General features: G+C 38.2%; 1 long non-coding RNA gene across 1 annotated transcript; it reads left to right on the top strand.

Moving 5' to 3' along the window:
* Nucleotides 1-33,362: 33,362 nt before the first annotated feature.
* Nucleotides 33,363-52,232, top strand: LOC132633933 (uncharacterized). The gene is made up of 3 exons (XR_009579945.1): nt 33,363-34,767; nt 34,868-34,974; nt 52,006-52,232. It is a non-coding gene; the product is annotated as an uncharacterized LOC132633933 (long non-coding RNA).
* Nucleotides 52,233-72,089: the final 19,857 nt, after the last annotated feature.

Raw genomic sequence — 72,089 nt, 5'->3', positions numbered from 1 at the left:
GACATGTTTGATCATGATGACAATGAATGCTAAGAATGAGAGCGTTTTCCTATGATGGATATGATGATGATTCTATGTTTGAAAGGTTCCAAGTTTACGTTTCAATGACGATACAAGAATGTGGGGCTATTTTCTTGACTTCTCAGTTTTATTAATGAACGACAATTATTTCTTAAAGGTTTCAAAGCGTATGAATTGATGCCCTATGGGATGATTATTTTACTTTATGTCCTCTCAATGCTATTCTTCCTTGACAGTCTCACCTTATGAGAATTGTTCCTTCAAGGTGAGACAAAGTGACCATGGTTATTCCATAATGTAATCGGAGGTTACCGACCTTACGTCACTCCGATGGGTATATGACTTTCTTTGGGCTCTCATGCATGCTGTTTATATGATATATGTCTATGTATATGATATGTATATGAATATGTATATGTATATGTATATGTATATGTATATGGGGAAAAGGGAAAGGGCAACTGTTATATTACCACCTGATTCAGCTGGATTTCGTCCCGGACGTGGGATGCCCGGACGCGGGATGCCCGGATGCGGGACATGGGAGAGCCGGACACGGCGTCTGTATATGTGTTGTATGATATGTATGATATGATATGATATGTTGGGACACCGTTGGGGAGGGGGCAGGAGAGCCGATGTACTCGGCGTCTGTAAAATGTGAATAAAGGATACCGTTTTCTGAAATGTTCTGTTTTCTATATATGTGAATAAGAAGTACCGTTTTCTGAAAAAGAGACCAAGCATGCATAGCATCCGCCTAAAAGGCATTCATATATACAGGTTACTTCTATCCCAGGATAAGCTCTATATGTCTATTCCGTCATTATTCATACTGTACATCCCTTTATTATGTTAGTATTCATGTCTTGCATACTCAGTACATTACTAGTACTGACCCCTTTTCTTTGGGGGCTGCATTTCATGCCGCGCAGGTACACCCAGATGAGCTGAAGTTATTCTAGAGGATATTTCAGCGAAGTTGGCAAGCTCCACTTGCTCCTGGAGTGTTGCCGAGTCCGAGCTTGTATGCTAGGATTTCTGGACTGATGTTATTGACTTTGCAGACGGAGTCGTGGGTGTTGGTTGTCAGTTCTGAAGTGGCTATACCAGCCGATGTGTCATTTGTGTTATGATATAAGTTTCATATGATTACAGTTTTTGTTTGAATTGAGTACAAAGAAAAGAAAAAAAAATTGAAGGTTTAGCTATATTTTATTTCTTGTTGATGTACGAGTCTAAAGAGGTTAAGTATGTAATATGAGTCAGCGGGTTCGCTCGGCTCCGTATATGGGGTCGGGTGCCCATCACACCCTAGTTAGGTCGGGGCGTGACAAAGTGGTATCAGAGCGGGTCGGTCTAAGGGTTGTCTGCAAAGTCGTGTCCAGTAGAGTCCTGTTTATGGGTGTGAAGCCGGCCACATTTATAAACAGGAGGCTGCGGGGCATCTAGGGACTGTTGACCTTCTTTCTGTCTTAGATCGTGCGATAAATTCAAGTCATAAGAAAGTGGAGTTCCTTATATAAGCCCTACATACGACGTAAGGAGGCGCGGGATGATATGGGAAGACAGAGAGGTAAGTCTGGATACGTTTGTTCTGTTACTTGAAATTGGGAGCCCTGGGTGGCTGTGACATGATACGACATGATAGATATGGTAAGATATGATACGATATATATATATAAAAGTCCTGGATGACTGGAATATGTCGCGTAACCGTATGTTCTGTAAAACATTGTTGATATTTGTGGTGTACAGGCTTTGAATAGTAAGGGTTGTAAAGGGAATTCTGCCAAAGTAGTTCAGAAGTCAGGCCATTTAGTGAGACACGCTTAACAGAAGGAAACGTGGAGAGGAAATACTGTAAATAGGTAATAAGTAAGATGCGTTGTCCCAGAAAGGTTATGGATTTGGCATGACGATGAAAGTGCGATCGCTGCCATCGGGACTCTTGGGATCCAGGACGGGAGGTAATTAAATATGAAAGTGAAAGGTGAACGTTGGGAATTGAAAAGGGCAACATAGTAATTGTAAGGAAAATGACGTGTTACGAAAATGCCACGGAAGCTGTAAGACTTCGACTTGCTCCAGAACATGTAATAAAGGTCATGTGAGGAAGCGGACGCAAAAATATCAGCATTAAGACATTGAATTCCAGTGAAGTTTTTGGATTAAGCGTGCTCAGGTGGAAGCAATCCTATGGTGGGTGACCCCCTGGGAAGTTGGCAAGAAATTTTATAGATTAAGACATAAGAGACAAATGAAAATCTAGGGTAGTCTAAGGAAAACTAGGATATACGGGATGGTTGGAGACCATAGGAAGACGCGTAGGACGAGGCAAACTAGATCGGTGAAGAGACAGAAAGTGCATCACAACTTTGAAATTAGGATAGGCTTGAACAGTGGTTGGACGTATTTTGTGGACTAGTTGATAGTAAATATGTATATATATAGGAATGTGTGGGATATCCCACATATGATTGTATCGGTGGATATGTGAGTTCCAGAAACTGGCGCTACGGTAAAGAAAGCATTAACCAACTAAGGGTACCGAAGTTCCAGTGACAAAGTGAAAGGCAAGAAAAATCAAAATGTCGGAAAAAGGTGAAACGTAAGATGCCTCAGTAAGTGAAGCTCCCGAGAGAAACTACCAGCAAAGCACGAGACTATTCGGGCAAGAACTCAAAGTAGGCATGTGAAGAGGATAAAGTGTGGTACTATGAAACAAAAGAGGAATGTGTGAGGTTCGATGAGCGAGGATAGAGAGAGTGCAAACTGTAAGGATTCTGTGCTACGAGCAAAAGTAGTGGGATGTTCGAAAAATATGGACGCACGACTGCAACACAAACGTGTAATTAGAGGAGAACTACGAGTATGTGAGTTAAATGGGTGAAGGATTAATAGTGGATGGAAGAGTATGGAAATGTGAACAAAATGATGATATAGACAGAAAATGAAAGGAAAGCTTATGATAAGAAGTTTTCGATATGATATGCACAGAGTTGGAAAGAAGGACGAGGAGTAAGATATAAACGAAGACTTCACAAAAGGATTGTTGGCGTATAAGGAGCCCTTTATAAACGGGGGAGAATCGCAACACTTTCAGGCTTCAAGTCCAAAGGAGGAAATTTATTAGCTCGAGGTCAGAGTTCAAAACATATCGGCATATCAGGAGAATACATGAAAGAAGTAGAAACGAATTGATGATAAGGGTAACTGGACTGCGAAGGATGATAAATGGTTACATTTTTGGATAAACATATGGAATGAAAGATTAAAAGGGATAGTGACAAAGACAAACAAACAGGGGAAAAAAAAACACACCAAAGGCCGATGGATACTTATAGAATAGTAAGCGAGACTGCAATACTGTAGGAAAATAAGAGCAAGAAACAGCCTGTGGCCATATTGGATTGTCAAGTGAAGATTGCGTGCCAAAGACATGGCTTCTATTAAGATGTGGTGGCGAGACAATAACACAGAAGGGGTGACTTGGGAAGGACAAGGATAATAAGTTGGCGTAGTGGATAACCCATGACACAGCACGAGGACTCAAGTAAAGACCCAGAAGTTCGATTATAAGGGGAATAGGGTAAAGGATAAAGAATGGTCATGAAAAAAGGGACAACTAAAAAGGGGACCCTCCCGAAGCATTATGACACCCCGTGAGGCCAGTTGAACATTCGAGGACGAATGTTCTAAAGGGGGGGAGAATGTTATAGCCCGTACTTTGTACGTTCGGATAATTCAAGATAAATGCGAGAAGTTAAGGGCAAGACTATCTCCAAAATTATTTTAATGTACAAGTTGTTTATTAGTATGGAAAAATATTGAGAAAGACCAAGGGCCAGAACAGCGCGAACGCGCTGAACAAAAATCTGCGGACTAGGTTCGGGATGAAGGTTATACTATAAGAGTGTAATAATAACCTATATATGATATTTGGAGACCATATGGAGTGAATCGGTTCACATAGTACTTAACGGGAAATTCTCGTCGCCAAGTGGGGCCCACACGTCGGGGTTTCATAAAGGACGTATGAAGAGACATATGATTAGTATATGGAAAGTTGAGCAAGTCCTAAGAAGGACCCATAAGCTAAAAATAAGTGTAGGCCCTCCAAAAGGACAATTTAAGAAAACGTTTTTGGGTGATCCGATTTGGAGGGGAAATAACGGCATTATAAGTTTGGAATTTGGGAAAATGTCCACAAACAAAAGTTGTAGATAATTCAATTATCTTTCCAACCATAGGTCGTGGGCCCTCATACGATATCGGGATTGAGAGTTATGCCCCTTTTACTGAACGAACGCGCAGGCAGAAAATTAAGCCAGCGCGAACGCGGCCCATCTGGGCGCGAACGCGCAAGAGGCCACTGGCCAACTCAGCGCGAACGCGCCTGTAGGTGGCGCGAACGCGCTGACCAAATTTTATGTCGGTCTAGGCAGCTTCTGGAACTCTATTTAAGGAGGGCTTAACCTCCATTCTTCATCCAAAAACGCCCAAAGACCCCCAAAATTCTGAAAAAAAAACCTTCCACAACCCTACAACATCAAATTTTAGCCCGGATCAGGTATAATCTCCCAATTCCGGTCTAGATACCGTATAGTTTTCGCTGCAGAATCATATGACGGGCGTGTGGTGGCCAAAAGTTAGCGTGAAAAGGTGGAGATTAAGCAGTATTAAAGGGAGAAAGGTATGAATCTCTTTCTATTTGTGCAAATACCGGTTTATTTACGAAGAAAGCGTGATTAAATGATTGTATACCGAGTTAATTAGCTGTGGAAAATTGGAAAACAGCGTGTGGGCTGTTTTATGAGATATGTTGATATGGAAATTGATATTATTGATGTTGGTGTTGTTGTTGTGTTGTTGGTTGCAGAATTGAAAATTCGGGCTAGGCATATAAATAGGGGAGATGCTGCCCGATTTTTGGTAGAATATAAAATAGTATAATTTGGAATATGGTATAAATGTGCATTGAAGGGGCTAACATTAGTGTGAATTATCTTAAATGTAGACTTACGAGCTCGAACAAATAAGCGTAGCTAATAAGAGGCGGAACAGGTATGTTAAGGCTCGTCCCTTTCTTTCAAAGGCATGATTCCTACGACTTTAATTCCATGAACGTTTCCACAATCCTCTTTGTGTTCAAACGTTGGACATTTATAATTACAAGGCATGATTACCTTTCCAAAAATCGTTACTGTTTTCCAAAATGTCTATATTTTTCCAAAACGGAGGTTTACGATTTTGTACTGCTTTATGATAACGATGATGGATATGTTTGATCATGATGACAATGAATGCTAAGAATGAGAGCATTTTCCTATGATGGATATGATGATGATTCTATGTTTGAAAGGTTCCAAGTTTACGTTTCAATGACGATACAAGAATGTGGGGCTATTTTCTTGACTTCTCAGTTTTATTAATGAACGACAATTATTTCTTAAAGGTTTCAAAGCGTATGAATTGATGCCCTATGGGATGATTATTTTACTTTATGTCCTCTCAATGCTATTCTTCCTTGACAGTCTCACCTTATGAGAATTGTTCCTTCAAGGTGAGACAAAGTGACCATGGTTATTCCATAATGTAATCGGAGGTTACCGACCTTACGTCACTCCGATGGGTATATGACTTTCTTTGGGATCTCATGCATGCTCTTTATATGATATATGTCTATGTATATGATATGTATATGAATATGTATATGTATATGTATATGTATATGGGGAAAAGGGAAAGGGCAACTGTTATATTACCACCTGATTCAGCTGGATTTCGTCCCGGACGCGGGATGCCCGGACGCGGGACATGGGAGAGCCGGACACGGCGTCTGTATATGTGTTGTATGATATGTATGATATGATATGATATGTTGGGACACCGTTGGGGAGGGGGCGGGAGAGCCGATGTACTCGGCGTCTGTAAAATGTGAATAAAGGATACCGTTTTTTGAAATGTTCTGTTTTCTATATATGTGAATAAGAAGTACCGTTTTCTGAAAAAGAGACCAAGCATGCATAGCATCCGCCTAAAAGGCATTCATATATACAAGTTACTTCTATCCCAAGATAAGCTCTATATGTCTATTCCGTCATTATTCATACTGTACATCCCTTTATTATGTTAGTATTCATGTCTTGCATACTCAGTACATTACTCGTACTGACCCCTTTTCTTCGGGGGTTGCGTTTCATGCCGCGCAGGTACACCCAGATGAGCTGAAGTTATTCTAGAGGATATTTCAGCGAAGTTGGCAAGCTCCACTTGCTCCTGGAGTGATGCCGAGTCCGAGCTTGTATGCTAGGATTTCTGGACTGATGTTATTGACTTTGCAGACAGAGTCGTGGGTGTTGGTTGTCAGTTCTGAAGTGGCTATACCAGCCGATGTGTCATTTGTGTTATGATATAAGTTTCATATGATTACAGTTTTTGTTTGAATTGAGTACAATGAAAAGAAAAAAAAAATCTGAAGGTTTAGCTATATTTTATTTCTTGTTGATGTACGAGGCTAAAGAGGTTAAGTATGTAATATGAGTCAGCGGGTTCGCTCGGCTCCGTATATGGGGTCGGGTGCCCATCACACCCTAGTTAGGTCGGGGTGTGACAAATTGGTATCAGAGCGGGTCGGTCTAGACTTCATGAACTTCATTTTAGGCTTTTACTTTACCTCAAAACTCTTTATATGCTAAAAGATATTCTTTTCCCAAATTGGCTCAAAATTATCGTACGAAATCTTGCCCATCCTTTCTCCAAAATTCCAACAACTTAGTTTCCTTGATTCACTTGTTCTCCAATCCTTTTATGACCTATTACATGAACTTAAACCCCCATAACCATAAGATAGGCACATATAATCTAATATATCCTAGGAAATATCTCTAGTGTCTATAATTTAACAACTAACACCTAACGAATCTCAACATACAAAAAATACGAGGTGTAACATCAGTTGAGACTTGGAAAATATTTGGGACTCTGGTACCTGGTGTCCACCAAAGCGGCACCACTATAGCGGGTGGATGGCCGCTGGGGCAGCCAAGCATGTTTTGCCCAGACCGTCCCTACGGTCTAAGAGGACGTCGGGGCTGTGGCGCCATGGCAGTCCCGATGTCGCCGTAACGATATCGGGCCTGTTATTTTTCATTAAGTGTGTATTAAAAGCCCTTAGTCTGTCATTTATCACCATTACGAAAATTGAGCTCATAGGAACTGTTCTAGAAGATTCTTAGGGGAAATTCTTAGCAGTAAGTCCTTTTAATCTCCTTACTAATTCATTATTCCTAATCATCTTAGAATTTCTCTTTACTTATTAGTTCCTTAGTAATGGAAGATAAAAGTGGATTTATTGGATATTCTACCTAGGCTTTTAAATGATGAAATTGATTGAATTTATGCTAGACTATGATGTATCTAAGGTTGTTAATCATATATCTTCCATTATTAATGTTGAATCCTTGAATCTAAGAGTTAGGGTTTATACCCAAAATTGGGGGTTTTGCTTAAATTTTGAATTTGGATGGATCCTTGAGTTAATTTAGCAATTGGATGATGCGTTTTGATCACCTAGTGTTTAATTGGATATTTTGCCCCCAAATTTCCTGTATTGCCCTTGTGGGCCCTGTTTCCCTAAATTTTATGGTTGGTTTTTTACCCAATTTGAATGATAGCAATATGGGTAATGATCTTCATGATTTCTAATCTAGATTTTGAAGATGCCTACACTTCTTTGATCTTGAGGCTCAGCAAAAGGGCAAAGCTAAAGAGTGATTATTGGTATGTTGTTGTTCGGCCTTCCAGGTAGGTTATGGCTTACCCTTGGTGAGACTTCGTGTAGCGAAGCATATATTTAGATGATATTTTTAGAAAAAGCATGTAAACCTTTGGGTATGAAGTTGGGTTGGATATTGCCTTAGGTTGGGCCCTATCGTGTGATTGGGGCTAGCCACCCCGTTGTGTTGTGACTTGCTTGTTCTATTGCATTGGATGGATGTCACGTGTTGATAGTAGATATTAGGAACGTTGTTCCATCTTGGTTGTGAGATTGTAGTGCCTTACTTGTTGATGTTGATACGAGGATAGAGTCCCCTTTGACTTGTGTAGTCTTTCATGATATTGTTGGCGTACCCATGTTTGGTACTTGTGATATTGATTTGATTATTGATGTTGATTCATACATTCCACGCATTGTCATCCCTTCATGATACACAATTGATACATTGTTGATACTTGATGAAACACTACTAAAAAACTGCCAAAAATCAACGGACAAAAAACCGACGCACTCCGTCGGTTTAAAAAACTGACGGAAAACCGACTCCCTGCGTCGGTTTTTTACATTTCTATTTTTTTTTAATTATTTTAATTAGAAAACTGACGGACGACGTCGGTTTTTTTGGCAAAATTTTGAAAATATATATCCGCCAAAAATAACTGATGTCCCGCGTCAGTTTTATTAAAAAACAATAATAATAATTAATATAAAACCAACGGACGATGTCGGTTTTATTTTTAAAAATATTTTAAATAATATTCAATTCAATTTGTTTTTTAAAAAAATAATAAACAATTTTTTTTAGGAAACCGACGGACAGGGTCGGTTTGCTATTTTTTTAAAAAAAAAATTGGGTCAAATTTGGTCAAACGTGCGGGAAAAACCGACGGACAGGGTCGGTTTTGTCCATCGGTTTTTCTTTAAAAACATTCCAGACGGGTTTTCATACCCATTTCTTCTCCTCTTCCCAATTAAACTCCCATTCCCCTCAAACCCTAGCTACCCTCCGCCCAGCGTCGCCGCCTGCGCAGCCCGTCCCCACCAACCCCAGACCCGTTTTGAAGTTAATTAATTGAGGTTAGTTTCTCTTAAATTAGGGCTTTTAAAATTCTTTCAATTTTAGTTTTATTTGTAGATTTTAGGCCTAATGCTAATCTATTTAGCTTTGTTAAACATCATTTGCAATGTTATTAATGTTGAATTTGTGAAAAAAATGTAAACTTTATTTGACTAGTTTAGTTGTCATTTTTTTTTTTTTTTTGGCTTGAGATTGTGCTATATTTCATCTTCTTTGTCAATGTATTTGTGTTAGCTTAGTTATCATTCTTTGTTATATTATTGATGTTGAATATGTGCAAAAATGTATACTTTAATTATTTGACTAGTTTTTTGTTTGTTGGATTGTGCTTTTTGTTAGAATTCCATAAGTTATTAGAATTGTTATTGATCATTCCAAATTAGAATTGGTTGAGATTGTGTTTTTCAAAGTTAGAATTGTTAAGTTATAGTATTTCTATAACCTCAATACTAAAAAGTAGATTTTATTTCTCTAGATTTACTTTTCAATTTTTAGAATTGGTTGGAATTGTGCTTTTCAAAGTTAGAATTATTAAGTTATGTTAGAATTATTAAGTTATAATATTTCTATAACCTCAAAACTAAAATGTAGACTTTATTTGACTAGATTTACTTTTCAATTTTTGGAATTAAAGTTAGAATCCATAAGTTATTAAAGTTAGAATTGTTATGAGAGTTCAAAGTTAGAATTGGTTGGCATTGTGCTTTTCAAAGTTAGAATTGTTAAGTTATATTATTTCTATAACCTCAATACTAAAATGTAGATTTTATTTCTCTAGATTTACTTTTTAACTTTTACAATTGGTTGGAATTGTGACTTTCAAAGTTAGAATTATTAAGTTATGTTAGAATTATTAAGTTATAATATTTCTATAACCTTAAAACTAAAATGTAGAATTTATTTGACTAGATTTACTTTTCAATTTTTAGAATTAAAGTTAGAATCCATAAGTTATTAAAGTTAGAATTGGTTGGGATTGTGCTTTTCAAAGTTAGAATTGTTAAGTTGTAGTATTTCTGTAACCTCAATACTAAAATGTAGATTTTATTTCTCTAGATTTACACATCAATTTTTAGAATTGGTTGGAATTGTGCTTTTCAAAGTTAGAATTATTAAGTTATGTTAGAATTATTAAGTTATAATATTTCTATAACCTCAAAATTAAAATGTAGACTTTATTTGACTAGATTTACTTTTCAATTTTTAGAATTAAAGTTAGAATCCATAAGTTATTAAAGTTAGAATTGTTATTGAGAATTCAAAGTTAGAATTGCTTGGGATTGTGCTTTTCAAAGTTAGAATTGTTAAGTTATAGTATTTCTATAACCTCAATACTAAAATGTAGATTTTATTTCTCTAGATTTACTTTTCAATTTTTAGAATTGGTTGGAATTGTGCTTTTCAAAGTTAGAATTATTAAGTTATGTTAGAATTATTAAGTTATAATATTTCTATAACCTCAAAACTAAAATGTAGACTTTATTTGACTAGATTTACTTTTCAATTTTTAGAATTAAAGTTAGAATCCATAAGTTATTAAAGTTAGAATTGTTATTGATAATTCAAAGTTAGAATTGGTTGAGATTGTGCTTTTCAAAGTTAGAATTGTTAAGTTATAGTATTTCTATAACCTCAATACTAAAATGTAGATTTTATTTCTCTAGATTTACTTTTCAATTTTTAGAATTGGTTCGAATTGTGCTTTTCAAAGTTAGAATTATTAAGTTATGTTAGAATTGTTAAGTTATAATATTTCTATAACCTCAAAACTAAAATGTAGACTTTATTTGACTAGATTTACTTTTCAATTTTTAGAATTAAAGTTAGAATCCATAAGTTATTAAAGTTAGAATTGTTATTGAGAATTCAAAGTTAGAATTGGTTGGGATTGTGCTTTTCAAAGTTAGAATTGTTAAGTTATAGTATTTCTATAACCTCAATACTAAAATGTAGATTTTATTTCTCTAGATTTACACATCAACCTTTGGTTGGACATTTAAATATTTCTGAACTTTGAAGGTCTATTTAGATCGTATTTGATGTGTTTAGATAGTGTTTGATGTGTTTTATTATTACTTAGGGTGATTTTATGTGTTGTAGCTCTTTTAGAATTGATTTGGAGGATTTTAATGCTAGTTTTGAGTTGCTTTTGGTACTGGTTTCTGTGCAGGTGTGGCTGCAGAAAATGCAGGAATTGAATGCAGAAAATTTTCCGGAAAACCAACGCAGTCCGTCGATTTTCTGGAAATTAATTTTGGAAATTTTCCAGAAAACCGACTCAGTCCGTCGGTTTTCTGAAAAATAATTCTGAAATTTTATGAAAAAACCGACGCACTGTGTCGGTTTTGTATTTAAAATAAAAAAATTTAAATAAAAAACGGACGTCGTGCGTCGGTTTTTCCATAAAATATATATTGTTTTTATATAACATAATAAATCAGAAATTAAAAAAACCGACTCTGTCCGTCGGTTTTTTTTTTTTTAATTATTGTATAAAACCCGACGGACCACGTAACCGACGCATTCCGTCGGAAAAAACCGACGTTGTCCGTCGGTTTTCAAAAAGCGAGGCTATGTAAACCGACGGACCGTAAAGGGTCGGTTTTTGTCGTCGGTTTTTCCCCTTTTTTTAGTAGTGAAATACTATGATGAGCTGGGCTCGATTTGGATGAGAGTGATGTGAGAGTCTAATATTCGATGTTTGTCCTAGAATCGTGGATTGAGTGGGTGCATGGACTCTGTAGGTCCCCAGGGTGGTGCTGATGAAAATCCTCCATGGGTAAAGATCCGGAGTCTCGTCTGTCTATTGGGCAAAGATCCAGGACGAGTAGGACTTAGACTTCGAGAGTCACTTTGGGTTGTGCTATCGAGACGTGGAGGTATTTCGTCTGGAGCATATGTGTACACAACATTGCATTTGCATTCATACATTATTGCATTGCATTGCATCATGGCTTATATTGTGATGATCTGGTGCTTTACTTGTGATGTTGGTTTCCGATTGCACATATTGAGACTTGGAACAATTAGGTTTAGATGTTCTACTTAGGCGATGACGTGTACTTGGTTCCAATTATGTTTAACTTATACTTGTTGATTTATCTACCTATCTTGCTTTATTATCTAGATTATGTTAGCTATACTTAGTCGGCCTATGATACGTACCAGTACTGTGGTTTTGTACTGACCTGCACTTGCTGCATTCTTTTTTGAGTGCTGTTACATCTTGGAAATTTCGTGACGTTTGCCTTATGAGAAACTAATGCAAGTAAAATATCATAAATGTTTCCATAGACTCGATGAGGCATATCAAAGACAAACCGATCCGATGAAGTCGGAAGGAATCATAGTAAATGAGTTTCGAGTATCAAAACAATTTATCAGACTTAATGGAATATTTAAAACCATATTAGTTAGGTAATTAGAAGGGTAGTCGAAACGTTTCTTTCAAAAATCGTTCAAAAAGGGGACTTTAGTACATTAAGGGCAAAACCGGGAATAGCGGGCCCACCTCGGAACAAGCAAGGCGGTGGGCTCAAATTACGCCCTTTAAGCTTATGGGGTCACCTATAAAGGTTCTACGGACATTCTATAGCTTTTCAAGGAGTTTAGAGAAAGTCTACATACTTTCAAGAAAAGCATATCAAAATGGTTCAATTCTACTGAAGGAAAAACTGAGATTTTCTCTTGCGGATTCCAATGGCCAAGAAGGTCTTTTGAGGCCCGAATCCGATCCTAAAACACTTAGACATGCCAAAAGAAGGATCGGGGTAGCTTTACATACCTTTCAAGCTCCTTACGCCTTTCTAAACTCACTTCCCGTTTCGTCAAAAATCTGCAAATGGTCAAGTTTGCCAATTGTAAGTTATAGATGCTACAAATTCAATTCAACTCTTATTTGTCCACCGAAATTTCGGCAGCACTTCCCCTATACATATAGCACCCCCGAGCACTTAACTCGGCTCACAATCATCAACAACAACCCAAGCAACAACATCAACATCAACAACAACATTAGAAACACAATATGGCAACACTAGTTCTACTTGCCGACATAATGTCATGACCTTTACTTTAACCTTAACTTTCAAACTATTCTCAACAATTTCACATTCATTATCAATCTAGATTATCACAACATAGTTTAAAAGCATTTCATATCGTTTTCCACAAGATATTCCTAAGATGTACATAATATACAAACTTTCCGCCAAAGTCATAACGCATTCGAAACTTCTAATCTTTGACTTACGTATTCATAACATGATTCCATCTTCCAAATTCATCAATACCCGTCATAATTTGCAACCTAATAACTTCATTTTCATAATGTCGCAAAATCATACTTAAACGACATAAGTTTTCTACATTCCATTTCAAAGCAAACTCAAATCGTTTTACTTTCATTTACATTGCAAGAATCACAATAACACAATTAACACACTAGACGAACTTAATCCATTTCCATTCCACACACCCCATACCACACGGCCAAACACCCCACTACCAACTACTATCCAATTCATTCAATTTTCATTTCCAAGATGTATTTCATCCCATCCACAACTAGAATATGATATAAACTCAACACCTTACAATTATACACATACATATATATACACGGCCACATGCCTATATACATATCCACTCGGTAAACTTCTATTTTTCCGTACAAACAACTCATTCTCACATACTACAACACAAACAAAACTTCATAACACAATAAAAAGGAATGAATCCTTACCTTTTTCTCTAGTCTTCTTTACTTGAACTAGTGATCAAATTGAGGAACCAAGTGCTTCTTCCTCCAAGACAACTACACCAAGTTGAAGAGGCTACCCAAATTAGTAGGAAAACCACAAAATATGAATTTTTGAAGCAAGATTTTTTAGGCTTATTTTTGCACTCCAAAGCCGAAACCCTCTTCTCTTTCTCCTCTCTTGTTTTGTTTTTCTTGTCTTCTAAATTTTTCTTGAACTTTCAATGTATCTTATAGCCCCTTAATTAAATTGTCACATGGTTGCCATGTGACTTGGGTTTGGGCCAAGTATGTTGGCCGGCCACCCCTTATGAGTTGGGCCCAAATTTTTCTTTCAATTATTTGGGCCCAATGGATTATAATTCCCGTTTTGTAGTTCCCGAAACTAATTTTCGAAATCCCAAATTTGCCCTTAGCGTTCCTCGACACTTCCATATTAATATTCTTTTCATAACAACCCAAGGGTTACATAAATTCAATTATGACCTTATTTCATACAAGTCCAAATTATTTCCAATTTTCCAAAGGTGTGAAAACACGGGATATAACATCCTCCCCTCCTTTAGAACATTCGTCCTCGAATGTAAAATTAATCTTATAGGGTTTGAAAACACTTTGGGGGAGTTCATGGTTACAAACAACACATATGACATACGATTGGCATTGAAATGAAATTAAGTAGGGATTCAAGGTTACCTGTGGGCATAGGGAACAGATGAGGATATTTCTTCTTCATTTCTTCCTCGGACTCCCAGGTCATTTCCTCCCTATTATCGTTCCGCCACAGTACCTTAACAGAGGCTACATCCTTATTACGGAGCCTCCGTACCTGACGGTCCAAAATAGCTACGGGCTGCTCCTCATAAGATAACTGCTCCGTCACCTGAATATCATCCGCAGGAAATATTCTGGAGGGATCACCAATGCATTTGCGGAGCATAGACACATGGAATACCGGATGTACTGCTTCCAAATCAGATGGCAAATCTAACTCATATGCGACATTTCCAATTTTCCGCACAATCAGATAAGGCCCAATATAACGCGGACTAAGCTTGCCCTTTCTGCCGAACCGCATTACGCCTTTCATAGGCGATACCTTCAGAAATACCCAATCACCAACCTGGAATTCCAAAGGACGACGTCATTTATCAGCGTATGATTTCTGTCGACTCTGGGCTGCCAATAGTCGCTCTCGGATAAGTTTCACCTTATCAACTGCCTGCTGGACCATATCTGGGCCGATTAATTCTGTCTCGCCAATATCAAACCAGCCAATAGGTGACCTACATTTCCTACCATATAAAGCCTCGTACGGAGCCATCTGGATGCTGGAATGGTAGCTGTTATTATAAGAAAATTCAATCAATGGCAAGTGATCCTCCCAGCTACCTCTGAAATCAATAACACAGGCTCGCAACATATCTTCAAGCGTCTGGATAGTGCGCTCAGCCTGTCCGTCACTCTGAGGATGGAAAGGTGTGCTTAGGCTCAGCTGAGTCCCTAATCCTTCCTGAAAAGATCTCCAGAAGTTCGCCGTGAACTGACCACCTCTGTCAGTGAAAATAGATATAGGAACTCCATGAAGCTTCACTATTTCTTTAATATAAAGCCTGGCATAATCCTCGGCGGAATAAGTAGTCCTGACGGGGAGAAAATGGGCTGATTTTGTCAGCCTATCAACAATAACCCAGATGGAATCATACTTCCGTGGAGTGCGAGGCAACCCTGTAATGAAGTCCATATTAATGATCTCCCACTTCCACGTCGGAATTTCCATTTCCTGCAACAGTCCACCCGGCTTCTGGTGTTCAATCTTGACCTGCTGACAATTGGGACACTGGGCGACGAACTCTGCGATGTCCCGTTTCATGCCATCCCACCAGTACAAGGATCGGAGATCATGGTACATCTTCGTAGACCCAGGATGGACCGAATAGCGAGCATAGTGTGCCTCGCTCATAACCTGCTGCCGAAGACCTGCAATGTCAGGTACACACAACCTGCCCCTGAATAATAAAGTCCCGTCCGGAGTGAACTCGAACGGAGTCTTCTCCTTATCATAGGCTGTGTCTCTGTATTGTGCCAAAACAGGATCTTCATATTGATGCCGTTTTATATCTTCCTTAATAGATGATTCAGAAACCCCTCGGACAAAAATCCGTGTACCTCCAGAATCAGCCAGACGAACCCCAAGATTAGCCAACTGATGAATGTCACGTACTATCTCTCTCCTGTCTGGCTGTAAATCTACCAAGCTGCCCATAGATTTCCGGCTAAGCGCATCTGCAACAACATTAGCCTTGCCCGGATGATACAGAATATCCACATCCTAGTCTTTGAGGAGCTCCAGCCACCTCCGCTGCCGCAAATTAAGCTCTTTCTGCCTGAAAATATATTGGAGACTCTTATGATCTGTATAGATATCAACATGAACGCCATATAAATAATGTCTCCATATCTTCAGGGCATGGATCACTGCCGCAAGCTCCAGATCGTGAGTAGGGTAATTCTTTTCATGCTTTTTCAATTGCCGAGAAGCATAAGCTATAACTCTGCCGTGCTGCATCAATACACAGCCCAATCCCACGCCAGAAGCATCGAATAAATAACATATCCATCGGGTCCCTCTGGAAGAGTCAGAACTGGGGCTGTGGTCAGCTTCTCTTTCAGCCACTGGAAGCTTCGTTCACAAGCATCAGTCCACTGGAACTTGGATCCCTTCTGAGTTAGCCTTGTCAAAGGCGCTGAAATCGAAGAAAATTTTTCCACAAACCTTCTGTAATAGCCTGCTAACCCCAGGCAACTACGTACCTCTGTGGGCGTCGTGGGTCTGGGCCAATTTTTCACGGCATCAATCTTCTGTGTATCCACCCGGACACCATCAGCTGCAATAATATGGCCCAGAAATGCCACTGAAGCCAGCCAGAATTCACATTTAGAAAATTTTGCATATAATTCCTGATGCCGAAGTACCCCCAATACCGCTCTCAGATGATCTACGTGCTCTGCCTCGGACCGAGAATAGACCAGAATGTCATCGATAAATACAATTACGAACATATCCAAGAATGGCCTGAATACCCGGTTCATTAGATCCATGAATACCGCATGAGCATTAGTCAGCCCAAAAGACATAACTCTGAATTCATAATGCCCATATCTGGTCCGGAATGCTGTCTTAGGAATATCGGCCTCCCGTACCCGTACCTGATGATAGCCAGACCGAAGATCTATCTTCGAAAAATACTTGGCGCCCTGCAACTGATCAAACAAATCGTCAATTCTGGGGAGGGGGTATTTATTCTTTATGGTTACCTTATTCAGCTGTCGATAATCGATACACATACGCAACGACCCGTCTTTCTTACGCACAAATAATACCGGGGCTCCCCAAGGCGAAGTGCTGGGTCTAATGAAGCCTTTTTCTAACAGATCCTTCAACTGCTCTTTCAGTTCTTTCAATTCTGCCGGTGCCATTCTGTACGGGGGAATAGATATCGGCTGAGTATCTAGAAGCAAATCAATAGTAAAATCTATCTCCCGCTCTGGAGGAAGGCCTGGAAGCTCTTCTGGGAACACATCTGGAAATTCATTAACCACGGGAACTGACTGAAGAGTCGGCGTTTTTGCTGTCAAGTCTTGTACCCGAACCAGATGATAAAAATAACCCTTTCTGATCATTTTCTTTGCCTTAAGGTATGAAATAAACTTACCTTTCGGCGATGTTGTATTACCGGCCCATTCTATAACTGGCTCCCCAGGAAACTGGAAACGAACTACCTTATTTTGGCAATCAACATTAGCATAACAGGAGGCTAGCCAGTCCATTCCCATAATGACATCGAACTCGATCATATCTAACTCCACGAGATCTGCCTTAGTGTCTCGGCCGCATATAATTACAGAACAGTCTTTATACACCTGTTTCGCTACAATAAAGTCCCCAATCGGTGTGGCTACCTCAAACGGCTCTATAGGTTCAGACGTTATACCAATTTTATTAGCAACCAGAGGCGAAATATATGACAAGGTCGAACCTGGATCAATCAATGCATACACAGACCGAGAGAAAACCAATAATGTACCTGTAACGACATTAGGCGATGCCTCCTGATCCTGTCGGCTGGACAGAGCATAAATGCGGTTCGAAGGACCGCTAGTACTAGAAGCTCCACCACGGCCTCTGCCGCGACCTGCTGGTGCTGAAGTACCTGGCCCCGTAGGGCGCATAGCCACTGATGAAGATGAAGACCCGGCGGCTGATCCGGTAGGCTGCGCTGCACCACCCGAACTACCCTTATACGGGCAATCTCTCACAGAATGGCCCTGACGGCCATAAGAAAAACATGCACCGGTGGCTCTGTAGCACTCCCCAGGATGGTATCTGCAACAATAAGAACACTGAGGCCTAGGTGGCCTCGTCTGACCAGAACCCCTGTCTGTCCGCGAACCTGAAGCCCTGGAGCTCTGACCTGCTCTTGAATAACCTGGGCTATCAAATCTGCGACCTGTAGGCTGTGGAGGTGCGCTCTGTGCCGGCTGGGATAGATGTCTGCTAGGCTGCTGCGGCTGCTGAGGCTGCCTGCCCCGAGAATCTCCAGAATACCCAGATGATCTAGCCCTCTTGGGCTGTCTCCGATCCTGGCTCCTATCAGGCTGACGCTCCCTATGCCGGTCCTCCATGCCCTGGGCGTGGGCCTGAATCCGGGCAATATCCATGCCGGGCTGAGCAGCCAATACCAAACAGCTGTCGACAAAGTAACGGTCCAGCCCCATAATGTACCTGTGCATCCTGTCAGCCATAGTAGCTACCACAGCAGGTGCGTATCGGGCCAATGAGTCGAACTCCATACTATACTCTCGAACACTGCGACCCCTTTGCCTCAGCAATAAGAATCTGTCAGCCTTGGCCCGCCGTAACTCCGGAGGCAGAAAGTGGCTAAGAAAAGCCTGAGAAAAATCATCCCAAACTGCTGGGGGAGCGCCGTCGCCTCTGGATAACTCCCATGACTCGTACCAATTTGCCGCTACATCATATAACCGGTACGAAGCCAATGCAACTGACTCTGTCTCGGAAGCATTAATAAACTGTAAGGTGCGCCGCATCTTCCTGATGAACTCCTCGGGATCCTCCTCGGGCTTTGTCCCGAAGAACTCTGGAGGGCCACAAGTCAAGAACTCACGGGCTCTCGAACTGTCACGCCTGTAAGCCCGGTCACCTCCCAGTCCGTGCCCCTGAACCTGTCCTGCCACAAGTCTAGTCAATAGCTGGACTGCCTCTCTCATAGTCTGATCCTCAGTGCCTGGTCGTGGAGCTGGAGGCTCAGGTACTGGAATCTCGGGAGCTGGCGGTGGAGCCGCCCCTCGACCTGCAGCTGCTGCTGCTCCAATCTCCTCTACGTGTGGCGGTGTGGAAGAGCCCTCTGCCGGGGGAAAAATATCAGGAGCAATATGAGCATGGGCCCTGGTAACCCTCTGGGCCCGACTAGTCTCTCCTACAGCTGCTGCCTTGGCTTTTGGGCCGCTGTCGCCTTCTTTGGAGGCATAACTACAAATGTAACCATTCGTTAGGGAGGAATCATCCTGATAACACAGCTCTATCGCACGATCTAAGACAGAAAGAAGGGTAGTATCCTAAATGCCCTGTAGCCTCCTGTTTATAGGTGTGGTGCACAACACACCGATAAACAAGACTCTACTAGACACGGTCTGTAGACATTCCGAGGACGAACCGCTCTGATACCACTTTTGTCACGACCCAACCCCGTAGGCCATGACTAGTGCCCGATCTGGGCACTCAAACGCATTCTAGTATATGGCAGAAGCCGACAAGGCTTTATTTCAAATTTAGCTAATTTTTAGAAAAAGTTCGGCAGAGTTTCCTTTGTTTTACGGACTATCCCAAATGCCCTGCACGCAGAAAATACCAACAAAGGCCTCACAGGGCCAACAAAGCAACATCTAAATATATGCGGACCGGCCGCCGCGGCGAAGGGGATCGCCCAAACACAACACTTACACATATCTGTACATAAAGATCCCAACCCACAAACATGTCCACAGACCTCTAAACAAACCGACAGAATCATATGACGGGACAGGGCCCCGCCGTACCCATGAACGAGAATATACATATATAGAAGTGACAGACTAACCAAAAGATGGCTCTGGATAAAAGAGCGCTCCAAAAATAGCAGAATGAGATCCTAAGCAGACGGGTCAGCAAACCTGTCGTCGGTACCTGCGCGGCATGAAAACGCAGCCCCCGAAGAAAGGGGGTCAGTACGAAATATGTACTGAATATGTAAAGCCTGAGCTGCAGAAACAAAATCATAACTGGTGCAGAACATACAGAAAGTAACCGAAAAATCCTAAGTATCAGATACATATTTCCAAAACATGCAGAGTGTGTACAGAACACATGTCATATCAAATCCGGCCCCTGCCAAGGGACTCGGCAGACAGAACGTGGCCACCCTCCCGACGCTGGTGCCACAACACAGAAGAATCAAAATAGGGGCATAACCCCCTAACATAATATGTCATATCAGATGGCCATAGTAAATCATATCAGAACAAGCGTACATGGCACAACATACTCCACAAACCCATGTACGTATATACCTGCCCCCTCACATCGAGGCAAGGCGAACAATGTAGGGGATTTCGCTTGACAACATATCCTGGCCCGGGCTCAGTGTGGGAAATATTGGGGCATCCACGAATAGAGTCGTGAGAAACTAATGCAAGTAAAATATCATAAATGTTTCCATAGACTCGATGAGGCATATCAAAGACAAACCGATCCGATGAAGTCGGAAGGAATCATAGTAAATGAGTTTCGAGTATCAAAACAATTTATCAGACTTAATGGAATATTTAAAAACATATTAGTTAGGTAATTAGAAGGGTAGTCGAAACGTTTCTTTCAAAAAGGGGACTTTAGTACATTAAGGGCAAAACCGGGAATAGCGGGCCCACCTCGGAACAAGCAAGGCGATGGGCTCAAATTACGCCCTTTAAGCTTATGGGGTCACCTATAAAGGTTCGACGGACATTCTATAGCTTTTCAAGGAGTTTAGAGAAAGTCTACATACTTTCAGGAAAAGCATATCAAAATGGTTCAATTCTACTGAAGGAAAAACTGAGATTTTCTCTTGCGGATTCCAATGGCCAAGAAGGTCTTTTGAGGCCCGAATCCGATCCTAAAACACTTAGACATGCCAAAAGAAGGATCGGGGTAGCTTTACATACCTTTCAAGCTCCTTACGCCTTTCTAAACTCACTTCCCGTTTCGTCAAAAATCTGCAAATGGTCAAGTTTGCCAATTGTAAGTTATAGATGCTACAAATTCAATTCAACTCTTATTTGTCCACCGAAATTTCGGCAGCACTTCCCCTATACATATAGCACCCCCGAGCACTTAACTCGGCTCACAATCATCAACAACAACCCAAGCAACAACATCAACATCAACAACAACATTAGAAACACAATATGGCAACACTAGTTCTACTTGCCGACATAATGTCATGACCTTTACTTTAACCTTAACTTTCAAACTATTCTCAACAATTTCACATTCATTATCAATCTAGATTATCACAACATAGTTTAAAAGCATTTCATATCGTTTTCCACAAGATATTCCTATGATGTACATAATATACAAACTTTCCGCCAAAGTCATAACGCATTCGAAACTTCTAATCTTTGACTTACGTATTCATAACATGATTCCATCTTCCAAATTCATCAATACCCGTCATAATTTGCAACCTAATAACTTCATTTTCATAATGTCGCAAAATCATACTTAAACGACATAAGTTTTCTACATTCCATTTCAAAGCAAACTCAAATCGTTTTACTTTCATTTACATTGCAAGAATCACAATAACACAATTAACACACTAGACGAACTTAATCCATTTCCATTCCACACACCCCATACCACACGGCCAAACACCCCACTACCAACTACTATCCAATTCATTCAATTTTCATTTCCAAGATGTATTTCATCCCATCCACAACTAGAATATGATATAAATTCAACACCTTACAATTATACACATACATATATATACACGGCCACATGCCTATATACATATCCACTCGGTAAACTTCTATTTTTCCGTACAAACAACTCATTCTCACATACTACAACACAAACAAAACTTCATAACACAATAAAAAGGAATGAATCCTTACCTTTTTCTCTAGTCTTCTTTACTTGAACTAGTGATCAAATTGATGAACCAAGTGCTTCTTCCTCCAAGACAACTACACCAAGTTGAAGAGGCTACCCAAATTAGTAGGAAAACCACAAAATATGAATTTTTGAAGCAAGATTTTTTAGGCTTATTTTTGCACTCCAAAGCCGAAACCCTCTTCTCTTTCTCCTCTCTTGTTTTGTTTTTCTTGTCTTCTAAATTTTTCTTGAACTTTCAATGTATCTTATAGCCCCTTAATTAAATTGTCACATGGTTGCCATGTGACTTGGGTTTGGGCCAAGTATGTTGGCCGGCCACCCCTTATGAGTTGGGCCCAAATTTTTCTTTCAATTATTTGGGCCCAATGGATTATAATTCCCGTTTTGTAGTTCCCGAAACTAATTTTCGAAATCCCAAATTTTCCCTTAGCGTTCCTCGACACTTCCATATTAATATTCTTTTCATAACAACCCAAGGGTTACATAAATTCAATTATGACCTTATTTCATACAACTCCAAATTATTTCCAATTTTCCAAAGGTGTGAAAACACGGGATATAACATGTGTATGCATTGATTGATCCAGGTTCTGCATTGTCATATATTGCTCCTTATATTGATGATCGTATTGGGGTAAAACCTGAGCCGATTAAGCCTTTTGAAGTGTCCACACCCATCGGTGACCCAGTGATAGCTAGTCGGGTATATAGAAATTGTATGGTTGTGATTTGTGATCGTCAAACTATGGCTGATCTAAATGAGCTGAAAATGGTAGATTTTGATGTCATTATGGGCATAGATTGGTTGTCTTGCTGTTATGCCAGTGTTGATTGTAGCACAAGAGGTAGGTTTATTTTCTATCTCAAGGCAAGGAAGATGATTGCTAAATGTTGCATTTATCATTTAGTCCGGGTTCAGGATATATAGGCAAAGTCGCTAACTCTTAAATCTATCCCTGTAGTGAATGAGTTTCCAGACGTGTTTCCGGATGAGCTTCCAGGCCTTCCACCAAAGCGAGAGATTGATTTTGCTATTGATGTGTTACCTAACACTAAACCCATACCTATTCCTCCTTATAGAATGGCTGTTGCAGGGTTGAAAGAGTTGAAGGAGCAATAGAAGGATTTGCTTGGGAAAGGCTTTATTAGGCCTAGTTCGTCGCCGTGGGGAGCCCCTGTATTGTTTGTAAGAAAGAAAGATGGCTCTTTGTAAATGTGTATTGATTACAGACAGCTGAATAAGGTGACGATTAAGAATAAATATCCGCTCCCAAGAATTGATGATTTATTCTTTCAGTTGCAGGGTGTTAAATGGTTCTCAAACATAGATTTAAGATTCGGGTATCATCACGTGAGAGTTAGGGAGAAGGACATTCCCGAGAAGGACATTCCCAAGACGACCTTCAGAACCCGATATGGTAACTTTGAATTTTGGGTAATTTCGTTCGGGTTGACTGACGCACCGGCGGTGTTCATTGATTTGATGAATAGTGCATTCAGACCTTTTCTAGATTCGTTTGTGATAGTGTTATCGATGATATCTTGATATCCTCTAGATCCGAGGCAGAACATGCAAAGCACTTAAGAACTGTTCTTAGAGTTCATCAAACTCGGGAGCTATTTACAAAAAAAATCAAAATGTGAGTTTTGGTTGAATTCTGTGACTTTTCTGGGGCATATTATTTCAGCTAATGGCATTCGGGTGGATACCCAGAAGACTGAAGTTGTAAAGTCTTGGCCGAGACCTACTACACCTACAGAGGTTCGTAGTTTTCTAGGTTTGGCAGGTTATTACAGAAGATTTGTTGAAGAATTTTCTTCTATTTTGGCACCATTGGCGAAACTAACTCAAAAATCAACTAAATTTTAATGGACGGATGCTTGCGAGCGTAATTTTCAGAAGCTGAAAGATAGATTAACTTCGGCCCAAGTCCTGACACTTCCTGAAGGGTTAAAGGGTTATGTTGTCTATTGTGATGCTTCAGAAGTAGGGTTGGGTTGTGTATTGATGCAGCACGGTAAAGTTATTGCTTATGCTTCAAGGCATTTGCAAAAACACCAGAAAAACTATCCAACCCATGACCTTGAGTTAGCCCTGGTGATTAATGCATTGAAGATATGGAGAGTTTATTTGTATGGTGTTGACGTTGATATTTATACAGATCACAAGAGTCTCTAGTGTATTTTCAAGCAAAAAGAGTTGAATTTACGGCAAAGGCGATGCCTGGAGTTGTTGAAATATTATGATGTTAGCATTCTATATCATCCTAGGAAATCGAACGTTGTAGCTGATGCTCTCAGCCGTAGATCTATGGGAAGCTTATGTGGTGTTCAGCCAGAGAAGAGAGAGTTAGCTCGTGAGCTCCAGCAGTTAGCAAGCCTAGGAGTTCAGGTAATGGACTCGGGCAATAAGGGACTTACCATTCAAAATTCAGCTGTTTCGTTACTAGTGGTTGAGGTGAAAGAACGCCAGTATAAGGATCCCATATTAGTTCATTACAGAAATACACTTCCTCAGAAGAAGAATTCATCCTTTGAAATTTCTGCAGATGGAGTTCTCAGGTGTCGAGGCAGATTACGTGTTCCTGATATAGCAGGATTACGTCGCCAGATTTTGGAGGAAGCTCATTGTTCCCGGTATTCTGTTCATCCGAAAGCGATGAAAATGTATCATGATCTTAAATCCAGTTATTGGTGGGACAGAATGATGAAAGACATAGCATAGTTCGTATCTCGATTTCCTAATTGACAGCAGGTAAAGATTGAGCATCAAAAGCCCGATGGATTGTTGCAAGCTATGGAAATTTTGACTTGGAAATAAGAAGTGATTAATATGGATTTCATTACAGGCTTACCTCGTTCTCAGCGGAAGTATGATTCCATATAGGTAATTGTGGATAGACTTACGAAGTTAGCTCATTTTCTACCAGTCAGAACTACATACGTAGCCAAGGATTATGCAAAGCTTTATATAAAAGAGGTAGTACGACTCCTTGGTATTCCAGTATCTATTATTTCTGATAGAGGAACCAAGTTCACAACTTATTTCTGGAAGTCCTTCCAAGAAGGTTTGGGGACTCAGGTGAGTCTTAGTACAACATTTCACCCACAGACTGATGGACAAGCTGAGCGCACCATTCAGATTCTCGAGGATATGCTACGGGCATGTGTGTTAGATTTTGGAGGTAATTGGGATGATCACTTGCCGCTTATTGAGTTTGCTTATAACAATAGTTACCATTCCAGCATCCAAATTGCCCCGTATAAGGCTTTATATGGGCATAAGTGTAGATCCCCAATTGGGTGGTTCGAAGTGGGAGAAGCTAAGCTAATAAGGCCAGATCTGATCTAGCAAGCCATGGAAAAGGTCAAGCTTATTCAGGATCGATTATTAACAGCTCAGAGTCATCAAAAATCTTATGCAGATAATCGCCGATGAGACTTAGAGTTCCAAGTGAATGACTGGGTATTCTTGAAGGTTTCGCTGATGAAAGGCATCATGAGATTTGGAAAAAAGGGCAAGTTTAGACCTCAGTATATTGAGCCTTACAAGATTGTACGCAAGGTAGGCCAGGTGGCTTATGAGCTAGATCTCCCTTCAGATTTGGAGTCAGTCCATCCGGTCTTCCATGTATCGATGCTTCGTAAGTGCATTGGAGATCCTTCCAGAATTGTACCTGTAGATTATGTCCAGGTCACCAAGCAACTATCTTACGAAGAAATTCCCATTTCTATTCTAGATAAACAAGTTCGGAGACTCAGAACCAAAGATGTAGCTTCAGTTGAAGTTTTATGGAGAAACAATAATAGGGAACAAATGACTTGGGAAGCTGAGAAAGATATGAAGTTCAGGTATCCACATTAGTTTCCACTCCCGGAGGAGATTCAGACTGAGGCACCATTGTCCTCAGGTATGTAATGCTTTCTTTCAATGATTTCTTGGTCATGTATGGCCATTATTATTGTTGTTGTTGTAGCCTTGTGAGGCGATATATATTTTGGGTTGTTGTGAAACGATGGTAGTGACATATTACAGGGGAAACTCCGGAGAAATTTTTGTAGAATCCCTAAGAATCTGACATTCGAGGACGAATGTTCCTAAGGGAGGAATGTTACATCTTGGAAATTTTGTGACGTTTGCCTTATGAGTGAACCAACGCAAGCCTAAAGTGCACATGAATCCCTCATAAGTTTAGGAAGGGTATTTGATAATATTAAGTGTATATCTTAAAGTTTCAAAGTTTTATGAAACGGTGGAAGTAAGTTTGTTGGAGAAATTGGAGTTGGAGTCATGTTTGGGAAGATTATGTAGCATTTGAGTTATGCATTGCTTAGAATTACCTTGAGGGGAATCTATAGGGTCCTCTTAGATGTTTAATGAAGTATTATACAAGTTCCAAGAAGGTTCCATAAGCATTGGAGGTCAAACGAATCAAAAAGAACGCGATTTCGTGAAACCGGAGAAGTTGGGGAAGTATGCGGTCGCATACTGAGTATGCTAGGATGCAAAGTCCCCATTATGGGTGAACTTACTGCCCAAAATCACCCCCAAGTGGTGGAGGGAGTATGCAGCCGCATACTCAGTATGCTAGGCGCATACTCACCGCAAATTGGAGCGGGGTGCGATTTTTGCCACCTTTTTAAATCCCCAAAGACCTCATTTCCATTCCAACTTCCCATACTTATTTCCCCACACTTCTAGAGGCTTCTTAAGAGTTCTTTAAGGTTTCCTATCACTCCACACCTTTCCATATCATTTGTTACACCCCGAAAAATTTCGCATTACCAAGACTGTAGACTGCTTAGTATGAGCTCAAAGGAGAGCAAAGTTATACAAGGGTTAGGGATGAAGATTATATGATCTGAGTATAAGAATATACATATATATATATATATATACATATATATATATATATATATATATATATATATATATATATATATATATATATATATATATATATATATATATATATATATATAGATGACATTTGGAGGTCGTATGGAGTAAATCAGTTAACACGTCAGTTGATGAATAGCCCTCGTAACCGTAGGTTAAGGTGGAGCCCACATGTCGGATATTTATAAAGGATATATGAAAAGTGATTTGAGTAGTACATGGGACGTTGAGCAAGTCTTAAGAAGGACCCTTAAGCCAAATATGTGCATAAGCCCTCCAAAAGGATGATTTAAGGATACATTTTCGGATGATCTGACTTGGAGGGGCCAAAACGCTATTACAAGTTTGGAATTTGGAAACACACCAAAACTAAACGTTGTAGACAATTGAAAGAGCTTTCCAACCATAGGTTGTGGGCCCTCATACGGTATCGGGATCAAGAGTTATGGTCATTTTAATATAAAGACTCCAAGCTGCCAAATAGCTTCCGCGGGTCCCACTTGAGAAGGTCTGTGGAACTGACTTATGAGGGGTATAAATACCCCCATTAAATCCATTTTTTCAGCATTTTACATTCTCAATAGTTCTAGAAACTTCTCAACATAACCCCCAAACATTTATAGCCCATTAAATCAAGAATTTAACAAGATTACACAAAACTAGTCCATGAAAGGTGATTGTTCTTGCTTCTACTTGATGTTGTGGTAAGTTTGGTCTTGAAGAAAGTTGGTGTGGCTGAATTTCTTCAAGTATAAGGTATTTTCTCCATCCTATCTCTTATGTTGAGTTGATTTGAAGGTTTAGCAAGTCTTAAAAGTGAAAATAGTTATGGAGGAAAGGTTATAAAGTGTTGTTTTGTAGTTGTTGTGTTTATAGACTGTTTTGAGCATGTTGTGACCATGTGGCTGGGCTGATTTACATGTATAGAGATGGTATCTAATGTTGTTGGAGTGTTGATGAGATTATGCTCCTTGATTGGGAAAAAAGGAAGTGTATATTATTGTTGTATGTTGAAAAACAGCGTGTGGGGTGTTTTATGGAATATGTTGGTGTTGAAAATGATGTTATTACTATTGGTATTGTTGTTGTTGTTGTTGGTTGCTGAATTGGGATTTCGGGCTAGGCATATAAACAGGGGAGATGCTGCCCGATTTTTCGGCAGAATATAGAGTAGTTTGACTTGAAAGTTTAGTATAAGTATACTATGATGAGTTTAATGATAGAATGAATCCTCTTAAATGTAGACTCATGAATTCGGACGAATAAGTGTGGATAACTGGAGGTTGAACAGGTATGTTAAGGCTCGTCCCTTTCTATCAAAGGCATGATTCCTATGGTATGATTTCATAAATGTTTCCGTAACCTTCTTGTTTTCAAAAGCTAAAAGTCTATGGTTTTTAAAGCTTCTCATGATGTCGAGGATAAGAATGATTTTATGATGGTGACAATGATAATGATGATTTTGTGTTTTAAGAACTCAAGTTTATGATTTCAAAGAGAATATGAGAATGTGGAGCTACTTCTAGATTTTCTCAATTTTATTCATTGATGATGACTCTACTTCTAAAGGCTCCAAAGTGTATGTAAAGTTATCCCTTCCTTATTTTTGGCATGAATTACATAAAGTGAGCGAACGACGAACATACATGATTCCAATGAGTTCTGGTTCTCAATGGTACTTAACATGATAGATGTCTTTGATTCTCAAGTGTTTGTTCATTCTATCTATTCTCTCGAGTCTTAGATGATGATTCAGTTTGTTTATGATTACTCCTAATATTCTACTTGTGCACACAGTTATTACATCACTTCACCGAGTCCCTCACTAGAGGGTCGGGTACGTATTCGTGCATATTGTTAATGTATCACTTCACCGAGTCCCTCACTAGAGGGCCGGATACGTATTCATGCATATTGTTAATGTATCACTTCACCGAGTCCCTCACTAGAGGGTCGGGTACTTCGTGCATAGTTTCACTGCATTGTTCACCGAGTCCCTCACTAGAGGGCCGGGTATGTATATTATATATATATTTCACCGAGTCCCATGATGAGCCGGGTACGTATTATATTTCACCGAGTCCCATAATGGGCCGGGTACGGTATATGATTATTTCACCGAGTCCCATAATGGGCCGGGTACGTATTATATTTCACCGAGTCCCATAATAGGCCGGGTACGGTATATGATTATTTCACTGAGTCCCACAATGGGCCGAGTATGGTATATGATTGTTTCACCGAGTCCCATATGGGTCGGGTACGGTATATGATTATTTCACTGAGTCCCATAATGGGCCGGGTACGGTATATTATATATATATGCATGACTCATCTCATAAGGCACAGATGCATTGGTATCCTGGATTATCATACTTGTCTCCTATCATCTTTTTCCTCAGTCATGATCTTCTTTATTGTACTTCATGCTTTACATACTCAGTACATTTTTCGTACTGACCCCCTTTTTTCGGGGGCTGCGTTCATGCCCGCAGGTACAGATACTCAATTTGGTGATCTTCCAGCTTAGGACTGCTACTCAGCTGCTTCGAGAGCTCCATTGTTCCGGAGCTTGAGTCATTGTGGTACAGATCCTTTTGGTATAGACTTATGCATATTCAAGGGTACGGCGAAGCCCTGTACCGCCATGTTTCACTATTATACTCTTAGAGGTCTGTAGACATATGTGGGCTGTGTATATATCTTTCGGTCAGCTATATCGATGTAGTTCGTTTTGGACGTCCCCGTGTATAGTGGCAGCCTTGTCGGCTTGCATATTTGCTATGTCTTGATTAGCTGTGACTTCTCGGGTGACAGGTTCATTTTGATATATGAGATGATGAGTTTACAACATGCTTTTACAGATTGCCATTTTATTTTCAGTTTCAGTCTGATTATATCTATCAGGTTCGTATATGGGTGTCCGGCTCGGGCACTAGTCATGGCCCATCGATTTGGGTCGTGACATCATCAAGATAGATGATCAACATCAAAACCCAAAGAGAATCCATGGAAGGTGATTGTTCTTGCTTCTCTTCAAAGTTGTGATAAACTTGGTCTTGAAAGGAGTTGGAGAAGGTGAAGTTCTTATATAATAAGGTATGATCTTCCTATTATTTACATGATTGAGTTGATATAAAGGTTTAGTAACTCTTGGAAAAGAAAAGAATTAAAGTGGAGAAGTCATAAATGTTGAAGTGAAGAAGATGACTATGAGATGAACTTGAAAAAGGGATTTTGGATGAATTTGAGATTGAATTGAACATAACTTCTTGAATATGGTATTGTGAACGTTATTATTGTTGTTTGGGAGTTGATTTGTAATTTGGTGGAAGTTGACAAAATAGGGAAAATGCTGCCCAAATTTTGTTAGCTTGTTAACTGCACTAGTTTGAACTTAAGAGTGTCTTTGAGACCTAACCTTAGTATAAATCCTCTTGAATGTAGATTTTGCGGACTTTGGAGGAGAACATTAAGTAGTTAAGAAGACGTAAAGGTATGTAAGGCTAACCCTTCATTCTAAAGGCATGACTTTCTCATCGTAATTCCATCTATGATGTTTGATGTGCCTTGAAATTACGGGATATTCGATGCTAATTTCTTAAGCTTTTGTAACTCTTCAAGCACTTTTGGTGTTACTTTTCGTGTATTTATGTCGTTTTGTAGGATAAGATGTCTGGAGAGCATAATAGATCAAAATGGACCAAAATGGAGCAAAATAGAGCAAAACAAGCCAAAATAGAAAAAGCGTGACCTGCGAGTCGCAGGTCACACATGCGAGCCGCATGTTCTGCAACAAGTTTCTACAGAGATTTTGTAAATTTGAAGAAATTGGATGCAGCATCTGCGAGCATCACCTGCGAGACGCATGTTCCACCTGCGAGACGCATCCATGACAGCATGTGCTGCAAGTCATCACTGTACATTGCAACACCTACGAGAGTTTTTTACAACCTGCGAACCGCAGGTTGAACATGCGATACAACCTGCGAGACACATGTTGTGCACGCAGGGTATTTTTGTCCAGATTTTGTTCCCGTTTTGGCACTTCTATAAATAGAATGCTACGGTTTGTAAAACTCATCTTTTGCCATTTTGCAAGCTTTGGAGCTAGGTTTTTACACCACACCTTTGGAGGAGAAGATTGGAGCTCTTTAATGATAAATTTCTTAATCCTTTCTTCAATTCCTTGCTTTGTATTGCATATTTAAGTGTGTTGTATTTTATTCCATTACTTGAAACTTGTTTATGAAAATATACATTGTTAAAGTTTTGGATCAAACTCTTGTTTTGCTTATGTGTTGCATGATTTTTATTGCTATTGAAGTGGGTCTTTGTTGATTTAATTAATCTTGTTCTTTAATGTTTCTTAAGGGATTAGCTAACCCTAAGACTCGTCCATTTACTTTGATTGAGTTCGGAAGAGGAAATCTAGGTTGGGAAAAAATAATTAACAAGAATTTGGGTCATTAAACCCATCTAATAACTTGAGCTAGGAATAGGAAAGTTACTTGAGATTCAATTGGTTGTGCTTGATATCACACTCTAAGGCTTGGAAAAGCTTAGAGTGAAATTCATTGATTTGGTTGGAAGACTTTCAATGAGATTTTAGAAACCATTATCTATTAACATGAACCCGCTCTTAGTTGTAAAATCATAAAATACATTGGATCATTACTGGAGAGTTTCTTGTATCCATGCTTGTGGCCATTGATCATTTTACTTGCTTTCTAGGTTAGTTTACATTTCCTCATTAGTTATAATTTTCTCAAAAACCAAAATATTATCTATCTTTTGGCTTAGCTTGGTAAGTGAAAATTCCTTACTTTCTTAATCGCCTAGTATATTGTTCCCTATGGGATCGACCCCGACTCATAGTTGGGTAAATTATATTGCATACAACCGTGTACACTTTCTCTTTGAGGAGTGGATTTGGACGTTATCAATGTTCATAATATCCTACCTCCTAGAGAAAGTTAGAAGCTCATGACTACCAAGATTCTTAATATAATACTGATAAAAGCTCTTCATAGTGATGATGATAATGATGATGACTATAGCAATCCCAAAATAGAAAGTGGGGGCTTACCGACTCAATGTCACCCCGATAGAGTTATAATGTTCCTTTTGGATACTGTTGTATGTCATATGTGTAATAGCTATTTTATGATACCGAGCTTATATAGCCGGGTATGATATCTATCGCGCGCTCACCACTGCAGTTAGGTACGAACAACGCCAAGCCTTGTTATGGCCAAGTATGGATGACACCGCACCTACATGGTCGGGTATGGTATCATTGTATGTATATGTATGAAATGTTTTCCTTAGAGAAAGGTTAGGGCAAGTATGATGAATGTCTCAAGAGGTATGAATGGTCCTTCTATCTTATGTTATTCTTCATGCGTTTATCATGTTACTGTTTTTGCCTTACATGCTCAATACATTGTTCGTACTGATGTCCTTTTGTTTGTGGACACTGTGTTCATGCCCATAAGTAGACAGGGAGACAGACCGGACCTTTAGGCTGCTTCGTTGGTGATTGCATAGCAGTGCTCCTTTTGATCCGGAGCTGCAGTAGTTGGTAGTATTCGTTTGTGTACATATATGGGCATGGCGAGGTCCTGTCCCGTCTTTATTCTTTTATATACTCTTCGTAGAGGCTCGTAGACAGATGTGTACAATTAGATATCCCTCAACTTTGTCGGCTCATATTTTGTATATCATTTTGATGGCCTTGTCGGCTTGTGTATATATGGGCATAGTTAATCATGTTTATATAAAAAGCACCTACATCCGATGAAATTCATGTTAATTGGTGCATGGTAATTATAAGTTAGCCATGTGACTCACCTAGATATGATTATAAGAGTATGATGAGAGGTGCTCGGCAAGATAACTCCTGGTGCCCGTCATGGCCCTCCGGTTGGGTCGTGACAAGTGCAGAGTTCCAGGTTAGGTCTTTTTTCATCTCCCGTGGCTGATAGTCGCTATCTGGTCTGCTTCGAGTTTACAGGGTGAGCATGAGACATTCGCTGCCTTGAAGACGCCTCTTATTATGTGTTACTTTTCCATTCTGAGACATAGATAGATTTGATGTATTATTATATTCCAGACCTATATATTTTCATTTAGATGCTCTTGTATGGATTAGACCAGACCTTGGGAGTATCTCTTATTTCCGCACTTTCTTCTATATTATTATCGTAAGATTTACGTGATAATTCTCTTTCGCTTAATTGATTTATTTATTTATGTCTTTATTTTCGTTGGGTTGAGGGTTCTCTTACCGAGGTGGGAAAGGTAAGTGCCCGCACGGCTTAGCCAAATTGGTTCGTGAAAAACTTCCTTTGAGACCCACCGGGCATCGCGCGGATACAAATACTATACTGGTACTAGTCTATATATTATTATATATAAAATAGGAGATGTGCAAGCAACGTGGTTAAGCCAAGTGACAAGCTAATAACAAGTCACTTGCAAATTTTAAGACAAAACTAATGAGATTTATGACAAAGTTAATAAGTATTTTAATAATAATATTAATAGTAATAATAGTAATAATCTCATCATGGAAAGATAAATCAGGTGCTTTTCTGATAAACAAAATATAAAAAACATTTGATGTATAACAAAATTTATTAAATTTTACTTTTTAATATATTTAATAAAAAAAACCTTTTGGATACATGTTTTATCTTTCAATGATAATTATTATATATAAAATAGGAGAGGTGCAAGCAATGTGGTTAAGCCAAGTGGCAAGCTAATAACAAGCCACTTGACAATTTTAAGACAAAACTAATGAGATTTATAACAAAGTTAATAAGTATTTTAATAATTATTATCTATATCTATCTATCTATATATAATAGGAGAGGCAAAAGCATGATGTGATGACAAATGTCATCACTAGAAAAATCATATTTAATAATTAAAATAAAATAAAAAAGACAACAAATAAATAAAAAATAAATGAAAAGAAAAGACAAAAAGATTTAAAAAGGAAAAACAACTACCACGTCCCATACCCCTATTTCCCCGGCACGGTGAAAAAAAATTAAAAAGTATAAATTCTATAAACACACGTTAACACTGTAGCAGTTTAAAAAAACACTGCAAGAATCAAATTAAAAATGCAAAATAAAATTAAAAAAGGAAACGGCAAATTCACAAAAAACCATACTACTAAACTTCCTCCCCCATTTTCAAATACAAATATTCCAAATCACGGTTATATCCATTTGAAGGAAAACAGAAATTACTCCATCTCAACCGTCTACTCTCTCTCCTCAAAACTCTAGGATCAAATTCCCATAGCATAAATCATAGAAAGATGGATTTTCCTTTCCACAATTTATTTTCTCATCGCTGGAAACATCGAATTAGATTTTGGCGGTTTTTAGGGTTTTTTTAAAGTCTCATGATGGATTTTCATCAAATTATTAGGTATGATCACTGCAAGGTTTTTATTTTCCTTGAAAATTGTGTTATTAAATACTTATGATTTGTGTAAAAATGTGTACTCATGTTCTATTTTTATTCTATAAATAATTGTACGGTAGAATAATGCTATTCACAATTGATTGTCTCTGTTCACAAAATGGACAAATTTAAGGTCTGTGGGGAACACAAAAGTCAGTTTCATAGTGGAACAGTATTTCCACAATATACGGCTTGGATATAATTGCACATACTGTTTCACGTATTAGCAGTTAACATTGTTTACATCTATTCTAGATTCTAGATTCGCTCATCTGTAAACAATCCTAATCCTAATCACAAAACTCCTCTAGGGTTCTCTTAATCCAACTAACTAATACTCTCACCCGCAAAGTACTTCATCATCGTATCTCTGGAGTAGTGCACAGTGGACTTCGATGAGTATGAATATATATCTTAAAAACCCCGTTGAAGAAAACAGCGCCGACAAAGAGAAGGAAAGGACAGAAAATGACTATCGCAGAATAGGAGATATAGACGAAGTCGATGACTACAATGATTATGAGTATGTGAATATAGTTTTTCATATGCTTATATTTTTCATCGCTGAAACCCTATTAAAAAAACCCATTAAGGAATAATCGGTGAACTGCAATGGATCGCAGGTGGATTATTCTGGAGAGGCAACATCGGCTCAGTTGTGTAGATAAGGAAACCCAAACTCTAAAGATTATTCCTCTCCTTTCAGGTTTCAATTATATTTTTTCCCAAGGTATTTTTCAAATTTGTGCAAACGGGTTGAGAGTTTGTGTTGTTTTTTACCTTATGGGGTTTTCCAAATTTACCAAGCAGTTTAGTGTATGTGATATGTTCTTTGTATTCTTCTTTCTACTATTCCTTTGATGATTCCTTTTGTCTCTGCCTTTTGGATTTTTGGGTTTCATTGCTTTTTGTTGATTATTGTTTGTATATGTGGGGTTCTCATTCTTTTTCACTGCACTTCTTGAAATCCCTTCAAATTGTTAAACCTTCTCTTTAGAAAGCACTAATAGGTTTGTTGTTTAAGTAGTGATGCTGAAATAAATTCAATTCAAGGGACTTTTCTATGCAAGTGAAAAAAGGTCATGAAAAGATAAAACTAAGTAGTTGGACTTCTGGATCCAAGTGATGGTGATTTCTTTGAAGCTATGGCAATGATGTTCATGTTGGTGACAACAAAAAAATTGAAAAAAATGTTGGTGAAATATCAATGTGTTGCATTTCAACCTTTCATAGGTGAGATTTTGGTAGCAATAGTTACCATAGTTCACAAGGTAAGGAAATTTCATTTATATGTAAGAAGATTATAAAATAATTTTAATTCACTACCTATAGATATTTTATTCCTGTGGATTGGTGCAGATGGGATTCGTTGAAGTAGTACGTGCCTGTTCAGATTTTCTTTTCAAATTCCTATATTCTATTATGCTAAAATTACACTCGCCCCTTTTTTCTAGAATGACGAGGTCAGAATTACACTCTAAAAGTATATCTAATGTGTATTGCAACATAGAACACTTACTCTGCAAGTTCACTAGCGGAATTACAGTCTCAAAAGCTATTTTATGTATTATACTTCTATCTGTGGGTACATTTAAGTTTTCTCATGTGCTGTCATTGTTAATATATCAACAAGGTATACTATGATTATAAGTAGTGGAGACGACAGCCTGCTATATCACTATCAAAAAAATATGAAAATTCAAAAATGAATTATTGAGATGTTACTCAATGCTACTAGCTGATTTAATCGTTCCTATTCACAAATACACTGATCTTGAAATTAAATTAGAATTTCAGCTGTAATTAGTTTTATCCGAGAACACTAAATAAAACTGAACCCTAGTCAACGGAGGAGACCCAGCTGGCCTGCACTCCACATATGCCCTCCACCATAAATTGGCATCACCCAAAAACTGGAAGGTCACAAACTCTACACCGTACTTGTCCACATCCCCCATCTTATGGATCCTCTTATGACAGTCTATGATGAACTCATATGCATCCTCTGACTCAGTACCATATAAAACCGGAGGCTTCATTTTAGTGAACCTCCAAAACAAATCATGCTCTTCGCCAGTCATCACCGGCCCTGCAACTGGCCTCGGAAAGGCCTCAAAACCCGAAACTTCCTCCAAGCAAGGTGCCACTGTTGCGGCATGATGAACCCCCAGAGCCTGAACTTTATCCGGACCTGGGGCCGCTATCCCTTCGCCCCTACCTACTGGAACGGCTGGTATAGCCCCGGCCTGTGCTAAACCATGCAACCAATTCAACACTTGTACCATAGCATCTGGTATACCCGGAGCAGCCGCAGCTCCTGGCGGAACTGGTACTGCAGCTGGCTGGGCTGGTGCGGTTGCATCTCCCTCGGCCTCATTAGGAACCACTGGAGGCACGAGATAAACTACTAGGACTCCGCCCCCAGCTGGGGCCGCCCCTCTACCAGCTCCTCTGCCTCTGGCTGCTGCCACACGTGTTCTCGCCATCTGCCAGAGAATGAAGGACAGTTAGATACCAATTTGAATCATCAGATACCAATAGGAATCAAGTAGCATGAAAGAAAGAAAGAAAGAAAGAAAGAAAAGAAAAATTTCCTAATGTCCAATAGCCTCTCGAAGATAGGTACAGACGTTTCTGTACCGATCTGCAAGACTCTACTAGACATGTCCTTGTACGACGAGATCGATGAACCTAAATCTCTAATACCAACTCTATCACGACCCAACCCGCCATGATTGGCACCCACACTAACTCCTAGTGGGAGAACCAACACGTAAGCCATCAATTTATTCAAGTCCATTTTTATATTAACCAATTCGATCAATTATTAACCATTCAAGCACAAGATAAATCAATTAAGTCATGTCATAAAATAAATGAAGTAAATGCGGAAGTCCTAACTATTACAAACCCCAAAATCCGAAAGTCACCGTACAAGGACTCTAATCTAAAACATGTCTAAGGAATGAAATTTGTCTGACAATAACCACAATGTCCGGAGTAGAAATAGACATCATAAAGAAGATCTTCGGGCGGCCTGGCATGGATAGAAGCTCACCCTAAAATCTGTCAACAATGGCCTCACGCTAGATATGAGGACGGGTAGCAGTCTCTGGATCACAATCTACACTCAAAAGAATGCAGCAAGATAGTATCAGTACAAACACTATGTACCGGTAAGCATCATAGGCCGACTAAGATTAGTATCAAGCATATATCATAAAATAAATAGAATAGACAAGTCAGCTAACAACAAGAAATCAATAATCCAATCAATACATCAACCAAGGATAATCACGAATCAAGTCACCCAAAGATATAACAAAATCATATCAACAGAAACAACAAACTGGAACAAGTCTATCAATCAATAACCATAACCTCGCTGTACCCACATGCTAACTAATGTCATTGCTCAGTAGTCATGACCTGTAGGGGACCCATGGTGTCTATGCACCACTCATTCCAGATACTCATTGAACCCGAGCATAAAACCTCCGCTCCAAAAAGAACCTCGGACGCGGTCCACATCAAGTACCACTGGTTTCCAGAATGAACCTTGGACCATGAGCCCATAATCAAGGTCACATCCTCATTTCGGTCAACTGTGCCTTTCCATACATCTATACATAATAGTATTTCTTGCTCTCTTATTATCAGTGCTCAAATCATCATTTTGTATCACAATTGCATCGAGAAGATCATGTTAACTTCTCATCACAACAATATCAAACTGTAGAATCAACATACATGAATAGTGGCACGAGGCCTATAAAATCACTCAATCAATTGCATATAAGAGATCAATCGACACACACATCATGTTTGAAGACTAGACATGCTTTCTCCTATTGAATTTACAACACATACAATTAACTAATCAAAGTCTAACACAAGTAGACCGTAACCTACCTCAATCGTAGAGCTGGAACAAAGCGAATCACTCCACTACAGCTTTTCCCTTCCTTAAAGCCTCGGAATGCTCAAAGTTTAGAAATTAGAATGCTCAATGAGTTACAAATACTCTAGTCACAAAAACAATTCAAGAATACCCTTCCCTTTTACCCCATTCCAATGGGTGAATGACTTCTAGGTGCAAAAACCTAACAATGGCCTTAGAAACCACTAACCATCAGTTTATAACAATATTTAATCAACACAATAACTACAAGTAGTTTCCACGGTCAAGCTACCATTTTTATGAAGCCCGAGGTCTCAAATCACCTAGTTCATGACTCTAATGGATCAATTCTTGATTAAGAGGAGTTAACCCAAGCCATTAGATGATAACTAAACGATAACAGTCATAACCCATCAATTTTGAAAGTCTATTAGGTTCTAGGGTTACTATTACTAATTCACCATTGGAAACCCATAAAAAGGATGATAATCATGAAGAGGATAACGTAATGATTTAAGGGAATGTTTGAGACTTACCTCTCAAGAATATTCTTGCCCTAGCTTGGAATTTCGCCCTAGGTGCTTGTGGAGAACTGTGTTGGTGTTTTATGAATAGAAAATTCAGAACTAAGTTTTTAAAATGGGATTACTTTTTTTCGTTAACCGCTATAGCGGTCATTTCGCTGCTGCGGCGGTCTCGCTATAGCGTCTAAGTGCCGACTTCAGCGGACCAAAAGAAGTCCGACCCCCGCTATAGTGGTACCGCCATAGCGGGCTATTACCCGCCACAACGGACACATCGATCAGGATTGATCGCTTGCGACGAGAGGCCAGCCGCTACCACGGTACAGCCCCCGCCACAGCGGTACTACTGAGGCAGTAAGTACGAAATTTTGCCCAGTTCTCACTACATCACCCAACATTTCATCCGAGGCCTCACAAACATAAACAACCATGCACATAGACATAACACCACACGAATCCACCTGTGGCCTCGGAATTCCCCACGGAGCTCTAATTCTCTACATCACCCCCCGATGAACTCAACACAATCAAACCACAATCACACACAAGTCAAGTTTTCAGTTCTTAGACTTACACAATCGAGTTTCTATTAGCTTGTTCTAACGTTGGGAAGGTTCTATTTGGTGGGGTGATCTTACATTTCCCATAATGACCGGAAGGGAAATGTAGTGGAAGTTATGACTGATGAATATTATAGAGAGAAGGTATGAATTATGAGCTCTATAGGATAAAATGAATAGAAAATTATGCATGATTTTCCACAATGATTATGCATACATTCATTTCACCAGTTCATTAGCCACGTACAATTCAAAAAGGCTTTTAATTGACCATAATTATTTTCATTAATTTTTGCAGGCCCACATTTCATGTCTTTGGAAGAAAAAAACTTAAGAACATTTAATATAATTAAGATAGTTAAATGAGAGATTTTTGAGTTTTTTACATAGAATGTAAATGAGAAAAATAGGAAAAAGGTCAAAAAATGAGAAAAAAGATAAATGGTTTTCTAGGCCATAGAGAGGTGTCACATCACCTTATCTATGCCTGACTTTATTTTATATATAGATATAAATTCTAAAGCTTTATAGGTGTAGTTAAGACAATGTAATTAAAAAGTGACTTTTAGGATTTTTAAATAAAACAAACCAATTTAGAGGAAAGTAGACTACAATGAGTGCTTTGGCAGATACATGGAACTTTCCATTAAATTGATTTATTTTCCATTTATCATTTATAGCAGGTAAATTTACTATTTGGTGTAAAAATAGTATAGGAATAGAGTTTACATCAGGGGTAAAAATGTCATTTGACTTTTAATGGATATTTTGGTAATTTAACTTTTCAGCTTAGGGTCTTCCCACTTTTATTATTGGTAGGTAAATTTACTATTTAGTATAAAAATATTATAGAAATAGTGTTTGCATGAGGGGTAAAAATGTCGTTGAACTTTTAATGGACATTTTGGTAATTCAAGTTTTCAGCTTATGGTCTTCACAATTTTATTATTGGTAGGTAAATTTGGTGTAAAAATAGTATAGGAATGGTGTTTACATAAGGGGTAAAAATGGCGTTTAACTTTTAATGGATATTTTGGTAATTTAACTTTTCAGCTTAGGGTCTTCCCACTTTAGAATAGTATGATGATGCTGGAGTCTCTAATTTTACTAGTAGCTCGGTTATAAGAAATAATAGTAAATCCACGAAATGACCTTCTTGAAAAAATCTTGAGATGGAAAATTTTTTGTAAATAGAGAAGATAAACTAAATCTTCTATATATGTATATAAAAAATTAATTGTGTAACTTTGATTAAATTTAAAATATAAATATTTTAGATGACATCATGAGTGTAATTTCAGTCTTCAAGCACCATACTTACAAGTCCAATAAATAAGCAAATCGTATTATTAAAACTTGATAAAATTTTCTTAATCAATTAGTTCATTCTTTTTTAAAAAACATAATGATATTTTTCTACAAAATAATTATATCTTTGACTAATTATATTGGTGAACGTGCAAAAAATGCATTTATATGCATATTGAAACCCTTATAAACATGAGGCAGATGCGCGTTAACTGAGGTTTGCTAACGTGCACTATTGCACTGAAAACAATGACTCAACGGCCATCTGCCGCCGAAAAAACTGTAATGAACATGAAATCGATGGTTACACCACAAGGAAACCCACTGTCTCGACATCCACCACTAACATTTGGGAGTTTTCTGCCTCCTAAATTCCAGTCCATTGAAAAAGAGGGCGAGGATAGTGGATCGGAGTCTGCATCGCAAGAAACTCTACAACTGGAATGGTATGGCGGCCCAAAGGCTGTTGTGACTCCGATGGTACGTAGGCTTCAATTTTCTGAAGCTACATCATCTGCACAACCAACCCCGCTGGAACTCGATGACTACAGAGCTAATCGTTTGGTATAAAAGGGTAAGTCACTCTCTTATGTCCCTCTTACGACTAAGGATGGGAATATATATGTTAATATTGAAGTTGAGGTTACCAAATCCCATGAGGAGTACATGAAAACTACTTTAATTAATTACATTGTCAGAGATACACCTTATGTGAAGTCGTTAAAAGTGTTTATTGCTAATGCTTGGCCATGTGCTAAAAACCCCCAAATTCTAGCACATGATGAGGGTTATTACATATTTAGGTTTGATTCTATGGATGATTATGATAGGGTACTTGATGCAGGACCATATACCTTTCACAATAATCCATTCATAGTCCAACAATGGGCCATTGATTTTCAGTTTGATCCAGACTGCCTCACTACCATCCCTTTATGGGTGGTGTTTCAAGGATTGCTAGTGGGATACTGGTCTATTGAAGCCTTAAGCAAAGTTTCAAGTGCGATTGGACGACCCCTATATATAGACAAGTTCATAGCCAACATGGAGGGAAGATTTCTTATGCTCGGATCTGTCACGACCCGACAAGGGGCCGCGATGGGTACCCGAGCTAACCACCGAGCACCTCTCATCTACTACTTATCATGCTCATTAAACGTTCTCTTATCAAATTCATACTCGAATTTTAAGAAAATCATTTTCCATTTGAGAACATAAATACTTTTATATACGTAGGCCTCTCGGCTATCAAAATGATAATATATACATATATACAGTAGTGACCTTGTGAGACCATATAACCCACACTGCATATTTACGAGCCTCTACTAGAGTACTAGACATAGGGACGGGACAAGACCCCGTCGTGCCCAAAATATACATGTACACAAAAGAATAACCATAAGCAGCTCCGGAACAATGGAGTGCTCTCAAATCAGTTACTGGCTCCTATGAGTCTGGATCAAGCTCACCTCCCTGTCTACCTGTGGGCATGAACACAACGTCCAAAGAAAACGGACGTCAGTACGAACATTGTGCTGAGTATGAGAGGCATAAACAATAATGATACGTCAATGAAATAAAGGAGCAGCAATAAGGAACATACGTATCTGACTGTCAATCATATAAGAAATAATGCATGCTGGCTTACTCATAATCATCATCATGTCATATATGCATAAATGTATAAGCTGCCCGTCCCTATCGGATCGGTGTGATAATCATTAGCCTGCGTCCAGGCCTCCCATGTCCGGGGTATCATCTCATGCCGCCCACTAGTGATGTCTACCCATGCCATCTGGCCATGGTGTATGCGCTGCCCGCCTTAGCGGTGACTGCCCGGCCTTATAGGCGCGGTGTTATGTCATCACCATAATATACTCATCATAATATGCTCATCATAACATGCTCATCATAGTATGCTCATCATAATACATGCATAAAGACTCAAGGCCAGTTATACTTTATCAGGGTGACGTAAGGTTGTGATCCCCCGATTTCATTATGGAGCATTCATTGACATTCTGCCTCACCTTGAAGGAAATAATACATAAGGTGAGTGTAACCAATAAATGACATCATTAACGTTATAGGATCATCAGATCATGAACTCTAGAATCTCTATACTTTAACTTATCATCATCATTATTGGGCTCATAACATATCTCTTATCTCATATAGCTATTTATGAACATAGGCTCAGAGTTTTTTCGGAATGTAAGAAATTCATAAAGAGGAAGGAAAGCCATACTATAGGATTCATGCCATAGAAAGAAAGGACTAGCCTCACATACCTTTTACGTTTAACTAATCTCTCGCTTGCTTGTTCTCCTTTAATGTTCACGTCTTTACCTTCAAAAGAATTCGCATTAACATTAGCTAAGCGATTATAAGAACATGCTTACTAAAGCTAGAGAAAATTGGGCAGCACTTCCTTTGTTTATGTGACTTCCTCCATATTCCATATCAACTCCCAAACACTCGTAACATCATTCATAATATCATAAATAACAATCATCATTTATCCACATTTCACAATTTCACTTCAATTTCCCCATAATCATGGTCATAATTCACTCACATATCACACTCATTCCATGTTCTAAATGTCATTCATGTTCTAAATGTCATTCATAACCTACTTACAATCACAACATATCCATATTCATGATTCATTCCAAACTACTACTCAACAATAGCACTATTCCCACATTTATGACCCACTTTCTATATTCTTCTACAATCCAAGTGTTTCAACTTCTCAATATCTTAAAAATCATGTAACTACCTTAAAACTTACCTTAGATGGTGTAGGAATAAGCCTTGAGTAGTATTACTCTTCTTGCACCAAAACCCTAGTTGACTTCTCTTGAAATTTCTTGACTTAGATGACTTTAATGTGCTTCACACTCTTGATTTTTGTTGGTTTGATGAAGTTGATCTTCAATTTCACTTGGATTCTTGTATATGAAGGGTTTGGTAAGTTCTAGAGAATTCTTGAGTTGTGGAGAAGAAAAAATGCAATGAAATAAATGTGATTGGGTCTCTTATTTAAAACTTAAAATCTGTCCCGACGTTATTATACAGTCGCTTATACAGTCCGTATAAGTGATCGTAAAACTGCTCTAGTGACCATCCCACTCTGTGTCGATTTGACGACACATTATACGGGCCGTATAATTTTATACGGTCCGTATAAGTGACCGTGAAATCACCATCTCAACCACTTCATTCTGTGACAATCCTACGGTCCATTATACAGTCCGTATAACATTATACGGTCCATATAATCGACCGTATAACCCATCTTTTCACTGATGTTTTTCTTGTCACTTCGTTTAATCTCTAATCCATAGGGAACCTTCTTAGTACTTGTTTATCACCTCATTAACAATCTAAGGGACGCTATAACTCGTCTTTAAAGCACCATTTAGTTATCATTAATTCGTTACACATAATTCCTTTTCAATACACATCGTATGCCTTGCCTTCTCTCGGCAAACTTTCTTCTCTTATCTCAAATGCCTTTGAAATCTTAACTAGGGCCATCAAACGTCATTCCTTCCTTGTCAAAACATCGTATACGTCTTACCCTTCGTTGGACTATTCACTGTACGCTGATGGTAAATTTTCCAATGTGTAACAAGATCTTGGTGGATGTAGATGTTTCCCAGCCACTTAGAGATTCTATTGAGCTGCAAACTCCACAAGGGCCTTTCCATCAAGTGTTGGACTATGATTGGAAACACAAGTTTTGTGCTAGTTGTATGAAGTATGGTCATCTGGAGGAGAAATGCTGGAACACTGTAAAGGAGCCAGTGGGAAATGAGTTCCAAGAGAGGCCAAGGAGAAGGAGAAAAAGGAGAAATAGAAGGCCTAGGGAACCCCCTCAGAACTGGGAACCTAAACCAGACCAACAGCAGGAGGGTGTTGCTAAAAATACTGCTCCTACTGCCAGTGAGCCACCACAAGTGGACTTGATTGTCACCCAAGAGCCACAAGAGGCACCTGCTAGTCCTGCCACTGTGCATACTGCAACTATCCAGCTTGTTAACAATTTTGAGACTGTGAGAGAGAATGGAGCTGGGGAAAGCTCTTCTCAACAGGATGCTACAACTCATAGGGTTACCCATCCCCCATGATCATCTTAACCTGGAATGTGAAGGGCTTAAGCCAACCCCTCAAACAGAAGGAGTTAAAGCTCTTTCAGCAAAAGCATAAGATAGATATGTTTAGGTGCTTAGAGACAAGGGTCAAAGAGCAAAAAGCTAGGGGCATTCTAAATAAGGTGGCTTTGGGATGGGGGCAATGTTGCAACTACCCCTTGGCTTATAATGGTAGGATTTGGTTAATATGAAAAGTTGCGGTCCAAGTGCAAGTGCTAGTGGTCAATGAGCAGTTCATTCACTGCAAAGTATAGGACTCCACTTTCTCATCCTTCCTAAATGTTGTATATGCTAAGAATGAGGCACAACAAAAGGAAGCATTGTGTTCTGGCCTAGCACAGTTGGGACAACACATTCAGGAAGCATGGATTATTAGTGGAGACTTTAACACAATGTTGTCCTCTGAAGATATACTTGGCTCCCCTGTATTGCCTGCTGAAACTCAGGACTTTAGAGATTGCTTAGATCCTTGCAATTGACCCCCTTGAAGTCTACAGGTTGGCACTTCACCTTTTGTAATAAACAGCAGGCTGATTGCAGAGTATACTCCAAGATAGATTGGGCTCTAGCAAATTGCATTGGCTCCAACTATATAGTCATATGGAAATTGACTATTTAAACCCAGGGATGTCTGACCACTCACCAGTATTAATTCACTATCAGGCCCAAATATAGACTAAGTCTAAATCTTTAAATTTTCACTACTGTTATGTTGCATCCTTGTTAGACCCCGTATTTTATACGTCGAGTTATTCGCGAAGGAATTGACGTGAGATAGAAATCTCGGATTTTTAATTTCTAAACTAGAACTAATCGGTTATAAATTTTTACTTAGTATAAGAATGTTGATGGAAATTAGGAACTACTTAATTGTGGTGTTAAGTATAAATTAGTGGTAACAATGAGTCAATATGAACATTAACATGCCATGTCCAAAAGATGACTCAAAGTCATCTAAAATAAGGCTATTATGGAAGACATACAAATATGCATTTAATGTTGATTCATCCACTACACTTTCATTATATTGTGGACAATTAAATTGGAAGAAATATACATGTATATTCGGCCAAGGAGCTGAAATTTGGAGGAGGAAAAGGTTAGTCATGCAATTGAATATTGAAGCATGCATTACTTTATTAAAGTATACATTATTTTAGGAAGACATAACATGGTGGAGGGATCATTTCACATTAAATATGGATAATTCATCTTGGAATGATTACAATGGACAAAGGGTGGTGTGTGAATCATTCACCACACATGAGATTGTCTTGTGAACAATTGAAAAGAAAGAAGAAAGGAAACAAAGATGAAAAATCAGCCAACACACTTAGCCGAAAGTTGAAGAGAAAAAATAGAAAATTTTAAGTGTAAAGTTAATGGAATGAATCATGCCATAAGTGGAGCATGTGACCAAATTGTAGGCATCAACGTGGAACCAAATAATGACCAAGAAATCAGCCATCACAATTCATTTCAACTACACAACACAAAGAAAAAAAACCTAAGCCTAGAGAGAGAGAGCATTCGGCCAAGGGGCTGATTTTTGAGCTCTTTGAGTCTTGATCCAAAAATTATTTTCCAAGGTGTTTCAACCCTTTAGAAGGTCCCTAAAACGTGAAGATAGTCTTTCGAGCAACAAGAACAATTTTCATCTCAAGTCACCAACTCTAGCCAAGTAGAGAAGTCAAGTTGTCAAGGTAAGATCTAACTTTCTTTTCCATGCATTAAGGGTGATGTAGATGAGTAGATATAAGTTGTATGTATGAAATACGGTTTTATGATGTTTTGAACATGATAGTAACCATGAGGTTATATGTGTTGATGTTGAAGTATGGTTGTAACTTGAAGAACATGAATCGCATGCATAAAATCATGAATGTTGGTGTTGGAATGTTGTTGTGACCGAGGGGACTGTTTTGGTGGAATTAATGAACTAATTTTCTTTAATAAATATGGATGTTACTATAATAGATCTCATGGTAAAAAGAATGAAAAGAATTGGAAGGTTAAAGGTGAAGTTGTGTTAGTATGAAAATAAAGTGAATCTATGATTTTATGTGAAGTGATGTTGAAGCATGTTGAAACCGTGTGTGGACTGTTTTGTGAGGAAGTTAGTGAACTGTTTTTACTTGATATTTTGATTGTTATTATCATGAAATTTATGATGGAAATGAAGGTGTTTAATGATTGGAGTTGAAACTAAAGTCGTTTGAGAATTGTTGTAAGGATTATAGAAATGACGATATAGCGTAGTTGCATATGAATTGATGTTGTGCTTTTCGTGTGGATAGCTGGTCATAACTTACTGAAATTATATGAAAATAAGACATGAAATAATGTGTAAAAATCGTATGTGGTTGGCTTAGTATGTTCGTAAACGTTTGCAAGAATTCCGAACATTGTTATGTTGTCGGTTAGGGACTGTTTTGGATGTGTTGTTGGTTAGGGACTGTTTTGGACTTGTGTTTTCATTAAGTTGGAAAGACTAATTATAATTTAAGAGTATACATCATATTGTATGTTGGATGGGCTGTTATAAGTTGTTACATGCAAACGTTAAGGCTGCAAACTATTAGAAGTAACTTGAGAATGTAGTAGCCGTATGTGAATCGTTATTGCATGTTGTGAATGTGGGCTGTTTGGAATATTGTGTGGGCTGTCCGGATTGATATTGAACATATAATTATTGATGTTGGGCTGGTTGTATGTACTTGGATTGGATACAAGAGCAAACGTCGCCTAAACATCTAGAAAGGAGTTACTAACGTTAGAATACGTTTTGAATCTCCCCGTAACTTAAACGTAGTTGTTGGCATCTTAATATAGGTTGAAGTATTATTGGGCAGCGTATACATATTGTGTGACGAATAAGCGCTAAAGGTATGTGAAGATAACTCTTCTTTCTTTTTGGCATGATCGTTGTGAAATGAATATACGATATATATATATATATACGATTCCAAAGGAAATTCCTATTCTTAGAGCCACTAGGATGGCTATTGATCTTGATTCCCATAACGTATGTTTTGTTTTATATATATTGATATGTACACATGATTTCAAAGTTCCATTTTGATATGATCCACAGGGACATCCGAAAGGTATATGGTATGACTATTATTTGAAATTGCGAACGATGGTTCGTGTTGACTATCCTATTGAGTCCTTAAAAATGTTTTGAATTGCAGTCCAGCCTGAATAATCAACCAACAAATCAGGATTTGATAGGCAAGGAGAAGCAGGTGCTTCATGAGATTTCCAAATGGAGCAACATTGAGGAGATAGCATTAAGACAGAAGTCTAAGGCCACCTGGATTAAGAGTGGGACTCTAACTCACAAAAATTTCATGCCCAGTGTAAAATCAGGGCTTGTAAAAATACCATATCCTCTGTATCTGATGCTGTGGGCAACAAAATTACAGACCCTGAGGCAGTGGAAAAGGAATTCATATCCTTATTCACTAACCTTATGGGCACTGCTGCAACTGAGATACCTGTCCCAAATTTAGAAACCATCAAAAGGGGTCCTTGTCTTTCATACTCCCAAAAGTGTGAGCTGATCAGTAAGGTTAGTGATTTGGAAATTTTAGAGGCTATCAAAGGTATGCCTACTGCTAAATCCCCAGGTGTTGATGGATTTCCTATAGAATTCTTTACTAGGAATTGGAATATTGTGAAGGAAGATGTATTGGGGCTGTAAAGGAATTCTTCCAATCCAACATAATTCTTAAAGCCTTTAGTGGCACTGCCATCACTCTAATCCCAAAAGTCCCAAACCCAACTCAGGTCAAAGATTATAGACTCATTGCTTGTTGCACCACCTTCTATAAGATTATAACCAAAGTCCTCACCAACAGGATCAAAGCAGTCATTGGTACCCTCATCAGTCCCTCTCAATCAGCCTTTGTAGAGGGTCGGAGTATCATAGACAACATTTTTTTTAGCCATGAGTTGTTCAAATGGTACTCAAGAAAAGGACTATCTCCTAGGTGTGTAATGAAGGTTGATTTAAGGAAGGCTTATGATTCAATAGAATGGTGCTTCTTGCATAGTATGATGGTTGAGTTAGGATTTCCCTATAAGTTTATCAGATGGACCATGCAATGCATATTCACAGTGTCATACTCTTTGGTCTTGAATGGTGGATTGGCTAAGCCATTTCCTGGCAAAAGAGGTATTAGGCAGGGTGACCCTACGTCACCCTACCTATTTGTTATAGCAATGGAATATTTACAGAGGGAGCTCAGTTTAGTGGCCACAAATAGGGCTTTCAAGTTTCATCCAAGATGTAAGAGTCTAGGGGTGACCCATATTTGCTTTGCTGATGACCTTTTAATGTTTTGCAAAGCTTGCCTCCCTTCAATTCAAATGATACAAGATGCCTTTCACAGATTCTCTGCAGTTTCTAGCCTCCAAGCAAATACAAATAAAAGTTCCATCTATATGTCTGGGGTCAATCCTGACTTAAAGCAACTGATATTGAGTACCTTGGGATACAATGAGGGTACACTTCCCTTTAAGTATCTAGGAGTGCCATTGGCCTCAAAGAAGCTCACTGTTGCACAGTGCATGCCTTTGGTGGAAAGAATAACTGAGAGGGTAAGATGTTGGTCAGCTAAAATGTTATCTTATGCTGGGAGACTCCAGCTGATCAAATTAGTCCTATTTGGTATACAAACTTACTGGGCCCAAACTTTCATCCTGCCTAAGAGAATAATGAAGCTGGTAGAGGATGTATGTAGGTCCTTCCTATGGTCTGGTACTGCTGAAATCACTAGGAAGGCATTAGATTCTTGGGCCAAGATTTGCACTCCTAAAGCTACAGGGGGCCTCAACATTATGAATATGGGATATTGGAACAAAGCTGCAGTCAGCAAACAATTATAGGCAATATCACAAAAGAAGGACTGCCTGTGGCTAAAATGGATGCATTGCTACTATTTGAAACATGACTTTGTGAAGCATTGTAACATCCCTGCTAATGCTACTTGGGTGATTAGGAAGATTATGGAGACTAGGAAGATATTCCTTCAACCAACTACTCAAGGCAATCTGCAAGATGTGATGGTCACTATGGTCAAGGGAGGGAAATATTCTATCAAAAGTGTGTACCTATCACTACTGCCTGTGCTTCCCAGGGCTCCATGGAAATGCTTGACACTGCGGCCTAGCGTACACCCTAGATACAAATTTATCTTGTGGCTAGCAGTCCAAAGAAGGCTAGCAACAGTTGAAAGGCTACATAGGTGTTACACCTTGGGAAATTCCCCGTACATGTACTGTGAATAGGACAACGAAGGTCATGGCGTATACTGCATGTCGATGAGTGAGGAAGGAATTGTATTTGATAACCCCAAGCGAGATTTCAAAACCATCCGAGATAAGGGAAGGAAGTTGTTAAGGAAGCGAGTCGTATGTTGTATATCGGATAAGGATAACGAGCAACGATTTGGTGAGGGAATAATGGTGTCTTAGAGACATGCAATGATGTCTCTTAGATTGGTATTGAAGTGTTAAACAAGTGCCAAGAAGGTTCCATAAGGATCGGAGATCAAACGAGACAACGAGAACGAAAACGGAACCACTGGCATTATACGGTCCAATCTACGGACCGTATAAATTATACGAGCCGTAGATTTGGCCGTATAATTGGCCAAAGGAGGTACCAGCTACTGGACCAAATGTACGCCCAAACATACGGTCCGTATAAATAGTACGGACCGTATGTTGGTCCGTATAAGTTGGCTCGGCCAGCTTTTAAGTTTGAGTGTAAGGGTCCATTTCATTTCCTCCACTCTCCAACTCAAGAACTCTCTAGAAAAGTCTCAAAACACTTCCACCACAAAAATACCAAGGAAATCAATGATCAATAACATCAAATTCATGAATCAAAGTGTATGAAAACTAAGTAGAGTTCATCTTCCTCAAAGAAAATCAAAGGAGGTGAAGAAGGGTTTTAGTGCTAGAGGAGTATTCTCATTCAAGGCTTGTTCAACCAACATCTAAGGTATGTTTCATGACTATACCATGTTGTTCAAGGTATTGGAAGGCTTAGATACTTGAAATATAGAAGAATATAGAAAATGAACCATTACTGAGTGAATAGTGTCACAATTGAATGATAGTGGAATGGAATCATGAATGTTGATCCGTTATGGTTATGGTTATGAATACGTTGTAAATGAAGTTTATACCATGAAATGAGTATTATATAAGATAAAACGCGATAACGAGCTATAACCATAAATATGGGAAAAAATTGGAGAGAAATGGTGGATTTTACTCAATGTATATAAATGATGATTGTTGGTCTCTACATTGTGGATGTTGTTGTGAATGTTGGGAGTCGATATAGAATATGGGAAAAGTAGTAGGAACAAAGGAAGTGCTGCCCAATTTTCCCTAGAAATCACGATGCGTTCTTGTAGTCAATTAACTAACGTTAGTCCGAATTCTCTCGTGAAGGTAATGACGTGATATCGAAGGAGAACAAGTGGACGATAGCATAGCTAAACGACAAAGGTATGTGAGGCTAGTCCCTTTCTTTCTATGGCATGAATCTCATGATATGATTTCTCTTCCTTTCCATGATCCTCCTATATTCCGGAAAGCCAAAAGCCTAAGATCATGAATAGCTATATGAGTCAAAAGATATGATGTGACGTCCTTATAAAGTAAATGATGTCGTTCCGTGTATCCACTCACCTTATATACTAATCCTTTCAAGGTGAGGCAGAATGTTCGTGAATGTTCATAATGGAATCGAGGGTTCACGACCTTACGCCACCTCGATAGCATACAATTGTTCTAGAGTCCTCATGCATGTACGATGATAAGCATATTATGATAAGCATGTTATTATAAGTATTTTATGATGAGCATGTCATGATCATATTACACCGTGCCTAGTTGGCCGGGCAGTCACCGCTAAGGTGGGCAGCTATGTTATACACCATGGCCAAATGGCATGGGCAGACACCACTAGTGGGCGGCATGAGATGGTACCCCGGACGCGGGAGGACTGGACGCGGGCTAATGTTATTGGTTATCACACCGCACCTATATGGTCAGGCAGTTTACTTGCACATATACATGTTATGCATACATGAGATGATGATGAGCATGAAGTAAGTCAACATGCATTACTTCCTATATGATTTACAGCCAGATACAGTTGCTCCATCTTTGATACTTCTCTTATTTTTTTGATGTATTGTTATTGTTTATGCCTCTCATACTCAGTACAATATTCGTACTGACGTCCGTTTTCTTTGGACGCTGTGTTCATGTCCACAGGTAGACAGGGAGGTGAGCTCGATCCAGATTCATAGTAGCTGCCAGCCGATAGAGAGCACTCCATCGTTCGGAGGTGCTTATGATTACTCTTTTGGTATATATGCATATTTTGGGCACGACGGAGTCTTGTTCCGTCTATGTATACAGTATGTCAGTAGAGGCTCGTAGATACGCAGTGTGGGTTAGATGGTCTCACAAGATGTTATCATATGTATATATTATTTTGATGGCCGAGAGGCAAATGTATATAAAGCATTTATATTTCTACATAAAAATATGTTTCCTATAATTTCGTGTACAAGTTGATTGAAAAGGGCATTAAATGAGTAAGACGAGTAGTAGACCAAGCGGTGCTCGGTGGTTAGCCCCGGGTACCCGTCGCGGCCCTAGCTGGGTCGTGACAATAGGATTGGCATTCAGGTCCCTATGGAATGCGTATTCTGCAAAGCACCAGTGAAGTCTTTTGAGCATCTATATTTCTCATGTCCTATCACAAGGGGCCTTTGGCAAAGAATTTTACTCTGGCTGGGCTTTCTCAGGAGTATTGGCAACTGGCAAGAGGAATTAGATTAGGTTTGCAAGTGGGCAAAAAAGAAAACTGGTCGGGGTGAGATTGTGTATATGGTGTTTGCTTATATGGTTGCTACTATCTGGAGAGTGAGGAATGAACTTAGATTCCAGAAGGGAGTCTACATGAGTGACAAAATTTGTAGAGAAGTTGCTATACACATCCACATCCAAGGCAGTGCTCAACTGAAGTGGCAGGATCAACTGGCTGACTTAAACTCTATGCCTTAAAGATGCAAGATGATGATGTGGCTGCTAGTGAACTAGGATGGAGTTAGGTTGTTATACCTTATTAATTACTGTTAATGTTTAGTTGCTACCTTATAGTTTGTGGTTAGGAATCATGTAAGGCTTTTCAGCCAGTCTTCTTTTGAGTGAACACGTGGTTAGCCGTGTTCTTGCTTTGTAATTCTGCACTTTTGGTTTAAATAAAAATCATTTATTTACCAAAAAAATATATACTATATCTAATATGTGCATATTCGCATTTTTTCTCCCCACTTTTCAATTTTTTTTTTTACTTTTCTATTATCCCTCTTTAAGTAATATTTTGTAGCACTATAGTACTCCTTTTTTTTCCCTTGTTTTTTTTTCCCCTTCAATTATCTTTTTATTTGTCTTTCTTTAGTTAATTGAAAGTAAACATTGTAACTTACACGCAAACATTTTTATTTTGGGAATCAAATGATCTTAATAAATGCAATATTTGTAGGAGCAGATTAAAAACAAATCGTAGAAAAGATCTTAGTAAACATTACAACTTTCAAATTTATTTATTATGAAATTGAATTATTAAAGAACTCACTTCCCTGCAAAGAAAAACAAACAATGATAAGGAGGAAGGACTTGGTCCGAGCCTTAATACATACCATTGATCATTTATTGATTGTTGGTCCTTGTCGGAAACTTCTTCTGATGCCTCCTTGGTATCCGATCTCAATTGTTTTTACTTCTCATTACTTGTTCATCTACTTAAGTCTTTGCCAGATTTGAATTCGATTCTCTATTTTCACTCTTTTGCATATTCCGTCGTTCCTTGAGTAGTTTCTTACCTTCAATAGTAAAGAACTAAATAAAATCAAACTAATGACTACCCCTTGCCTTATCTGTCCAAAGGCATCTCTGTCGTCGCCCAATGCCTTCATAACCCTGACTCCACTGTCTTCACTTTAGCTTCATCCCATGTATCTCCATTTTACTCCATTATCAAACCTTTTTCTGGGAAAAAGCTTCAAATTTTTAACTACACCTTCAACCAGAGTTAATCGGTGAATGATAGTGTGAAAATCTTTATACGAGTGTGAGAGAGAGCACGCATAGAGTAAGGTTGATTCTTCCAAAGAGTTTTGTAAATCGATAGAAAATTCTGCTTCCAGGTCCTAGACAAAATGAAATTAAAAAAGCTTAACAGAAACATATATCAACCAAAAAATGCATAAATGAATAATCAAAAAATATAATAAGGTAAATAAAATTACATTCACCAAGTCAAAAAAGATATCAATGAACTAAAAAATAAAAATAAGGTAAATAGCATGACATACAAAGTAACAATAACTTAGGCCAGAAATGTAAAGAACAGAGAAAGAAAATCCAAAAGGTACTCACCTAGCCGTCTCAGTTGCGGTCAAAGGAAGATACAGGACTGTTTAGGTGTGAATCTTAGGTGCCATATATATTTGTATTAACTGAAATTATAATGAGGCCTTAAAGGTTGTAGTAATGATAGGTACTAAAGAGGCTTAATAAACACAATCAATGGTAGTTAATGTTGAGTAATTGTAAAGAATTGAGTAACGTAGAAGGGATTATTTGAGGACTGATTTTTTTATTTTCTTTTAACAGCACAAGAGGGGAAAAAAATAATAGGAGAAAGGTAAAAAAAATATGAAAAAAATAAATAAATAGGAATGGTGGCTATAGAGAGGTATCACATCATCTTGTTTATATCTATTTTTATTATATATAGATTTCTGTTATCAATTCATTTCCTTTTCCTTTTTTTTTTTTTTAACTGTTGTTCCTCTTTTTTCATTTTAACTTTTCTATTCCTTAATGTATCCCAAAATCTTCCGTCCTTAATAAGCTCATTTTTTCTTCTTACTTTCAATTTCATAATGTTAATTATTCTGAATTGTCAATACTGAGAATAATAAATTCATGATTTTGTCTTTAAAAAAAAAAAAGACTCGCGGTCTTTAAACAAAAACAAAGATTATATAATTCAAGACTACCATATTTTTTATGCACAAAGCACATGTGATAACCCTCGCTTGCAATTCTATACCATTTTTAAGAGATGTAACAGTAACGTGATACTAGTGCTCGCTTAACCGCTTAATTAGCTTTATAGCTATGGTAAATATGTATAGAATGATAACATCGAATTTTCCGGTACCTTATCGATGATGTCTGATGGCTCTAAGGTTTCACCAAATTGTTCAAAGTACGCTTGTAACGACCCGTTAGGTCATTTTGGTTGCTTTCGTATTTCTGCCTATTTTGCCCTTGTGAAACCGCCCTTTTGCTTGTTTTCAGTATTTCCTAAGTTGGGTAACCTTTAAGTGTTAGCTTGATTTTAGGCATCTTCGGGGGTAATTTCGTCAGTTCCATTAGCTTCGGAACGTCGAATATAGGCTATTTGAGTGTTTAGTTCAGTTCCCGAGGGTCTTGGGGGCATTTTGGTCTTTTGGTTGGAAAGTTGGTTTTGCCCATTTGGGGTTTGACTTGGTCAACGATACCTCTTTGGGAATTCCGAGAGCGCAAGTGAGTTCATAGCGCGTTTTTACAGGTGTCTGCTTATTTGGTTTGTCTCGAGAAGGTTCCGGGAGAGTCTCGGGATTTCAGGGGTTGAGAGTAAAAAGCCAGATTTTCCTGATTTCTGGTGTATGCACAGGTGTGACAGGGTCCCGCTCCTGCGGATACGCTGCAGTGAGTGGAGGCTCGCAGGAGTGAGACTCTGTGGATTGGTCACCGTCCGCCCCTGCGAAGAATTTCCCGCAGGAACGCGTGCACTCCAGCGAACCTGGCTCCGCCGGTGTGAGCCAGGATATTTTGTGAGGACTTCATCGAAGTGAGGAATTGTCCGCCGATGCATGTGCGCCGGGGTGAACTTAAGTTAGCAGGAGCGTGAATCGTTGTACAGAATGTAGTCTTTAGTGTGTTCTTTCTTTAGGATCCCATTCGAAAACCCCTAAGTTTGAGAGCATTATTGGAGGAGAATTGAAGGCAATCCAAGGAGAAATCATTGGGTAAGTGTCCTAACTTGTTTTATGATTATTTCAATGAGTTAGATCCTTAATCCATGCTTAGAATGTTGAAATTAAGAGATTTATGGAAGGGTTTTGGGAACCCAAATTGAGGATTGAGAATTGATCAATTGATCATGAATTCATAGTTGTTTATGGATGATTTATGGTATTTAAGTTATATAAAGCATGGGGATCATGATTTTAGGCTCAATTTATTGTTTTGCCCTTTTGGGTTCGGAATCCTAATTTTAGGGCTTATTTTGGGATTTTGGATTATGGAGCAATATGGATATTGTTGGACTCGTGTTCTAACGTATATTCTGTATTTGATTAGACTTTGTTCGTTTGGATACTTCTCGGAGTGAAAGGGGCGTCGTGATTGGAGAGTCGGCTTACCAGGCATGTTGAGAGCTTGAACTCTTTCTTGAATGTGTGTGTTGGCTAAAATGAACCTAATAAAGGGGTAATTGGGCGAATTAAGGGGGTTTCGATACTTGTGAGGTGACGAGCACTAGTATCAGATACCGGTTATCATGTTATGGGTACTTGTGCAGTTTCAATTGTATAGTTGGTCTGAATGCCATGTCTGGGCACTAGCTGATAGAATAGTATGATCCTTTGGATCTATGATTGGGGTCCGATACCCGTACTTTATGTCTCTTATAATTATTATTTGCATGTCTTGTCTGTTCGTGTGCATATCACTCATACATATATCCTCGTTGGAATGGAAAAGGGTAAAAACGGTGAAGCCTTTATGGTATTACGAACATGAGAATGGATTCCATGCTTTTATACTTGTTCTTGACTTGATACATGCCATATTCATGTTTTATATGTATTCATGCATACGATTGAGGATATGATTATGAGTCCGATGGGATCTTGTTCCGGACGAGTGATGATGTTGACACGTTATATTGGCACTTAAGCCCGGTTGGCTATGAGACAGGTTATTAAGATATGATATGATTGAGGCCGTGGTCCGAGAAAACTTTTGGAACGACGATATATGGGCCTCATGAGCCCCCTATGGGTCACGATTTTTTAATATTCGAACGTGTGTATATCAAGAAATGGAAACAAAGGCCTTGCATTGCATTTGCATATCATTCATCCATTTTCTACATTGTTGTTATGATTATTGGTATTTGTTTGGCTTTATTTTGAAATCTATCTGTTATGTGGGTTTAGCTGTTATTATGCTCGGACTAATGGCGGACAAGTGTGGTTATGGCGTCTTAGATCAACCCTCGTCTCTGTTCCAGAAAGGGTCGGTCAACAATGCATGCTGAGTACCTGTTGTTTATTGTACTCACGCTACACTTGCTGCACCTTTCTTTGTGTGCAGACTTGATCCCTAGCACTAGTGGAGGCCGCGACTACCAGGTTCCCCGTTAGAGCTGTTCGTTGATATTCGGGGTGAGCTCCATGGCTTCCGGATGGCTTCGGATTTCTCTTTATCTTTATTTCGCTGTCTTTCCTATTTTCAGACAGCTTATGATGTATTAGACTCTTATTACTCTTAGTTGGTCCTTGTATTGTGGTGACATATGATTTTGGGGATTTATTGTAATAACTACTTAGTATTTTATTCGAGATTTCTTAAGACTTATGCAATGACTTGTATGCTTTATTTTTCGCACTTAGATTTCGTTTTAATTATGGCTGTGTTGGCTTACTAGTACGGTGGGACTAGTGCCATCACAACTTAAGATTTTGGATCGTGACAACACTTTTTCTGAGCTTTCATGGTCTCCTTTGAGTCTCCCAATCCAAACCACCAATAGACACCATGGTGTAAATGGTGTTTTTGTTGCTCTCTTTCTCTATATATTGTATATATACATATATAGTAATGAATATGAAGAGGTAGAAGAATTGACACATTCATTATTCATTTTTAGTAGAGAATATTAGAAATTTGAAATGAAGGAAGAGGTTGATTGGAGAAACTTAATTTGATGCAATAATTAGCAGAATAAAATCTAATGTTTTACTTTACCGGAAAATAAGCTTTTGTATTTTGGTGAAAGTTTAAAAGGATTGTATGTATATAGCTTGAATATTATATCTTCATAGCAATTGCTTGTGATAATTCAGAAGTTGTATAAAAGTCTACTCAAGCTTCTTGTTGGCTGATGGTCCATTCCTGAATCCTATAATTGTGGAATTCCGGCAAAATGAGAAAAAAAATTTAACTGAAGAAGTAATATTAATGGAAAAATGAGAAAAAAAAAAGATTATTAATACTGTCGGATTCAGTGAAATTATGCTACAAAATATGTCCACCTGAAAGTTTTTGAAGCCTTTATTTACATGAGAAAGAATGCAAGGTACTCTTTGTCTTTGTTGTGACTCTTCATTTTCTTCCATTTACTAAAATTATTAATTCTTAATTGCCTCTTCATTATTGTCTTCCATTCACCACAATTTTAATTGTTAGTTGCATTCATAACTCTTCATTTCCCTTCTCTATTACAACAATAGAGAATATAAATGGAAGAGAGTAAGAGAATTAAGAGGTGTAATTAAGAGAGTAATGATTTGATATTTTAATATAGCAAACTATTTTTTAAATGAGAAAACGATATATGATCTTCTAGGCCATAGAGAGGTGTCACATCACCTTGTATATGCATAGCTATATATTATTTATAGATATAAATTTCCGTTAAATCTTCGAGTGAAGCACTTGACGTGCTGTTGAATTGAAACAAATCAGACAAAATCATGTCATATCTAAGGAGAAGGGAGATACCAGCCTACAGGTATGAGGTATACATATTTTGGACAAATTGATCATGAGGTAATTCTAACCACTGGTATTGCTTGAATTATACTAACATCAATATATGAAGATGATTATGAAATAAAATAATGGTGAAGTGCCAGGATCGAGACTCAAGAGGTATGTTACTGTATTCAATAATTCTTCTAAATAATTTCATCACCTTCCGTGGACTATTTGAATACAATTGTAATGACCATTACTTTATTTTTAAAACGATTGAATTACATATTTTTTATCACCTAAGATGAGGAAAAGAATGGATCAAAAGCTGGTTTATTTTATGATCAAAATATGTAATTAAAGTGATGACTTAATCTCTTTTTACTATCGCCATTAGACAGGGGCGGCTTGTTTATTTTGTCACCATCATCATCATTATTAAGAATGGTCATGGTACGAAAATGATGAACTAGTACTAGATCAGAGAGGTACTGTGACTACTAAAATTATGGTGTACTATTATCGAAGGCTTGTTATGATTTTATGCTTACATGATTTTAAAATGAGAAAAGACATAAAATCCCCGTAAACTTGTCGCGAAAACTCACTTTAACAATTTAATTTTACGAATATTTATATATCCCCTAAATAACTTTTAAGTGAATTAAATAACGCTTTAATGGGGGATGTGGCAAGAAAAATGTAATCAATTTCTTAAAAGCGCGTGAGAGGGAAAAAATAACACTACAAGTGATCCCAACTGTACATATGTCATCTTCTAATTATAAGTTATATTTACACCATTTTATAACGGCAGGGGTATATTTATACCACTTTTATAAAAGAGTATATCTGCTCTAAATTGAGGGGCTATATTTGCACCTTTCCCTTGTTTCTTTGTATATAGATTTCATTTATGGGTTTGATATGACACAAATAAGAGATCAATTTTGTTGATCATTTTAATTATATGTGGGTTTAGTTGGCAGGGAACAGGGAGACAGAGCTACGGAGGTACTATTGCTATGGACTCGCGCGCTCTCGTTTTCCGGTGAGACGCCGCCAGCTGAGGAATGAAACCACCGGAAAACGATTAGGGACCTCATTTCGTTTAATTACGGTTGAAGGTTACTTAGATTACTATCTGCATTGTGAAAATTGGGATCTTTCCATCTCCTATTTTTGGGAATTTTGAGCTGTTGGCAATTGAGGTACTGGGTATCTTTAGTTTGAGGAATTCTTATATCTTTTTTGCCTTTTTCTTCATAATTATGGTGGTTAAATTTTATATGATTCTGGGTGTTGTTCATATGGGTCTAATTTCTTGGATTTGTTTGCTCTCCCTGAGCTATTTTGCAGTGAGAAGTTTAACCAGAAATTATTGGGTTGATTATGAAACAATGAAAACTTGGTTGCCATGAAAGTACAGCTCTAAGCTGCCATGAATATGATGTTAAAAGAAAAAGTGGGGAAAGAAGAAAGAAGGGAAATTGTTTTTTAGTTTGGATAAAAAAAAAAATTTAAAAAAAAAGGAAAATTAAATGACGTGGACGAATTAGAAAGCAAGTGGCTCAACAATACCTAGCTTTGACCTGGTTTGGGCAAGGGCGGGTTGAACAAAGTTCACTTGAAAGCTGTTTAGGGGGTATATGAACGTCCATAAAGTTAAATTGCTAAAGTGAGTTTTCACCACAAATTTAGGATATATATATATATATATATATATATATATATATATATATATATATATATATATATATATATAAGTGTCCAAGAGGGACTAACACAGCAATGAATACTTGTACCAAAAGCTATATAAATTGTACACTTTAACCAACTATTTTTTTATCCCACGTGGACATATTTCATAGTACTGAAATATTTATTCTATTCTCATGTATATACGTATGCACTTCAATTTTAATTCTCCGACACATTTATTTCCTCTGTGCACATTTACTTGTTCACTTTTGACTTTTCACGTTTTTTAAGAATTAATAAATGAAGCACTCTCTCCGTCTCATATTACTTGGTCACATTACTAAATTCTCATGTGTACACGTATGCACTTCAATTTTAATTCTCCAACACATTTATTTTCTCCGTGCACTTTTACTTGTTCACTTTTGACTTTTCACGTTCTTTAAGAATTAATAAATAAAGTACTCCCACCGTCCCATATTATTTGGCCACATTACTAAAAATATATGTCCAAATTACTTGTTCATTTACAAAATCAAGATAAAATTAATTAAATCTTTCTCATCTTACCCTCTCCGTCCCATATTACTTGGCTACTGAATATTTATTCTCTTCTCGTGTATACACGTATGCACTTCAATTTTAATTCTCCGACACATTCATTTCCTCCGTACACTTTTACTTGTTCACTTTTGACTTTTCGCGTTCTTTAAGAATTAATAAATGAAGTACTTCCTTCGTCTCATATTACTTGGCCACATCACTAAACTACTTTTTTATCCCACGTGGTCATGTGTTGAATATTTAGTCTGTTCTCATGTATACACGTATGCACTTCAATTTTAATTCTCTGACATATATTTATTTCTTCCGTGCATTTTTACTTGTTCACTTTTGACTTTTCATGTTCTTTAAGAATTAATAAATGAAGTACTCGCTCCGTCCCATATTACTTGGCCACATTACTAAAAATATATGTCCAAATTACTTGTTCATTTACAAAACCAAGATAAAATTAATTAAATCTTTCCCATCTTACTTTCTCCGTCCTATATTACTTGACCACATTACTAAAAATATATGTCTAAATTACTTGTTCATTTACAAAATCAAGATAAAATTAATTAAATTTTTCTCATCTTACCGTTAGTAATAAATGTTCTTAAAAATAGTCAATTTTGATTAGAATGTATTTATTAGAGAGAGACAGGGGTAAGATAGTAAAATACATCTTTTATATATGATTTCTTAAGGGGCGTGCTAAAGGGAAAGTGACAAGTAATATGGGATAAGGGAGTATATATTTTACCATAATATTCACATTTATTGGTGTAAGTCTCAATAGCCTTGGAAAATGATTTGAAAATGAGTAATTAATGTGAAGGGTAAAATAAGAAAAATTTCTTTCTCTTGATATGTTAACGTGCACAAGTAAAAGTGAACGGAGGGAGTGACTTTTATCCCTGTTTTCCTTCTTTGTCAATACTTTAAACGTAAAGAGAGTACAAACAATAGCAATGCAAATTTGTACCAAAAGTTATATAAATTGTACACTTTAACCAATTACTTTTTTATCCCACTTGGACATATGTCACAGTACTGAGTATTTATTCTCTTCTCATGTATACACGTATGTACTTCAATTTTAATTCCCCTACACATATTTATTCCCTCCTTGCACTTTTACTTGTCTATTTTTGACTTTTCACGTTCTTTAAGAATTAATAAATGAAGTATATATTTTATCATAATATCCATATTTATTGGTGTATAGTCTCAGTAGCCTTAGAAAATGATTTGAAAATGAGTAATTAATGTGAAGGCGCAAATTTTAACAACAATTGAGAAATTAAGGGGGAAAATAAGAGGAAAAGAAACAAAATATGAAGACTCACTAAGGAGAATCGCGATATCCTTTGCAAAATATACAAACCATAAAGACTAACTAAAGTGAGTAATCAAATTAATCATGTTGAGCCCGGTGCATCGCACGGTCATAGTTTGCTAGCATATATATACACACTCCAAAGGTAAGATTTGAAGTTTCGAGATGATTTTTTTTTTTTTTTGGTCAATTTAATTAAGAAAAGAAGGTGTAGTGATGCAGTGATCTGGTTTATTAAAGGTTGTATAGTTACTTTTACTTTTCCTTTCAAATTTGATTTGAGATACAAATAAGTGGGTTGAGATCCCCTCCAGTACCCTTTCCTCAAGTATTGTTCAATGCACCTCCTAATTATTGACAGGTGCCACTTAATACAAATGGACCAGATCTTTTACAATATTCTTTTTTTTTTTTTTTGTGCGGATTGCCCTTGAAATGCACTGTTCTTTAATTTTTGCCCCTCTAATTGGTGGTCTTTAATTTTTATCCTTCGGCTAATACTATGAGGTTTGGGATTTGAACCCGGCTCAATTAAAAAAAAAATTCGCAAGGCAAAATTCATAGCAAAGTTAGGTTTAAGGCAGAGTTTTGCAAAATTCTCACTGAGTAAAAAAAAAATTGTCTTAATGCAAACCTTTACCTTAAGGTAGAGTTTTGCCTTATGCCTAAAGACAGTTCTGCCATAAGGTAGAGTTTGGCTTATGCCTTCAAACTTCCATAAGGTAGAGTTTGGCTTATGCCTTCAAACTTTGCCTGAAGGAAGAGTTTGCAAAACTCTGTCTTGCGAATTCAAATTCTATCTTACAATTTTTTTAAAAAAATTTTGACTGAGCGAGAGTTCGAACCCAAAATCAAAGGATTTTAGCAAAGGGTAAAAATTAAAGACCACCAATTTGAGAGGCAAATATTAAAGACCACTCCCGAATAAGGGCAATTGCCCTTCAATATTCAGCTCTACACAACCACTCTTTTCTCTTCTACGGCTCTGCCTCTCCATAATATTCCAATAGCTCCATAATTTGCAATTTGCAGATATTCCCTTGCGGTCCTGTTCATCTCCATCTTATATTAGTTATTATTAACATTAGCATTTTATCACCATCTCCAATGCCATTTTAAAAAAGAGGAGCTCCTTTTCCATATGGCACTTGTTAAACACATAAAAGATCAGATCAGATCCATACAACAGATAGAAACACTAAATTCCCTCTCTCATGTCCATTCTTGAATCCTGACCTATAAAGAGAGAGCTGCAAGTGAAAGTAAATTAGCCAAAGGAAAATAAATACATCCATTTTCTCACGTCTATATATGTTCATTTGTAATTTTTATTTTTTTGTGTTTGCTTAATAATGATGGTTTGAACATAAAAAGAAAATTACAATGTCCGCAAGTCAAAGTTGGACGTTGTTGTGATCAAATGTCTGTTTCTCTTTATTGGTGATGAAACGTATTTGCAACTTGCAAATTGCAAATTATGGAGCTATTGGTAAGATTCTAAGTTAGGCCTTAAAACATAACTTTTGGCCCAATAGGCATAATTTGCTACGAAATTTTATCTTGCGATTTTTTTGCCCCTGCTAGTGTTCAAACCCAAATCTCTGATTTCATAAACTGAATAAGGTACTTTGGCCACAAATTTTCATAAAATGAGAAGTAGGGCCAAAAATTAAAATACACCGATTTGAGGGCAAAAATTTAAAGACCAATCAATCTGCGCAATTTTTTTGATTTGTATTACACTATACCACTGAATATGATTTTAAAATATACCTTTATAAAAATTTTTACCACTGGTATTGTTAATTTAGATTTACTTCCTTTGAATTGCCGTAAAAATGTTACCTATGCGAACTTCAAAAGCTCACAAAATTTAGCAAAATGTGTTCAATTGTACTCTCTCCGATTCATTTTACTTGTCATGGTTATCTTTTGCCCGCCCTTAAAAAACATTAACTAAAAGGATAGTTTGACAAAATTATCTTTATTTTTTTAATCTTAATTTAATACTAATTTTCCTTTCACTATATTCATCGCTCTACATATGTATTAGAGTAAGGGTAAAGGTGAAAATAAATAATTAATTTTATCTTAATTTTCTAAAATAATAAGTATTGTGAATCAGCTATTTCTAGTAGACATGATTTATGACCGAGTAAAATGGACAGGAGGGAGTACTTTACACTCCATAAATAGAAATGTTTCTTTAGACTCTACGAAGAGAGAAGGCGTCATCAATTGTTTTACTACTCGTGTAAAATAGAATAACTTTTAAAACATTATACACCCATTGAAAAGTATACTCGTAATGCTGGCTTGGTCCACTTAACGAAGGCTTGAAATCCTAAGCCAACTTTCCCATGTTTTGCCATATATCTCAGCAAGTATCATAAGTCGATTTTACCATTTGGATATGATAAAATTTATGCAAATTGCACATAACTCTTACATGAAAGATGTAAAATTTGTATTTTTATGCGTGGGAGGAATTTTTTTATGTTATTCAATATTTGGTTGATTATCAAGCCAACGACGGCACATCATTCAACAAATTCAAAATTTTTTGGATTGATAAATTAAAGAAATTTACTCCATTAACAACCCTATACCATGGTCTCAGCTTTATTAAAAAAAATAACAATGTACAATTAACTTGCCACAAAATCTAACCATCTAAGAAGTAGGTATATAATTGTACAACAAACCAGCTGCCGAAAACTCGAATTACACAGATCAAAGAAGACGACATGTACAGATATCCCATCAGCTTCCAAATTCTTTTGGTTTGTTTTTGTTATAAACTTGAGAGCTTTAATTTATAGTACAAGGCAAAATTCATGATAAGATTTTTGGGCTTTTTGATTAGGCAACGGTTGCTTCTTATTTTGCTTCATATTCTGAGTGTAAAGTACATGTTAAATTTGTTACAATAATCATTTAAGGTGGAATTATTCAGAGTATTGATGATGGAGACTTATTGCTATGTTTAATTGAGCTTTATGAGCTTTTATTATTCCATTAGTTGGTAGAAGAATTAACCAAAAAATACCAAAAATACCAAAAAAAATATGAGATAAAGAAAAATGCAATTGCTGGTCATAGAGAGGTGACACATCACCTTGTCTATACATAACTTTATATTATATATAGATTCTCTAGGCAAAAACACACTCCAAGTTTTCTTTTGTGTAAAGTTCCATTTAAATTTGACCAAGATAATAAAAGTTTACTTACCCCTTTTGAATTAGGTCAAGAAAATGCTTTGATGTATCTTATTTTCTTTTCAAGTCATGGTTCTTTTACTAATATTGGCAAGATTATACCAAATTCTTTCGTGTTTCGGATTTGCTAATTTTGGTACAAAAACCATTACTTGAAACTGATTTTTTGCATTGAAAACCTTTCTGGAAATCTGGAATTCAAGTGGGCTCAAGCCCAAGACTGTGTTTTGTAAAAACAACGTCCATTTTTCAGTTCAAAGAGTCTTAACTGGTTCAACGCTTTAAGGAAAATCAGTTTTGTACCCATCTTTTGCGAGAAATCTGTTTCTAATCTTTGAAGAACTCTCCAAGCTATTAAACTATTTTTTTAGAAATTTCGTTCGGGTTATTCTTTAAGGAAATCAGTTTTGAAAGTTAAATGAAGTCACGAAAAGGGGTCATTCTACCTTTCTAACGATCTTAGAATCCTCATTATTCATGCATAGAAAAATAGAGAATTTCAAGCAGGGAAGGAAAGGGAGAGATTAGAGAGTTTGTAACAACCTCAGATCTGGTGTTGATGTGACTAACATCAGCGGCAACACCATGAGTACTAGCGATATCATAAAGTTGATACGATCCTAACTAGGAGAGTATGAAAACAACAATCAAATACGCGAAAATTAAAGATAGAGAGAAATTAATAGATGAGATAGAAAAAATAGGGGATGAGAATAGAAGAAAGAAAGGGTCTAATTCAACTAGAATTGTGACTAATCAACAATCAAAGATGAATTCAATCCAAGGGAAGGGAACCTGAACTTATACATGGAAATCTAATCCTGGATTATCCAAGAGTTGATCAAGGTAAAGAGTTAAGGGAATCCTCCCACTACCTAACACTAGCTAATTCTAGCTTAACCTAAACTCCATAGAAGGAGAACTATTCTCAAATGAGTTTCTTCATCATCAACAACTAAGTAATGAAAATAGGCTAAGGCAAGCTTATATAGTTTTTCCTTTACATGCCTAGCCACAATTATTTAACAACTTGCCACATTTGGCATTTAACTATCCAAACTTGCAAATGTAGCCACATATCACACGTTTGGGCTTCTTTAAGAAGCAAGCATTGGGCCTTGGCTCTTGGACTCTTGTACTATTCTTCCATGCTATCTTCCATAGCGTGAAGACCCTCCAATGATTGTCTTCAAGTGCTTTCATAGCTTCATTCTGCATGAATTTGTCTTGAAAAGCTTGAAGGTCCTTGGATCGACTTCTCGTACAAGTCCTTGAGGAAAGTTAAGCCCTTGAGTCATTCGATATAGTATCATCCTCTCCTTCTTGAAAAGATTTATCCTCAAATCCATACCTTGCAAGACATAGAAGAGAATGAGTACATGCTTTCGCACAAAACACAAAAGGTAATCTTCATAAGGCAAATGATAATACCTAAAGTAAGTATAACATGCAACCAACACACTAAATGGCTCACTTTTATCATATAACCAAGCATCATAAGGATCTAGAAAGAGTATATATCCAAATAATGCCAAAAACACTTGGCTACTCAAGTCACTTTGTCAAAAGGGTAAATCAAAGGAACCAATGCATTTCAGAAAAACAACATCCAAGTTTTCATTGGTCCTGGCATTCAAGAAGCAGATATCTCCCTTTATGTCAAGAAACAAGTGATATGTTACACCTCGGAAAAGTCCCCGCACATGTACAAGGAATAGAACAACAAGGGTATGACTGTGGGGTGTTTTACTAAGCAAGGGGTGATGATTCGTGAATTTTTGGAAATGAAAAAGTTATGGAATTTTATTCAGCACAGTGGTCGTGAAGTGGTATACGGCCCGTAAAGTGATTTACGGACCGTAAACCACCATCGTCCTCCAGCCTTTCAAATTTCAACTTTCTGTTAAGTGGTGAAATGCTTAAATACGACCTGGAATACGGCCCGTAAACCTCGATCGTAAACTGCAATATTCTTCAGCCAACTTCTTTGTTTTGGACATGTTTAAATACGACCAGGGAGGACGACTCGTAAACCAGTTTACGGCTCGTAAACTGTGGTTTACGACCACTGTTCACCCCGACTGGAATTCATTAAAGACCAGATTTTGAATTAATAAAAAGGGACCAAGGCTTCATTTTATTTCATTATGCATCTACACCATTCAAGAACACTCTAGAAGCTCTCCAAATATTCATGCACAAAATTCAAGAGATCAAAGGGGAACCAAGATCATCAACATCTAATTCATGAAAGCAAGTGCATGAGACTCTATTGGAAGTCATCTTCTTCAAGAAATCTCAAAAGGGTTGAAATAGGGTTTTGGTATAAAAAGAGTATTGTTGCTCAAGGCTTGTTCCACCATCATCCAAGGTATGTTTCATGACTATACCATATGGTTCAAGGTATTGGAAGGCTTAGATACTTGAAATGTATAAGAACATAGAAAATGGGCCTTGTATGGGTAAATAGTGGCACAATTGAATAGTAGTTGAATGGAGTCATGAATGTTGATAAGCTACGGTTGTGAATATGTTATAAATAACGTCTAGACCATGAAATAAGTATTATATACGAGAAAACGTGATAACGAGCTATAACCATGTATGTGGAGAAATTGGAGGAAAATGGTAGATTTTTCTCAAAGTGTATCAGTGATGATTGTTGAAAGTAATATTGTGAGTGTCGTTACGAATGTATGAGAGTGGAAATGAAACATGGGGAAAGTATTAGAAATGAAGGGAGTGCTACCCAATTTTCCTTAGAAATGGTAGTCCGTTCTTGTAATTACTTAGCTAACGACGACATGAATTCTCTTGAAGGTATACGAGTGCATTAAGGGAGAACGAGCAAGCAATAAGAATTGTAAACGTCGAAGGTATGTGAGGCTATTCCCTTTCTTTCAAAGGCATGATCCCTAGCTTACGATTTCATAAATGCTCCCATCTTTTCCTTGCTATCAAAGGTTAAATAATCTAAGATTCCGAAGCACGATTTCCTTCTTGATATTTCATAAATGTTTTCCAAAGTACTCCTATTTTCCAAACCAAAGGTTGCGATTATGTGAGCGTTATGATAACGACCGTGGATATTGTTTTCAATAACAATGATGATGTCAAAAGTGAAAGTATTATTATGCTGACCATGATGAGAGCAAATCTTATGTTTAAAAGTTTCAAGTTTACGATTTCAAGGACTATATGAGAACGTCTAGCTATTTACGGATTTCTCAATTTATTCATGGATGGTGACTTTATTTCTAAATCTTCCAAAGTATATGAATGGATGCCTTATGAAGTTCATGATTTTATTCTATACTTTCTTTTAATGCTATTCTTCATTGATAGTCTCGCCTTATAATAATTATTCCTTCAAGGTGAGACAAAGCGACGATGATTACTCCATAACACAATCGGAGGCTTTCGACCTTACGTCACTCCGACGTACTTACAGCTTTTCCTTGGGCTCTCCAGCATGCTATGTATATTATGTATGTATATATATGATATGAAAATGTTTTCAGGGGAAAGGGGGAAAGGTGAGGCGCTATAGACGCATAGCTACCTGTACTGCTGGCATATCATGATTCCATCCCGGACGGGGATGTCCGGACGCGGGATATATGGGTTATGGATCGGGCCGTACGTTCCTCGTTACTAACTTATTATATTTATGGATTGGGCCGTATGTTCCTCGGCACTAACTTATTATGTTTATGGATCGGGCCGTACGTTCCTCGGCACTAACATATGATGACATATGGATCGGGCTGCGCGTTCCGCAGCAATTTACTATATGATGCTTTATGAGTATGCATGCATGGATCCGCCTTAAGAGGCAAGCAGTTATCGATTATCTCCTTGTTCTTACTTTACTTTCTTATTCTTACTTTATTTCTTGATGTATGCCTCACATACTCAGTACAATGTTCGTACTGACATCCTTTTCTTTGGATGCTGTGTTCATGCCCACAGGTAGACGGGAAAGCGGTCCAGACTGATAGGAGTCACTAGCCGAGCTGAAGAGCACTCCATCTTCCGGAGGTGCTAATTGGTTGTTCCTTTTGTGTATATATTTGTATGTCACTCAATAGAGGCTCATAGATACTCGGTGTGGGTTGTGTGGTTCCACAACATGGGTAGTACGCATGTGTATAAGTATATTGAAATATGTTTTTGTACCAACACGTTATATTTTTGTAATGAAAAGCAAATCCTCTTTTTAAAGTTAACCGGAAATAGATGAATGATTGTTAAATGGGTTAGGTAAATGATAGTACGAGCGGTGCTCGGTAGTTAGTCCCGGGTACCCGTCACGGCTCCTAGCCGGGTCGTGACAGAAGTGGTATCAGAGCAGTTCGTCCTAGGAAGTGTCTACGAGCCGTGTCTAGTAGAGTCTTGTTTATCGGTGTGTTGTGCACCACATCTATAAACAGGAGGCTACCGGGCATTTAGGAAACATGACCATCATTCTTCTTAATAGATCGTGCGATAAAGCTGTGTTATAAGACTATCTCTCCCCTAACGGTGCGTTGTCATTTCAGCAAAATCGATGAAGGGAAAAGCTACGACGGCCCAGAAGGGCAAGACGGTGGTTGAAGAAGGGCGTGATCGAGAGCCGTCTACGGATATGGAGGAGGGCGAACCCCAGAATAACGCCCCACTTCGATTTTCCCATACCTCGCCCACTTTTAAGGATCAGAGGGAAGCCTGGATCTTAGCTCCAGTACCCCCCGTTCCTTCACAAGATACCGCGGGCCAAGAGATGAGACAGGCCATTCTTTTACTGACTCAATTGGTAGCCGCTCAGACTCAGCGGCAGAATGCGAGTCACGATGACAGGGGTTGGAGAAAGGGAGTTAATTCCTTTGGGTCTGACCGTGAGATTAGAGATACACCTCCACAGTCTCCCAGACCCAGATTTGATGGACCTGCTTATTCAAGGTCATCCCAGAGTCTCAGAGTTTCTCGTTCTCGGGTTCAGGGTGATTCCGGTCAGAAGAGGTCACCACTACCACGATGTATTCAGTGTCGCAAGTTACATTGGGGACCGTGTCGCCGGGGCTCGGATGTTTGTTATGCCTGTGCTAGGCCAGGCCATTTAAAGCGAAACTGTCCATCGCTACGTGGTAAAAGTGAGGTTCGGACTATGGGAATGGTAACGGGCTCTTCATCATCGACACACCCTCCAAGGTCAGGGCCACAGGGGCTAGTAAGCAGTGGTAGAGACCGAAGAACGCCTAGTCCAAGCGGATCCCAGCATCATACCCAGGCGTTAGCTGAACGACGGGATCCTGAGTCTTCCCCTGATATTACTCTAGGTATATTGTTAGCACCCTTTTATGATTAATGCGAACACATGTGCAGGTAATCCATATGGTAAATGCTATATGACTGACTAAAAAGGATAACAGGTTAAGTATGCCTACTTCGTGAGGCTATCCTATGTTATAAGCACGTAACGGGGACTGTAATGTAAAGTATAACGAGGAAACGCCTAAGGGCATGTTAAGCTTTATATGAATGCAAGCGTGAAACCGGCAAGCGAACCAGGGAACAGTAAATGAGAAAGCTTGAAGGACCTTGATAGGGAAAACTCAGTGTAGGAATTCTTCAACGATCGAGACTATCGACAGAAAAAGGGGGAAGTCAAAGGGAATCAAAGTGAAGAGACATAGCAGAGTAGCAGTAGTCGTGCTTGGCATAATTAAGGGTATGGATGATATCTCTAGTGGGTGTAAAAGATTAAGACTGCGGTAAGGATAAATAATGAAAGTAGGATAATTAGTAGGAGGAAGGTCGACGCGATAGGAGCGAGATGGGGGAGGATCAGGACGGATAAAATTAGTTCAGGCAGCAAGGGACGGATTGACACAGGTGGTGTATCCTAAAGAACAAAGCGGTACTAAGTTAAGAATATGGTTCCTCATGCGAAGAGTCAAGGATCGATTATTAAGTGGGAGGAGATAATATAGCAAAGAGGAAATGTACAAAGTACGAGTGCCTAAAGAATAGTGGTGTGGTAGTTAAAGTAGAACATATCTCCTACAAATATCCCATACCAAGTTAGAACGAGTGAAGTGAATGAGGTAAAGAGTTGAAGAGGAAAAGATGATCATGAGTTGTGGGTCTACTGTACGACGATGAAGCGATGAAGTAGAGTGATAACTAATAATGATAGTGGTACAATGCGGAGATGAAATCGGTTCCAAGCGCAAACAAGAGTAAGAGAATAAGGAGGCATGGGGCGTATTCGCGGCGTAAGAGACCTAGGTCCTAGAGAAACGAAGGTGGTGTTACGAACAAATTTTGAGTGCCAGAGAAGAGGGAAGTGACACTAGATGGGTGGCATGGATGGCTAGACCTACTATTAATGTAAGCGTCCCTATGGGGCAGGAAGTTGTTAAGTGGAGCGGATGTAGCTATAGACTCATAACTATTGGATGGGCTAGGTAAAATACATTTTTGTTCGGGTCGCTATATCGGGCGCGTTATTTGGTTACAAGACTGTAAGGTGAGTACGCTAAGACTTCACACATAAATTGCTATAGCCGTAGATTATGGGGAACGGTATGAGTAAGATGTAGTGTGGACAGAATTACGTGAATTTAAGATTTACAGGTACGAGTAAAACCCTTAAAAGGGGGGGGGGGGGGGGGGGGGGGGGGGGCGAAGAGAGAAGATACCAGAGTGAAGGTTGAAGTGACGAACCCTACGGGAGTGTATTG

The sequence above is a fragment of the Lycium barbarum genome, chromosome 3 (genome assembly GCF_019175385.1).
Source record: "Lycium barbarum isolate Lr01 chromosome 3, ASM1917538v2, whole genome shotgun sequence".
Taxonomy (NCBI): domain Eukaryota; kingdom Viridiplantae; phylum Streptophyta; class Magnoliopsida; order Solanales; family Solanaceae; genus Lycium; species Lycium barbarum.
This window is presented reverse-complemented; position numbering and strand designations above follow the sequence as displayed.